Source organism: Frieseomelitta varia, unplaced genomic scaffold (genome assembly GCF_011392965.1).
Source record: "Frieseomelitta varia isolate USP_RPSP 00005682 unplaced genomic scaffold, Fvar_1.2 scaffold_222, whole genome shotgun sequence".
Lineage (NCBI taxonomy): Eukaryota > Metazoa > Arthropoda > Insecta > Hymenoptera > Apidae > Frieseomelitta > Frieseomelitta varia.
In genome coordinates, this window is record NW_025109949.1 from 1 (window position 1) to 64,142 (window position 64,142).

Consider the following 64,142-nt stretch of genomic DNA (forward strand, 5'->3'; position numbering starts at 1 on the left):
CAGTAGACCTAACATATATATATATATATATATATATATATATATATATATATATATATATATATGTATATATAAAATATAATAAAATAAATTAATGTGATAAAGAGTTATATACTCTGTCTTGTGAATAATAATTGGACACTTAGAGTTTCATTAAAAAAACTTGATGCTTTCGTTACGTCTCGACAGTTGACGTGAGGAATATTTCTCTAGGGTTGATTTTTTGCACTTTCGAATATTATACCCGGTTTTTACTAAATGTAAAATTAATATAGTAATATAATGTGTATATAATATAGTAACGCTGATACTAACATTGATAATGTAAAGTAATTAGACCTAAAGAATCTATCTCATTGCATTGTTATCAACGATCGATTTAATTCCAAGAATCGTCAGAATAAAATCATCGAAGCGTTTTAATTATATTATAATAAATTACAATCCCGATTACTCTCTCGTTTACTTCGGCTTCGTTCTCTCGTCGTCACGATCCATTTGTATCCAACGTATAATCCAGTTCCAAGAATTCCGCAAGCCTCGATACGCGAGGATAATATTATTGAAGCGACAAATTACGACGCTCACTTCCTTCCCGAAACACATTTCCATTCAGTTACGCGTACAGATCAGTTGCGAACGTTGGTCGAACGTGTTTAATTCTCGGCAAAGAGTGGAAGAAAAATACGAAAAAGAGAAGATGAGAACGGAGTACAAGCGAATCATCAGGAACAGCATAAGTATAAATATACCAATAACTATAAATTTCGCGTAGATTATTTTTCATTGTTAATATTAAAGTAAGACGAAAACTGTACACTACAGGCACATTTTAGTACATATTAGTTTAAACAATTTTTTTCGGCGTTGTGAGTTTTTATTTGACTGCAGCAAAAAATATTCACAACACCGAAAGATTGTTATATCCATAATATAGTTGTTATTATTATTACGAAAGTATATTAATTCGTATATATATATGTATGTATATATATATGTGTATGCATGTTATTGCATATGCATAATATGATTTATTATTATTACGAAAGTATATTAAGTCATATATATATATATATATATATATATATATATATATATATATTATTGCATATATTATGTTATTATTATTATTATTACGAAAGTACATTAATTCGAATATATTATATATATGCATATTATTGCATATATTATGTTATTATTATTATTACGAAAGTATATTAGTTCGAATATATTATATATATGCATATTATATATATTATATATATATTTAATATATTTATTATATATATTATATATATATATAATATATATATTTAATATATTATATATATGCATGTGTTCGAATATATAATATACATGCATATTATTATAGCATATATTATGTTATTATTATTATTACGAAAGTATATTAGTTCGAATATATATTATGCATGTCGCATAAATCATTTTGGAATTTCGTTAACACTGTGCTATTATGATTAAAGTTTGAAATCAATCTGAAAATGAAGGATTTGTTTAAATCCTTTTTTATTGCCATTAATATCAAGATGTACAATAAATGAACATAAACACAAATATAATAATTTATTTATTACACGTACATTGTACTTATTCATTGTACTTATTCATTCTGACAGTTCATTTCATTAACAGTGGTATTTATTTATTGGTATACTTAGATCATTATCTACTTTTTTGTTCGTTCTGCTTATTTACTAATTAACAATTTCGTCGCATTTGTTTATTAATACGCTCAGGTCATTATTTATTTTCATTAAAAAAAAAAAAAACTAGTTTCGAGAGAAACGTTTCAGAACGTCATTTTTCATACGTATCCTTTATTTACTTTTTTTACTTATATATATCGCGGCTCACAATTCTCACAATTCACAACTGAAATTGAATCCAAGTCCCCTAACATTCGATTCGCCAAAAGTAATATTTGAATCACACGCGCGACTTTATAATACTGCTATAAAGTTGTAAACAATGATACAAATTCAATTATTCTGTAACCGCGGATTTATTATTACACCCCAAGATAAATCGTTTCGAAGGCTAGGATCTTTTCTATCTTATTTCCAAGACTTCAAACAACCATTTAAAACAAAAACCAAAAAAAAAAAAAGAAATCGATTTTTTGAAAAATTTCACACTGTCCCCCGATTAAGAGGAAGACGAGGCAGTAAAGCGCAGAGGAAGATCGCGAAGCGGAATATAGTCCGAGAAAGGAAGACAGAGGATCGTGGTGATCGACACGCCCTGTCAGCTGGCCGCGTTAGACCACCAAGGATCCATGGATCCGGGGATCGAGCCCCCCCCCTCCCCCGAAACGGTAAACGAATAAATTAAATGGTCGCGCCATTAATCAGCGCTGCGTTTCTCCATCTTCGAAATTACCGGTTAAAACGTTCGCCGATGCGAGCAGTCCGGTAGCCGTCGCGCGACTCTATAATTTCCTCGCCGCCCGGTACATACCCCACGTGCACACATCGAGAAGGCTCGGGAAGGTAGCACAGGAATCGGGCACACGAAGCCTAACCTAAATCATCGGGTGAACGCGCCCGATTCTCCCGATTTATTCAGTCTTTCATATTCAGTCTCTCGTTGTTCACAGTTTCTTCTCGCTGTGAAGTTTCATCCGCGATGAGATATCGACGAATATCGGCAGACTGGCGCGTCTCGCAACCGCAACCATAACGCGAGAATCTGTATTTGTGCATTTGGATGGAAACGATCGGCAATGGAAACTCGTTTGTCGTTCGAACGACCCGATCGTTTCAATCCACTTGCGCTGGCGGCCGATTGCGGACCGTAACGAGTGACCGAGCCGTATACGATAATTCGTCGCTTTCCTTCTTTTTTGAACTCCAGTGATCGGTACGATATCGCTGGATAGAAATTATTGAGAAGTAATTAAAGATTTATTATTATATGCAATTTTGCCTGGATTATATTTAAATATACTTAAAACTGAGGAAATATTGCAATTTTGGAAATTTTGCAAAACTTCTTGCGTGGCACGTCATTCCAGTGCAAGAAGTCTAAAATGTTGAGAAGAAGATTTAATAATTTTAACGTCTACGGTACACAGTAAGGAGCATAACTGAACACATAATGCTGAAAAATTATCGACAGTTTAGACTGTTAAAACTTCGTAACCTCGTCTTTGTATTATTTTCAAACGTAAAGTTTCTACTTTCAGCTGACCTGAATTCTTTTCTTTTTTTTTCAAAGATGTTTATGCATTATGCAGCGGGTGGGGCAAGAATTTTTATTCTCGACGATTGTAAAAATCAGGCATCTCTGGAAACATTAAAAAAAAAAATTTTTCCTAACGACGAAATTTATGTTTTGAAAATTTCACTTAGGAAATAAACAAATTCCACTTGCGAGACTCTGTAGATATAACTATAACGATCGATGTCAAAAATTTCTCACGGCACGGAGGGGTGGTTTCGAGACCGAGCGACAAGACAAATGAAAGTTTTGAAATCAACGGTGGTCGATCGGTGTGCGGTCATTCGGAAACGCTGGCCGGCGAAGATGAAAGAGCAAAACGAGAAGAAAACTGTTCGTAGATTTGTAAGTCGATCAGCCCGATGGTTCGGGTGCCCCTTGAAAACAAAAAAGAGGAGGGCAGAAACAACGTGTTACCGCGGTGGGGGGTGAGAAACCTAAAAAGGCGCCGACTATTGGACGCCTCGTACTTGTCAAACTACATGTGAAAATACAGTTCCTTGGTTTTCTTTTTCGATTTGCTAGTCGAAGCGTGATTAACATCGCCACCAACGATAAAAAAGCATCGAATCTCAAACGTATCGATCTTTGCTTTATATATGTCGTTAATTCTAAATGTAAATTAAACGCAATATGAATTCCATGATCTTTCTATCTTTTAACAAGCTAAATAAAATAAATCTTGTATTATACAATCGTTAGAACTACCAAGCCTATAGTTCTAACTAAAACTGTTAAATAACTTACCAACTGCTAATAAAACTTGCAGGAAATTTAAAATAATATTAATTAGAATCCTCGATATTAAATAAATCTTGTATTATAGAATCGTTAGAACTACCAAGCATATAGTCTTCTAACTAAAACTGCTAAATAACACCAACTGCTAATAAAACTTGCAGGAAATTTAAAATAATATTAATTAGAATCCTCGATATTAAATGAACCACTAAACAATATTGCGAGCTAAGGTATATCAAACGGAGACACGGTTAATTTCGTTTCGATTGAAATCTACAAACTAAATTTACTTAATATCACATCGTTGAGTGTTGGTAACTTTTTTATTGGGGATAATTTGGCCCAATGATAATTATAATCGACCGTAAATGTCCAATTTTCTATATTTTTATCTTTCATGTACGATAACGTACATTTTGTAATACACACACACTCTTGTTAAAAAGTTTCTGGACGAATGTTATGTTTGTTCCAAACCTGGAAGAATTAAATAACATTTTATACAACTATTAATCATTAAATCCATATATTCATATAAATACACATTGGCCACTAGCATTATAAATGCAATTGAAGAATTTTATTACTTTTTTTACGTAGTCTTTTTCGGAATTCAGTTGATGAAATTTAATTTAATTACTGAAATAATTTCTTTTCCAAAGTGCAAGTAGAAGTGGAATTTTAGTTTCAACGCTGTGCGTTTCATAAAAGAGGAAAAACGGCGTGTGTCGTGTCGACGTCTTTTGGTCCACGTAGCAAGATCGTGTTGTACAGCAAACTAGCAATCTCTCAACCCCCTTGGGGGTAATTCGGGGTTCGAAAGTTTGGTAATTACTAGCCGCTCGTGGCCGCTTAGCCCATGAAATATGTAATTTCTGTCGTGAATTTTGCAAATTTGCCACGTCCGATTTCTACTTTTAAAAATGAAAACTACCTGCTCAATGAGCGTTCTTCTCCAAAGAACTCGGCAACAACTGTGAAGAATCTCTCGCCCGAGTTTTCTTCCTTTATATTACTTATTCCCTTTGCTCACTTATGTTATCCGTAGCAACCTTATCGCTGGTAAGAAACATCATTCAGAATTTTTCGTTTCTTTTCAAAATGAAATGAAAAGTAATCGTAGATTCTACCTATAGATTTATTTATAAAATAGAATGATCTATTTATCTATCTATTGTTAATCTATAAATTCATCCAAATCTACGATTTAATTTAATATTTCACGTTTTTTTATCATCCTTCATCTCAAAGTTATTGACCTTTGAAAGTTTCATTTTCTGAAGATATCAATCAGCAAACAAATAACTTGATATTAAAGTTAGAAGATCCAAAAATAAGTACATTTCTAACTGTATTATTCAGTTCTTTTTAAATTCCATTTAACTTAAAATTCAACCTAAAATTGTAAAATTTAGGTAGAAATTTCACAGTGTCGATAGGATCGAAAGATCCATTCGTCGCATCAATGGACCTAAATAATCTGAATAATTTAGAAAAAAAGGGAAACTCTGACAAAAGTCTTTTCAAATTTTTAGAAATTTAATTCCCCTTCGTGTCAAAAAATCCAATCGTCTCTTTATGGATGTTAATCCTAAATCTAAGTCTAAAATGAAAGAAATTCACTTCCAAAATATATAAGTTCTACAAAAAAAAAAAAAAAAGAATCCAGTAAGATTCGTCAAATTTCCAAAAATTTGTTTCCTCTCCAAAGTATCGAATCACCTTTCATCGCTCGAAGTTATCAACGAATATACCGAATCCAACTCTGCAGAAATCGTTTCTGCAGATTTCCAAGAATCGATCCTTTCTCGTACGAAAAAAAAAAAAAAAAGAAAGGAAATCCAATGAGACATCGATGAAACCGAAGTGATGGGGAAACGAGGTGTGCAAAGGGTGTAGATTAGCACGGAAGCCCGCGAAACGATAGAAACGAATGAAGAGGACGCGACTGGAGAAAGGAAAGGGGAAGAAGAAGCGGCCCGTCGTCCGGGAATAGACACCGTGTCGAATGGACATGAACGCGGATCATCGTAGTCAGTTGGCGGCGTCAAGTGTCGTCGGCCGATTAGTCGCGGCCCGTGTAAAGCCAGTCGACAATTTCAAGATGCTTCTCCGCCGGTCCACTCGCCGGAAGAAACAGCCTCGTTCCTTTTTACAAGCGTGTCATCCGTCTCTGCTTTCGACGATGAATCTACAAATGTTCATCTAAAAATGTTAGATCCCCCGAACCGACTATTCGGGGATCTTTGTCTTTCTTTGTCTATCGTCGAATGCATACTGAAAGACAGTTTTACAATTACAGTCGGACGGAAACTAGGACGAGTTATTATGGTAGACTGCAGAGATATTTATGTCGATTTGAAAAGTAAGTATTTAGACGTTTCAAAGAGTGTATATCACACGGATTTTCTGTATTTCTGTGTTACCAAAATTTTCATAAATTTGCAGCGTGTATTTATGTTTTGTTTTTTTTTTTGAATATAATTTGAAATCGTCGGTACCTTACCATCCGTCGGTTTTTCTTATCAAATGTTCTCACGCTGTGAAAGAGAATATTAAACGTCTTTCTTTCTAAAGTGAATATACGAAATCTTAAATAAATCGTAATATATACAGGAAGGAAAAAAGAGCTAATTTAATAAATTTGTCGAATATTTATAGATTAATGACTGATCAGTGTATATAACTTTAGTGTGACACAAATCTTGCATTCCATAAACAGCGCTGTATAAATGAAATTGGAATGCCATTGATCGATTGATTATCATTGATTTAAGAACGTATGAAGATACTCTTCTTCTGAAAAACTTCATTACTGATATCACCATTAATATTGAATTATTTCATTGTTTTATTAACATCTGGAAATGTATTAAAAGTTTTAAGTATACGAAATATTTAAATGAATAAAGAAACTAAGGTTGAGAAATAACTGTAGGTCGTAAAAAAATTTAACTCCGGAGGTTTAGGAAAATGAGCAATCGAGAGAAAAATCAAACAAATGGGATCGTATTAGATGAATTGTCTCGCCGTAATCGCGGTAATCGTCGAGAGGGATGAAGAAATGATTGATTCGCTTGGGAGAAAATGGGCAGCGCGAGTAAACATCGTACAATAAAAAAAAAAAAAAAATGAAATGCTGAAATAATTTTGTCGGAAGGACACACGCGTGAACATTCATTTCGTAGCAATTTGTTGCCTGTCGTGAAAAGCTGGTAGAATTGAAGTGAAAGTAAACGTCGAGTAATGAAATGAACATTGAACAATTGTATAATGATATTCTACGTAAAACATAGATATTTAATAAGTGTGTGCTTTTTTTTTTTATCGAAAACAAGTAAAAAGTAATATTAATGTTATAATTAACATTTATCAACTAATTATTTTCATTATATTTATTCATTAATATACTCGATTAATATTCAAATAATATCGATTTTATTCAGATAATATCAAGTATATTAGTAATGTGCTATTTATTTATTTACACTAATAGCGTTGTAGAGTAAGCTAATAGAGAAATATTGAGTATACACAACGAATAATATATTACAACGAAAAAAATTTTTACGAATAACTTTAATTTCGATTACTCGTTAACAAAACGTTCCTCTAGTCTGCATTTGTTTCTGTATATTTCAGCATTAATGAGAAATGACTTATGTGAAAGTCTATATTTATTGGTTTCAGCTTGCGCTTTCCACTGTGATTAATATGTGAAAATTTATTAATCGTGGATACGTATTGAAATTACGAAGAAGGTCGAATCGTTTGATTTATTCGAGGTAAAACTCGGTAACCTTGTTATCATCAGTCAGTGTTCGTTCGATCGAAGGGAAAGGATCGTGGAACGTGTTTTTCTACTGTCATCAGTCATCAGTCATCACTCGTCACTTTTCTTGCAGTTGGCTGGTGTCCTTGTAGTAAATCATACTTCTTGCAGTCGCTCGTGCTCGCGGTCTATTTAATCCTTCGATCGACGTTAATAATTTCAATCTTGAAACATCTTCGTCCATATATTCCATTAACGCTCGACAACGTTTCAATTGATCCTGGATTACTTCACATTGACAGATTAATACAAATGTCGTTTAATAAACACTTTTTAAAAGATTAAATAAACATCGAACACATTTTTATCTTACTTTACAAAGATCATCTCTTATGAAACCGATGAAAACACTTTGAAAACAATGTAATTTCTTACAATTTCGCATTAAAAAATCACTAAATAATTTAATGACTTTAAAATTAATTGAATTGTCGTGGAACATTTCAGTTTTGTATTTTAAAAGTTATCCTGAAAATAATCTGAAATATGAGTAATGATTGTCTACGAATAAGAAAAAAAAAAAAAAAAAGAAAAGAAAAGAAAAAACGTGCGCGTCGCGACAAATTACGCCGAGAGCGCATTAAAGAGAGTTTCGATCGTGAAATAAAAAGCAATAAAACACAGTAATAAAACGGCAAACAAGTCGATCGTGAAATCGAGTGTGAAACAAGCAGCAGAATGGGAATTGGAGTGCGGTTCCTTTTGAACTCTCCCTCGGCAAAACAAACCGTAAACCAGGACGTGCATTCACCTGCAGAAACATGGTTGAGCAGGTGACGCGAAATTAATAATTATTACCTAGACGTGACCCCCTCATTTACTTTTGTTGCACTCTCGTGCACCCTATAATTCGTAAAGAATTTTCGTACAATATATATTTAGTTATATATACATGGCGCGTTACATTTAATTATTTATACATCGTATAATTTTATTTACCAGTGTTTTTCAATTATTGGTAATTACTAAAAATTTAATACCTACTAATATGATTACTAAAAATTACTAAAAATTTAATACTGAAATTTAATATCTACTAAAGTAATTACTAAAAATTTAAAAATTAACATCTACTAAAGTAATTACTAAAAATTTAAAAATTAACATCTACTAAAGTAATTACTAGAAATTTAAGAATTAACATCTACTAAAGTAATTACTAGAAATTTAAAAATTAACATCTACTAAAGTAATTACTAAAAATTTAAAAATTAACATCTACTAAAGTAATTACTAAAAATTTGAAAACTAACATCTACTAAAGTAATTACTAGAAATTTAAAAATTAACATCTACTAAAGTAATTACTAAAAATTTAAAAACTAACATCTACTAAAGTAATTACTAAAAATTTAAAAATTAATATCTACTAAAGTAATTACTACCTACAAATTGCAGATTTGGATATCGATACTAGCAATTTCAAATAGGCTCGATAGATTTCATTTCCTTTCCTCAATTGTATTTTCGTTTCAGTTTAATCATTTATATGCTATTCATTTGTGAATGCAATGAGTAATGTTGTCATTAAATTCAATAAACTTGTCATCGTACGAATAACAATTTATATCATTATTGATATAAGTACTTATATCGATTTCACTCAGGGAGGAGTGATAAATATCAATTTCAAAAAAAACTTCCAAGTTTTTAAGTACAACTGTATTTATTAAATTTTAAGTTCAAAATTTACCGAACAGTATATTTTAAAGGCAGTTCTGGCTCAGACTGTGACAGCGAACCAGGGATCCCTTTAAAGAGGAAACAACGAAGAAGCAGAACAACCTTCACCGCCCATCAGTTAGACGAGTTAGAACGAGCTTTCGAAAGAACCCAGTATCCAGACATTTACACCAGAGAGGAATTGGCTCAAAGAACCAAATTAACCGAGGCTAGAATTCAAGTGTGGTTCAGCAATCGAAGAGCCAGACTGAGGAAACAATTGTCCTCGAGCACATCCAGTGGCTACGTTAGTTCCTACCCTGCTGCGTCTTACGTTCTTCATCCCCCAGCTGCGCCTCATCCACACGCTGCAACTGGTGTTCCACCGAGTCATTCGCATCCTCATCCCCATGGACAGACTCTACCTGACGCCACTTTTCCGTCGAGTCAAGGTAGGAAGATTTATTTGATTGGTTGCGGTAGCATTTAGAAAGGAACTGATGAGTAGATTATGGATAGGCATTTATGCAAATCTAGATTTCCAGGTTAAACAAATCAATATCTTATATTGTGTCTTAATATTTTTGTCATTTATTTCAAAAACTCCCATTCAAAAGTTATAAATAATAAAAAATACTCATTTTGTAATTTGTGTGCTTCATAAAACGCCATGTACTTTGAAACAAATTTTCCATAGACACACCTATAAATATCCATAGTTTACTTACGAGGGATTTTTGGTTTGAATTTCACTTCTTGCTGGACAATTAATGTTTTAGAAATAAAGTTTATTTTTATCGAGAAAAGTTCAGAACTTTCTTCTTCAAGGAATTTGAATTTCTATTGAAAAAATCTTTAAACCCTTCCTTCAGAAAATTTTTTTCTTTGTAAATAATTCTTCTTTGTGAATAATTCGTTTTCTACGAATATTTAGTTTTATTGAGGAAAATTTCATCCTTGACAATTTTGTAACAATTTCGAAGATATACATATTGTATTTCAAATCACTGTATTTTATCTTATGGATATACAGTGAAGAACATAACTGTACCAATGACAATGAAAAATTGCCAACAATTTAAACTGACACAACTTTGTAAAGATCATGTAACAATCCACTTTAAAGTCTCATTTTAAAGAGTGAAATCTCTACTTTGACATTCTCAGATGCTTCGTATTATTTAATTCAAATTAAAGTCACATTCCAATTAAAATCACATTCAAAATATTTCTCCACGTTGTTTCATATTTATAACCCACCAACAAATGTCTCTAATTAGGGCATAAATTTAATTCAACATGATAAGGAAAATTTTGATCTAACAGAACTCATTATTCATTGAAAAATATTTAAAAATAATTTGAACACATTGAAGAGTAATTTCATGTATTGTATCTTTCGCGTTTAATGCATATTGTGGTATATTGAACGATATACATTCAGAATTGAATAATCGTTCAAATTACTAACCAAATCCCTTTTTTCTAGTTGCTGATCTGTATTCGCCCCACGCCGGCCTGTTGACAGATTCAACTCGTCTACCGCCAGCCGTCGGACCTACATCAAGTTATGGTCTTCCACCGTCGGTGACCTACCCTAGTTCCCTATTGTCACCAACGTCCACCAGTAGTACTCACATAAATCATCAAGTGCCTTCAGTGGCCCCAGCATCTACATCAACTTACCAACAAACCAACAGCCATCAGCTATCGCCAACTCCAAATCCTTTGGCTACCATGATGGCTCCAAATTCTGGGAATTCGAACTCGACGCCCGATCAATTAACATCGGCGGATTTACCAATCAGTCCAGTGTCACCGGTTCAGCAGCAACAGCAACAGCCGCAACAGCCGCAGCCACAGCAACAAGCGGGTCAAGAAAATTCTTCACCGTCGTGGAATCTTCCGATTTCCAGCGGGGGAAGAGTTGGACTATCGAGTTCACCGACGTGTCTCCAACAATCTCACTCTCATGCCGCGCATCCTCATCAACCTTTTGCAAGCCATTACGGTGCTCAAGGCTTTCAACAACCACCCAGACCTACCCCTCATCAGTCGTTTTATAGTTGGTACTGAGAAAGATACTGAGAAAGGTACTGAGATTCCTTTCTGATTAGATTCTGTTACTTTAGCTTCGCGCGCGGTACACACCTGCTTCAGCAATTGAGATTTTTATTCTTTTTAGATTAGGACAGTATTCTAAAGGGAAGACATTCTTTTGTTGAGCAACATGTTAAGCGAAGTGTGATATTCAACGAAAACATCTCGAGGATACGGATTTTGAGAAGGGTTCTTGTTTCAATCATTTCCCTAAAGGAGATGAAACTCTTTAGTGGCAGGCAATGAAAACTTTAGTTCTGATTTTCAAAAGTCTCACGAAGTGTAAAAAGCATCGAACGTCCTTCGAGAAATTTATTAATAATATCTATAGTAACAATGTAATGGCAGATTGGCGGGTTTTCATGCATTATTGTATTTGAAACATTTTTAAACGTTTATAATGTTTTATAAACGTTATTAAGGGAAACGAAACTTAAGTAGTAATTACATCTACAGTTGAATATAATGCTTTCAACTGTAACTATAATCTTGAATATAATGCATTCAACTGTAATTATAACAAATGTATATAACTATAAATCCGCAATCTGCTAATGAAGAAAGTTGGAAATGTTGAGGTTTCAGTTCCTTGTAAAAACTAATGAGTTAAGTAAAAGCTGCTCTTAAACAACAATCAACTTATAAAATTAAATTTATATATAAAAATGAAGAGATGAAGAAAATTAGAAATATATATATAAATGGAGAAAATTAAAAATTTCAAGAATTTCTGACATTCAAGTACACTTTTCTACAACAGAAGAAAACTTCGGAACTTTGACGCATGATAGAATTACTATTCAATTTGTTCCTATAAAGACATATAATATATGAAAATATATACCTTTTATTAGGCCATAAATATTAGGCCACTTTTTGGGACACATATAAAGTACATTAACTTATTGAAGGTCACTATATTATATTATAAATAAACTTGCAAATGTCCATGTAAATTTATATTCTTGCGAGCGTTTTAATTAAGAAAATAAGTGTTGGATAAAAATTATCTTGTTATATGTTCATTTATACATACAATTTTACATCTTGAAATATAACTATATAATTACATCATTTGCAATCTACTTATAAATAAATTTCTTTTCATAATATTAGGCAGAAGTTCATTTTATTTTAATCATTTTATAAAATTATACAAACACAAATACGTATATTGTATAATTATGTCAATGATAATTATAGCAATCAAAATATTAATAACGATTGCCAGACTTACATAAACTTGTCATGAATAATAATGAAACTAAATTTATAAATGATGAATAGAATGAATTTAAAGCGAAATGAATAGCGATGAATTTGAAGAATTGTTTAACTATACGTAAGCGGATATTGTATATATGTATATAAAAATATTTGTATTATATAGATATGCATATGTATATAGAGTATAGAATTTCTTGTTGTACATTGTTAATTTTAGTAGGAAAATTTTAATAGGAAAACGAAAGGAAGAATCGAAATTTTGACAATAAAATTAAATAATTGAGATATAAAAATTATAAAGCAGTAATTGCTATAATATAATTTTTATATTAAGAATATAATTAAAAATTAATTAATTAAAATATAATTAAAAGTATCTTAATTAATTAAAAAAAAAAATGGAATTGTGAAATGATTAACTAGTATGAATAATACGTGGTAAAATAACATTGTCAAGATCTCAATTAATGACTGAACAATTTTTATATAATGATATTAACACATTAAGTTACAAATTACAAGTTATAGTATTTGACATAATATTCTACAAATTTATGTCAAATAATATTTTTATGTCATGTAGCATATTAATACTAATAACTTGTAACTTGTGACTTGTAAAATTTCACTAATAAGTAGACTATGGATTTTCATTCAAATTTATAATTAAAAAATTAAGCAACATTTTTAAAATTCTTTTTAAATATACAGTTAAAAAATTAGAAGCTCGATACAAAATTGCATTTCATACGCTCGTACGAAATTATTTTTTATGTATGTGTGATAGAAGTCACTATCCCAGATTTTATATTATATTCTGTAGAATTTTTCACTTTAAAATTTCTTACAAAAGCATAAAAATCCGAAAGCTACGAAAGAGTTTAAATTATAACAACATCGAGGAAATACAGACACATAAAAAAATTTTAAAGAACCAAAGGGAATTATCATACTAGTTAAGAGTTAAATTTAGAAATATAAAAAATCATTTAGTACAAAAATTAGTATGATAAATTCCGTTGATAAAATTTTGCAACAACATATTTCGATAATTATTATTTATTAGGTGTTATTTAGTTACTATTATTAGATTACACAACTTGGGGCATAATACGTTTCAAGGGACAGATTGCAAGCAATTATATTATAAGAAAAATTGTGCTTGTGTATAATGATTGTAAATTTCGATATACATGAAAATGCTGTATAATAATGTGCTATATAAACTATAAATTAATCTAGGATAGTAATTAATTAAACATCGTCTATTTCAGCTTTAATATTAGCAAATCATTGTTTGATTGTAATGATCAATATGAAGAGTGAAAATGAAGAGTGTATGTAATTGGTAGTTCCTAAACTTGGCAATTCGAAAGATTTCTTTTTCCCCTGAGCGAAACATAGCTGAAGAATGGAATTGGAATTATAAATTTTAAGTATTGAATGAATATATAAAATAGATCAAGTCGATCAAGAACAGTGTTTCGCAGAAAGGAAAAAGATTTCGATTGAATTTTTACAAAGTATTGCTGTAAAGTATTATTAAATTGTTTTCATATATGTCATATTAATTGATTAGAGAAATGGAATTATTAGGAATAAATTCATGAGAAAAAGTTCGCTTAATGTCTTTATCATTATGCTACAATCAGGATTTTATAATTATGATATATTCTATTCTCTAATTATGAAATTTTGAGAAATTTATTATAAATATAATATATAATATATTATATATATTATATACAATATACATTAACACGTTATGTACTATATGTAATATATTATATATATATTATAAATACATAAATATAAAATATACGATACATTAATATTATAATACCATTTGATCCTTAACAGGTATATTATTTTCGGAGATTATTAAATAAAGAGAAAATGTAAATCCAATTATTACTTAATAAATACTTTCTATTTTTCTTTTAAGAAATTTGTTAATTATAAATCGATAATAATTAGTTGGTGTATTAAACATGGAAGTATGGAAACAAGAAATTTTTGAAATTTTTTAGCAGAGAGAAAGTGAACAAGCTAAAGAAATATTACATCTATACAAATACATTTTAATCTACAAGTGCAATTATCTCTGAAACTATTCGTCATTTAGAAAATGTCTCAAATTCATTTTTTCTATTGTGAAATGGTAGTAATTTGGTACACTTAGTTTGTCTTTAGATATAAACGTGTAGATGTTTAATGGGCAATTTATAGACCTGATCTAAGAATACGTTTATAATTTACTTTTTCTGGACAAGTTACAAAGTGTGAATAATACCAATTTAGGAAAATTGGTAGTATAATTTAGAAGAAAAGAAACAGCGTAAAATATAGAGAAATTTAAGCAATCTTTCATTTAAATATAATTTATTCCATTTATTAATACATTAATCCTTAATATATCTAAACAATTCTCTCGACTGTTATATACACATACAATGATATAAAAATTCATAAAACGCGATGCATTTATAGTTCTTTAAGTTTTTTGCTTCTTCGTGCTTGGCGCTCCATCTTGCTCATCTGTCGTCTGGAATATTGTCTGTGGCTGGGTTTTCTTATACGCCGGAGCTATCCAGTACGGATTCTCTTCTGCTACTTTTGCATACTTCAAAATAGCCTCCCGAGGATCTTGATCATCCTCTATCCTCTTACTAAGCCCCAAATTTCGTATTACATAAGAGCTAAGAGTTCCACCAGAAGATGCAACTCTTCCACCTTGCCCAGAGGTAATTGGTAAATCTGGCCTCCTTGATTTAACAGGATCCAAACGATCTTTCTCCATTTGCTTACGTACTGACTTAGGCCTGTCTTGCCTGAACAACGGAAGTGCATGTGGCGTGATAATTTGCTGAGTCGACATTACTTCAATATGTTTCTGTTTCATATGCGTTTTCACAACGCATAATTTCGCTCCTCTCAGACTTTTCTTGGAGTCATAATATACTTTAACTATTCCATTTCCACAACCAACAAATATTTGATTCAGCTTTGGATGCCATAATGTCTTAATAACATGTGAATTTGTCACATTTATCCTGTTAACTAGCTCAAAAGTCTTTGTATCGTAAAACAGAATTCTACCTGTATTCTGATTTTTCCTCAGTGATTCTCCGGTAATGAGGATCGAATCATCCGGATTAAACATGCAGTCAGTCGTATCGTATCTCGAATATATATCTTTTGCTTCGAAGACTGGCGTTTTAAACGCTCTCAAGTCCCAAAGCTTCAACGTGTCGTCGCAGCTTCTAGTTGCAAGCATTTGACCAAGATAAGAGAAACTCAAACTTGATATCTCGCAACCCTGTGCATGTGCATTCCTCTGAATCAACGACGGATTCACAAAATTTTTCCTATGATCCCACATTTGTATAGAACCGTCTATACAACCACAAGCGACTACATTGCCTTCTCTGCTGTAACCACAAGTAGTTGGTATGGTTTTAACTCCATTCTGTGCTCTACACTTTATTAAATGTTTATGCGCACGTGGCCTGTATAAAATCCATATTCTACATGTACTATCTTGCGAACAAGTAAGGTATTCTTCCTTTGTGAATGGATGCCAGCAGCCACTGTATAATCCTGCAGTATGCCCTTTAGTACGTGCCATGTCTGATATGTACTGATCACCTTTCACGGTTTCACATTTTTCAAAGCCGTCTCTATCCAGAACTTTTGCTTGCGCTGAACCAGATATGACTAATATAACGTCGCCTGTCATAGAGTACTGTAAACATTTAATAGGATGATTCTCGCAAGGCTGCAACGTCCTGAAACTTCTCATGGATGAATCCATACCGGCAAAATCCCAAAAACAAACGTCATAGTCAATGGAACCAGAAGCTAATCTAGCTCCAGAAGGATCTGCTGCTATGGCTGTTACTGCTTTTGTTCCATGAGTCATTGTAACCTCATGACTACATGGGACTTTGTCTTTTAATTGTAATTCTTCTTCAGTGCCAGATTCATCATCATCATCGTCGTTTTCACTTTCATCGTCACTCTCAACCTTCGCAGATCGCGAATTCGTTGAATTCTGAAATTCAGAAGGTATTGGAGGTCCAACAAAATTATCATCCTCATCCTCCTCCTCCTCCTCAGTCTCATCCTCGCTTCCACTGGTATTTCCAGCATCATTAACATCAACATTTTTAGGTTCCTCTAATGACTGAATTCTAACCTCTTTCTCAGCAAGTTTTGCTCTTTCGGAATTTGCTTTGTTAATTTTAACTGTTTTTGTAATATTCTCCAGCATCTCTTGCACGTCAAAGGACTTGGCCTTCTTCCCAAAACCTGTTATGCCCATAACCTCCTTCAAATTTTGGGATTCTTCCTCGTCTTCCGGTCTGATTTCATTCATTTTCGTCACGTTAGTCTCCACTGACTTTTTACCAAATGTGCCGAATCCAGAACTAGAATCCGAAGTGGATTCTATGTTCTTTGTCCTCTCTAGATTTAAATCTTTACTAATTTTCCCAAATGTTATAACCTTCTTTGCGTTCATGATTTTATTGTATTTACTTGTATGAATAAAATTGACACTTCTAACAGCTACTATGGCTCGATAAAATCCCTTTTGATATAAAACATCCTACACAATATTCTATGAGACACGGTACAAACGAATAAACTAACTGAAGTTTGATAAATATTTTCGGAATGAATGCTCAATGGACACCAAAACACTATCGCCACGTAGTGGAGAAACGGTAGAACTATTTACTATCTTTATCCTTGTTGTGCTGTGTTCCTTGTTTATGAAAAGTGCTGCCACCTAAACAACTCTCAACTCTAACGGGAACTAAAAGTATAAAAATGACATAATGATTGTTCGATAGATGATAACACATATGATGTGCGACAAGCTTCTCCAAGTCACCGCTACGTGACGCTACCATTTTTTTTTGTAGCAGCGCGCGCATTTTTGAACTGAGCGACGATGTCGATAGCAAAAGAAAATAAAAGTAAATAAAATAGTAGTAAATGTATTAACTTTTCAGTTGTCAAATTCAACTTGAAAAATTAAAACGAGTGCCAGGAAAATCTTATCATTATATATCAATTAAATAAATAATAGTTATTGTATTGATATAAAATATCGTAACTATTTAATTTATTAATTATTTAATTATTAATTAATAAAATGAAGTAATAAAAAATAAAAAAATAAAACCTCCATACCTTCTTTATTAATTTATGATACCATTGACTAATTAGAGCGTAAATAGCATCCAATGCTATTTCGTATTCCACGTTTTGCCAGTAAACTGACCATCGTACCATTTTCGTGTCACATTCTCCCATATCGATTTAGGCAGGCATTGCGCAAAAGCGGAAGGTAATCCTAGCTGAAATTTGAGATTTCGTCTCAGGGGAACATGAAGTTAGAGGAGGTGGCACGCCTAAACACTAAATGCAGCTGTGCTCCTGGCATTTCAAATTTCGATTGCAAATTTTCGAAAATTTTTCAAAACAAAGTGTGTTTACATAAAAAAATGTAAATAAACATTAGAAACCAAAATAAACAGACCAATGTTTGCAAACAAAGCGAAATTTTAGAGTTTGAGATTTAGAAGTTTGAAAAAATTAGCAACTGTTCTGGATCACTGACGACCGAAATATATATTAACTTTAAGCGCTACGAAGACACATTACCTATTAAATTTCCGTCGTGTGCACATCGACCAAAATTTAGGAGTGAGTTTTAAATAATACTTCTGAATATTCTAATTGTTCAAATATTATCTAATATTTATAATAATTTATTCGTAACAATTAAACAATAAATTCTCTCCTATAACATTTTATAACATTCTTTAAACATTATCTAATATTTCTAATAATTTATTTGTAACAATTAAACAATAAATTCTCTTTAATAACATTTCGAATTATTTAAACTTTTCAGTTGATCACTTGTGGCGATCGAGTCACTAATACGTTTCTACGAAATATTAATAAACTGCTTCCCGTCGATCGATTAACGCGGTTAAGTATATATTTCGATTGACACGGAAATAAAAGCTCAGTATAAATCGAACTTTCGCTGCGTACGCATCGACGCAAATTTTGAAAGTAAATTTTCACATAATATTTTTGAATATTCCAATTGTTTAAACATTATATAATATTTCTAATAATTTTTGTAACAATTAAATAATAAATATTCTTCTATAACATTCTATAATATTCTTTAAACATTGTCTAATATTTCTAATAATTTATTTGTAATAATTAAACAATAAATTCTCTTCTATAACATTTCCAAGTTCTATTTAAAATTTTTAATTAATCATTTGTAGTAATCGAGTCACTAATACATTTATATGAAATTTTCATTATCTGTATCGCATCATTAACAACCGAAAGTTCAGATTAATGTCCATCGATACCGAGACGAGAGCTGATTATGAATTGCATTTTTGTCGTGTGCATTGTTCAAATTTAGAAGTCTGAAAAAATATTATCAAGCGTTATCGATCACTGACGACTGAAACATATGATTAACCTTGAGCGCTAATGAGGCTCATTATCAATTAAACTTTCGTCATGACCACATCGACCAAAATTTAGCAGAAAAATTTTAAATAATATGTCTGCAACCAAACCTTAATTTACAATTCTGACTTCAACGATCGGTGAGTTGCATGGTTTCGTTTCTTTGGTGTTGAGTTACTTGATCATGATTATTTGAACCTGAATACGAGTTCAATTTTCATGACTTGTATCGTAGTCGTACAAAATATACTTTATTAGTTACCATACTTTAACAATTACCGTGATGCACATTATATTTTTGCACGTACAAAGATAATATTAGTCTAACAATAATGTTGCTATTTAAGTATTATTAGATACTTTCAGAATTTCTCTTTGACTCCATAATTTGGAAAATAATTTAGTCCTTCACTATTAATTATTAAAACAAGAATATTTCTGCAATATCTTAAATTAGTTCATTAGATCGATCAAACAATTATGCCTTATTTTACGAATACCATTTCTCTTTCTAACAAATTACTTAAATACAATACAAGTTGAGACCTGCATGAGAAATATATGAAACAGTACTGATATATAATATATTATAATGAGACCCGCGCGTAGTCACCTCCACGTGGTGGGTCTTGGTAATTCATATCGTTTCACAAACATTAAAGTTTGTAAAACATTATCAATCTGAGTTGTAAAACGGTAAATGATCAACTTTAATGTTTGTGAAACGATATGAAGCTAAGAACTACGCAACCTACAGTTCAGTGTAGATCCTCAAAATTTCTGTCCATTCTTTAGTTCACTATCTAAACTGAACTGAAGGTACAATTAGTTGATAAATAAACTACTGGACGAATCAGTTTACAACACATGTGGACAGTTCATATTGGGTAAGTATAGGTAAGTAATTGTTCAGTAGTTGTAAGTGAATTATTATGAAATCATTTCTAATATTTGTGAATAATTCACGGATACGGGGTAAGTATAGGTAAGTATTTGTATGTTAACTTAGTTGTGAGTGAATGTACTGAATTTCTGTATCAGGAGAACATAAGATTAGAAGAGGTGGCACGAGAGAATCCTAGAGACAGCTGTGCTCCTGATACTTCAAATTTACAAAAATTTTCAAGCAGGAATATTTTGTAGGCAAGTAGGAATCCTTTGACGAAATTTCAGATTTTGTATCAGGAGAACATAAGATTCGAGGAGGTGGCACATGAGAGTCCTAATGACAGATGTGCTCCAGATACATCAAATTTTCAAAAAATGTTTAAGCGCGAATATTCTGTAAGCAAGTAGGAATCATTTGACGAAATTTGAGATTTTGTATTAGGAAAACATATGATTCGAAGAGGTGGCACGAGAGAATCCTAGAGACAGCTGTGCTCCTGATACTACAAATTTTTAAAAAATTTTTAAGCGCGAATATTCTGTAAGCAAGTAGAAATCATTTGACAAAATTTGAGATACTGTATCAGGAGAACATAATATTAGAGGAGGTGGCACATGAGAATCCTAGTGATAGCTGTGCTCCTGATACTTCAAATTTTCAAAAAATTTTTAAGCGCGAATATTCTGTAAGCAAGTAGGAATCCTTTGACGAAATCTCAGATTTTGTATCAGGAGAACATAAGATTCGAAGAGGTGGCACCAGAGAATCCTAGAGACAGCTGTGCTCCTGATACTACAAATTTTCAAAAAATTTTTATGCGCGAATATTCTGTAAGCAAGTAGGAATCCTTTGACCAAATTAGAGACTTTGTATCAGGAGAACATAATATTCGAAGAGGTGGCACGGGAGAATCATAGAGACCGCTGTGCTCCTGATACTTCAAATTTTCAAAAAAGTTTGAAGCGCGAACATTCTGTAAGCAAGTAGGAATCCTTTGACGAAATTTGAGATTATGTATCAGGAGAACATAAGATTCGAAGAGGTGGCACGGGAGAATCCTAGAGACAGCTGTGCTCCTGATACTTCAAATTTTCAAAAAATGTAAAAGCGCGAATATTCTGTAAGCAAGTAGGAATCATTTGACGAAATTTGAGATTTTGTATTAGGAAAACATATGATTCGAAGAGGTGGCACGAGAGAATCCTAGAGACAGCTGTGCTCCTGATACTACAAATTTTCAAAAAATTTTTAAGCGCGAATATTCTGTAAGCAAGTAGAAATCATTTGACAAAATTTGAGATTTTGTATCAGGAGAACATAATATTAGAGGAGGTGGCACATGAGAATCCTAGTGACAGCTGTGCTCCTGATACTTCAAATTTTCAAAAAATTTTTAAGCGCGAATATTCTGTAAGCAGGTAGGAATCCTTTGACGAAATTTCAGATTTTGTATCAGGAGAACATAAGATTCGAAGAGGTGGCACCAGAGAATCCTAGAGACAGCTGTGCTCCTGATACTTCACATTTTCAAAAAAGGTTTAAGCGCGAATATTCTGTAAGCAAGTAGGAATCCTTTGACGAAATTTGAGATTTTGTATCAGGAGAACATAANCATAAGGTTCGAAGAGGTGGCACGGGCGAATCCTAGAGACCGCTGTGCTCCTGATACTTCAAATTTTCAAAAAGTTTTTAAGCGCGAATATTCCGTAAGCTAGTAGGAATCCTTTGACGAAATTTGAGATTTTGTATCTGGAGAACATAAGATTCGAAGAGGTGGCACGGTAGAATACTAGAGGCAGCTGTGCTGCTGATACTTAAAATTTTCAAAAAATTTTTAAGCGCGAATATTCTGTAAGCAAGTAGGAATCCTTTGACCAAATTTGAGATTTTGAATCAGGAGAACATAAGGTTCGAAGAGGTGGCACGAGAGAATCCTAGAGACAGCTGTGCTCCTGATACTTCAAATTTCAAATAATTTTTAAGCGCAAATATTGTGTAAGCAAGTAGGAATCCTTTGACGAAATTTGAGATTTTGTATCAGGAGAACATAAGATTCGAAGAGGTGTTACGGGAGAATCCTAGAGACAGATGTGCTCCTGATACTTCAAATTTTCAAAAAATTTTTAAGCGCGAATATTCTGTAAGCCAGTAGGAATCATTTGACGAAATTTGAGATTTTGTATCAGGAGAACATATGATTCGGAGAGGTGGCACGAGAGAATCCTAGAGATACCTGTACTCTTGATTTCAGCATAAAAACTTCCAACAAATTTTCAGGCGCGAAACCCGAAGGTCTGAATGTATTCGTAGGTGAAATTTGTTATTACTTCTGAGGGGAACATGAAGTTACTGGAGGTGGCGCCTGAACACTAAATGCAGCTCTGCTCCTGGCATTCTCAAATTCCGGTTTAGAATTTTCGAAAATTTTTGAAAACAAAGTGTGTTGACATGAAAAATATTGAAGTAAACATTAGAAACCAAAATAAACGTTGAAAGGAATGTAAATAAACATTGGAAACTAAAATATACAGACTAATGTTTGAAACATAGTGAAATTTCAGAGTTTTCGGAATTTCGATTGCGAGTGTACTTACCTATACTTACCTGTACTTACCCAGTATCCATGAATTATCCTCCAGTGTTGGAAATGATTTCATAATAATTCACTTAAAGCTAAGTTAACATACGAATACTTACCTATACTTACCCAGTATAAACTTTCCACACGTGTTGTAGATACATCATTAATCACTTAATAAACTACAGCTATATATATATATATGTATATGTATATAGATATATATTATATTTTTTACAAACTTTATTGTTAGAAAATTATATCAATTACTGCTGGATGTCATCACGAGGAAGTGATTACGCACGAGATCTACCCCGGGTCCTAGTCCCATCCATTCTCTATTAGATGCAAACAATTCGGCCTTCAACGTGATGAATACCGAATTTTTATTGTACATGGCCCGGTATTACATAAAAAGCATAGAGACTTTCCACAGTTTAATCTCAAGCTTAACTCTAAATCTTACTCTAAAGTGCATGTATGAGATTGAACTATGGGACTCTGTCTACCAACATTATAATCCTGGTTGCATTAATAATGAGTTTATCTTTCGCACAAACATACAGTACGTACGATACATACAGTCATACAGTACTTACGATATATACAGTACATAAAATCGCGCTTAAAAATTTTTTGAATATTTGAAGTATCAGGAGCACAGCTGTCTCTAGGATTCTCTCGTGCCACCTCTTCGAATCTTATGTTTTCCTGATACAGAAATCTCAAATTTCGTCAAATGATTTCTACTTGCTTACAGAATATTCGCGCTTAAAAATTTTTCGAAAATTTGATGTATCAGGAGCACAGCTGTCTCTAGGATTCTCTCGTGCCACCTCTTCGAATCTTATGTTCTCCTGATACAGAAATCTCAAATTTCGTCAAATGATTTCTACTTGCTTACAGAATATTCGCGCTTAAAAATTTTTTGAAAATTTGAAGTATCCGGAGCACAGCTGTCTCTAGGATTCTCTCGTGTCACCTCTTCGAATCTTATGTTCTCCTGATACAAAATTTCAAATTTCGTCAAACAGTTCCTACTTGCTTACAGAATATTCGCGCTTAAAAATTTTTTGCAAGTTTGTAGTATCAGGAGCACAGTTGTCTCTAGGATTCTCTCGTTCCACCGCCTCGAATCTAATGTTCTCCTGATACAAAATCTCAAATTTCGTCAAAGGATTCCTACTTGCTTACAGAATATTCGCGCTTAAAAATTTTTTGAAATTTGAAGTATCAGGAGCACAGCTGTCTCTAGGATTCTCTCGTGCTACCTCTTCGAATCTTATGTTCTCCTGATACAGAAATCTCAAATTTCGTCAAATGATTTCTACTTGCTTATAGAATATTCGCGCTTAAAAATTTTTTGAAAATTTGAATTATTAGGAGCACAGCTGTCTCTAGGATTCTCTCGTGCCACCTCCTCGAATCTTCGGGCTGTCGAAATATTCCCGCTTGAAATTTGTTCGAAAAACCTCTGTATCAGGAGAACTGCACGATGGGGACCTTGTTGTGCCACCTCCTCTGTACTCATGTTTTCCTGATGCAAAAATCTTAAATTTCAGCTCGAGATACTTCCCAGTTGTCAAGATATTCGCGCTTATGGAATTTTTGATAATTTGGACAAAGTGTGTTTATGCCAAAAATATGTTAGTAAACATTGGATATTAAAGTAAACAGACCAGTGTTTGCAATCAAAGCGAAATTTCTGAGTTTTCTAAATTCTGATTGTAAATTTTCGAAAGCTTTTGGAAATAAAGTGCGTTTTGATATTTCGAATTTTGTACCAGGAGCACATGAGTATCGAGTAGGTGGCACAAGAAGATCTTCCGTCCAGCGGTTCTCCTGATACAGAGGTTTTTCGAAAAAGTTTCAAGCGGCAGTACCTCGAGAGCCAGAAGATGCTTCACGCTGAAATTTTGAATTTATCCGGAGGACATGGGATGCGAGGAGGTGGCACGCCTAAACTCTAGAGCCAGCTGTACTCCTGGTATTTCAAATTTTCGAAAAATTTTCAATCTCCAATATCTTGAAAACCGGGAGGTGTTCCCGGATGAAATTTGAGATTTTGAATGAGGAGAGCATGAGATCCGAGGAAGTGGCATGTCAAAACCCTAGCGTGCAAAATGTTTGCAATAATGCGCATTCTTTGTATAATTTAATGGATCTGGCAATGAAAAATGCGAAGAATTGTAGTAAAAGTACAGATCAAATGTTTTTCCCCAATTCTGGAATAATTTTGTTAGTATGATCACAATTAAAAGTACGTTGTATGTTGTACGCTTTCTATTAATGGTTTATCCTTGATAAGTATTGAAGCCCAAGTTACTGACACCTGTTCAAGATGCTATCTTGCAAAAAACACAAATAGATCATTTTGATAGTTTTAATGACAGAACAATTTTTACAATATTATTTAGAACAAACATTTTAACTTATAATTGAGGATGCAAGAAGGAGAAAGGAGAAACAGTTTCATTCTCGGTAAATCACTTTCAATTAACTATCATACGTCTAAAAGTAAAATCCTCTAAAATCTCAATACTTCGTAATTAACAGTTCAAGCATATCGTTATGTTGAATATTAAAATATTCAAGAAATAGTAATTCAAACAAAGGAGAATCTGTCGTACGCGGGGTTATTAGAAAATTTATTTTCCTCCTCCCAGTGTTCACGAATATGACAAATCTAATGACACTGATTTAATAAAAACCTCGCAGTTAACCGTGACAGTTAACTTGACTTAAAGGATGAAATCCAAACGTCGATATTCCTAAATAACTTGGAGAAAGACAAAAACTTGAAGAACTTCTAATAACTTGAAGAAAAAAGATAAGAGAATGTTCCGACGTTGAAGAATGATAAGAAAGATTGAGAGTGTCGACGATTCTCTGCGCGAAACGATATTCGCCAAGTTTAGAAGACGTGTCGTCTTGTTTTTCGATTTCCTGTCAAAAAAGCGGAGCATGCTGACGCGATGGAAGCCACCCGGCGAACACTGACCTCCCTCTACTACTTGGTGGCTGTGTCCTTGGCCTTGAAACGAGAACGTGTTTCGGGCCAGATGAAATCCAAGCGTACAGGTGGAACGATAATTGCTCAGCCGTCATAGCGAACGTAACGCTCGCCTTTACTTTCGCTCCGTTACGGAATCGGAGAGCCTCAACAACCACGAAGAGGAGAGTCATCGTGTTAAATAACACGGTACGTTCCTCTTTTTTCCCTCCGCCGAGCTCGACGTCGAGCCGAGTAACTGGTTACATATTTATTAGAATACAAATTCGGAATTTGAAACGATTGAATTATACAGTGTGTGTTTCCTGCCGTTCCAACGTAATTGTATTATAGAACGATCTGCAAGTGAAAACATGAAATAGATATTTGCACAAAGCGTATGAACTGCAGCTCGCCCAGACATCGAACACGTGTGCTTGAACGGATGTTTGATTATGTGACTTTACCTTGATTTCTAGTTATGGAGAATTCGATGATAAATGGTACAGTGGATCAAGAAAGTTTTCGCGTCTTTACATTTATTTATTTTCCTAAACGCGACAACTTCCAATTACAATTATAACATAAGAAGTATCGAAACTCAAGAGTAAATTTGAAGAAACTATCGATACGCTTGTACAACACGAATGCTTGATCTACGTTCAACGTTATTAGAAATGCTATAAAATGATGAAGTGAGCGTCGCACACAAGTATCGGATAAGCGATTCGCCACGGAAACTTTAACTTGAACAAAGAAAATTATCCAATTCATACACTGAAGCGTCACGGATTACTTGTTTGCTCACGCAATTAATTTCAATTGAGCTCGTACGTTCTCGCTAATCTACTTTATTTTGTCCACTGAAACCAGGGCCGCCGACCAGTTCGTCCATCTTTAAGATTTAAACTATCTTTTTTGTAGACATCTGCGGTTTTATCACTGTAGAAACCTATTTGTTGACATTGTTAGGACTGATTTTGCAATTTGTCCAACGCAAACGTCTTTATATAACAACATATAATGATATAATTATAATTAACATAATTATCCGGTGTATTTAAATGCGTTGTTATAACAATGTATATAATAATTTACATAAGTATATAATAATGTACATAATTTACATAAGCATATAATAATGTACATAATTTACATAAGTATATAATAACGTACATAATTTACATTTTCAAATATAAACGTGAATATAATTATGAATATGTTCATTATACATTGTGACTTTACTTAGTAAATTTTATATGTTTATGAAATTATTTTACACAAATTTACAATTTTATAATATTTATATACATTGAGATATTGAAAATTGGTTTGTTCTACATTTTAAAATTAAAAGATTGACATACCCGCTTAAAAGTTCGGAACGTATTAAAATTTCAAAGGAAATAATGAATTTCTTAAATAAATACAGATATTTTATTCAATTGATTCTCAAATATTAATTATATATTCAAAAACGAACTTCACAATTATGTTAGGTTGGTGCGTGTGAAATTTTTTCTTTTCAGATACGTATGTGTGTGATTATGATTGTACGTAGCTTATTGTTTTTCTAATCTTTTCTCACTAACAAAGTATCATGAATTATTAACAATGAATTATTGCGTCGGCCCCTTTAATTAATTTACATTTATTAACCTTAGCCAACTAACAAGTAATGTATCTCCAGCTATCTTCGTTTAAATATTAACTCAAGGTTTTAATCATTCTTGGAGTTTAATCATTAATGAAGTTTTGATATTTCCGTTAGAAATCATTGGAATTTCGATATTTTATTACATTAAAACATAACAAGTGCGTAGAATTTCATATAACGTACAGTTTCTAAATATAAAATGAAGTCATGATTGAATAATAATGTGTAAATAATAAGTTAACTGATTTTAATACGTAAACATGTAAAATGTTAACTGAATAATACGTAAACATGTAAAATGTTAACTGAATAATACGTAAACATGTAAATATTAACTCTTTTTTTACTAACTATATTTTTACTATTATTATTATATATTTTTACTATATTTTTACTATTAACTCTTTTTTTTTACTATCAACTGAATATTTCTACTAGAAACTGTCAGAATCGAACGTACATTTACAGAAAGTTATTATTCTCTTCCTTACTGCGTCACTGATAACTGATAATTTGCATAAAGCCAAATTTCGTAGAAACGTTTCACGTATGGCACCAGCCTGATGACATTTAAGATATCGGAGACATCTGCGATAAAACGAAACACAATTATTAATTATTTCCCGGGTGAATCACGCAGGCAGGAAATCTCCTGCTATTATCCTCTTATTGGAAAATAAATCATCTCGCGCAGATGCGAAAAGAAATGATCCAAGGGATGATTTCACGTATCCATCATTTTAATCCGCTTTTCGTCCCCCGGCTCTCAAACATGTTCTCACGTTTGTCTGTAATCCTTTGTAAGTAAAGCCACCGGCAACGATTGCGCTGACCTGTGACATCGATTCATAGTCTGCCCGATTAAATACACCGTGCAATAATCTATCGACGTAGACCGCTTCCGCTTCGATGACTTTTGTAAACGTTCTTCCGCATACCATTGTCTGTCTGTCGCAGCTTGGACTCGCAAAGAAAGGAATATTCGAATATTAAACGCCGCGTCTACTTAATTTCATCGATTAATTAACTCGTCGGCCAACATGAATGCATCTCGTTAATTAACATCAACAGCAGACGATGAATTTGTTGAATTCATACGATTTATGAGTGTGGGATGGGCAAATCCGGCCGAGGCAGAAAGGGCCCAGAATTTTCCCCAACAATTGCAACCCCAGATGTCCCGCAAACTGTAGAGAAAGTTAGGCCTGGGACTTGGGAATCGTTTTATGGCGAGTCCTTCAGGCCATGCGTTTAAGACACTAAGGTGTGGATGCGTTTGTGTAGGAAGGACGAATTTTGTGCAGATGAGGAAGAAAAGGGCAGAGTGTATCGAGAAGCCAGAGAGTGAGTGTCGAAAAAGTCAGACAGTGAGTTGAGAGTTGCGTGAGAAAGAAGGGAGTGTGAATTTAGTAATTAAGGAAATAGTGTTAAACGTCACTTTACAACCATTATAACCATTATTAAACCAATTTTCGTTTATTCAACCTTAAATAAACAACAACTTCTCTATCAAAGTTCCTGTTAATTGGGATCTCAAGCCGAGGATCCTACAAACTGAGGGCTCGTCCAGAGAATCCTACACAAGTGAGCAAAGAATTGAAGAATGAAAGGGGGTTTTTATCAAGTAACGAAACAGTATCTGTAAGATTTTACTAATCTATTAATGACCGAGTATAGTTAATCGTAATGTTAAAAGTTCCTTTCGGAAATTTTACGGATGATTATTACAGATTGCAATTATAACTTATGGCTAGAAAATATATTATAGGTATGTTATAATAATATAGATTATTAATGATATAGGTATATTATTAATATTATATAGGTATATTATAATAATATAGATTATTAATGATATAGTATATTATTAATATTATATAGGTATATTATAATAATATAGATTATTAATAATATAGGTATATTATAATAATATAGATAATATTATAATATATAATAGGTATATTATAATAATATAGATTATTAATAATATAGGTATATTATAATAATATAGATTATTAATAATATAGGTATATTATAATAATATAGATAATATTATAATATATTATAGGTATATTATAATAATATAGATAATATTATAATATATTATAGGTATATTATAATAATATAGATATATTATATATAGATATTATATATATCTAATATAGATATCTGAATTATTATAGCTTGCAATCGTAAATTATGGCTGAAAAGACCAAGCAATAGGTGACCTCATTAAATAAGTTATCATAATGTTAAGAATATTGGACTTTCTTTTAATTTTATATAGCTATAAATCCTGGTTGAGAGATTAGACTGCAAATTTTTATGCAAATTTTACTTTCAAGAATGTGACGGGAAAATTGAAGATCAAACACAACATAACTCATAACTAAATATGAAAATCTATTTTCTTAAAATAGAAAATGTTATTCACGAATTAAGTAATTCGTTTATTTATTAGTTTTTCTGATTTGAAACGATTCTGATTGGAAGTCGTTCTTTAAGTCATTTCGTGTTGTAAGATAAGATTTCTCTCGCATTTGAGAAGAGTTTTCATTTGGCAATCGCTCGAATTCTTCGAATTTTCAATTTTCAAATTTCTATATTGAGATGTTCACATTTCAACTACTATTGCAAAATCTTTCGTTGAAAGTTAAAAAGCATATATATTGTTTCTTTCAATAATCTACATTATATTATTATTGTAAATGCAAGGATTTGTACTTTAAAATTTAACACAAAGCCTAATACAGTGTCGTATGAGAATAAATTCAAAATCCGTCTTATTCGAATTACCATTTATCGTAAAAGAAGTTAAAAAGTACAAAAAAATACCTTCTATATATTTAATTTTAAGTCTTGCGCACTTCGTGTAATTTTTGAACTCTGCCAGATACATGTACATTAAATTTTCACTGTAATATTAAATTTCAACTAACATTCCTCTAAAACTTTCTTCATTAATCAGTCTTGTCCTACCGTCTCATAATTGATAATTTTTAAAAACTATCCTCCGTTCTTAGTCTTTGTATTGTAAAGATCGTCCATCTCAAGTAAAAAGATGATGTTCCTCTTTCCCTTCGACGTATTTAGAATCACTCTCTGCCCTCATGTCACCGGTTACATGACATTCTGTTTCGTACTTTACATTCAATACTTCAAAACACGACGTAATAAATCAATCTTCTCAGTGAGAAAACTTGAGTGAATTAGTAAATAAAGAAACCAGTAATCAAGTAAATAAAGAAAACTCGTAAAAATACGAATCACAGAAACCCGGGGAACTTGAAACGAAGTACCAGAGAAAGTATTGGAAAGAAAATCGCTCGGTCTTTATCTTTCGTGTCGTATGCGAGTCACGTCAAAAAAAAAAAAAAAAAAAAAAAAAAAAAGTAGAGAGAAAGGAAAGAAAAGGAATAATGAGGGAGATAACAAGTCTCGGTAGGCATTCACAGCTCGACGAAGCTCCGATACGCGATGGAATGACGTCTGGTGCCGATTCACGCGACACGAGATCTCCGTCCGATTGAAACGTCTTGCGCAATCGTCTTCCTTTATCTGTCGGAATTCGCCCGAGCCTTATATACGTTTCTGCTCGTGCCGATAGACGCAGAATATCGCGACACAGCCGTGAATGTGAATGGTCCACGACGATCGGGTCCGTCGCCAGCAGATAAAACCGGACTTGCGTTCGGCGAGTAACGAGTCTTCGCGCGGCTCTCCCGGCTGCAACTGCAACGAGCCGATCATCCGTCTGAAATCCGTCGCGGATTCGATTTCTTCACGAGAGAACAGAAGATCTTCAGTGAGAAACAGATAGTCTAAAGAGAGTCGGATAGGTACGTTGAAAGTGATCGAAGAAGAGTGTGAAATAAGCGCGGCTCGTATAGCTGACTGATTGATGTAACAAGTACAGTGAAAGGGATTCTGGTTGACGAGTTATGTATTTCGAGGCCTGTGTGTTGTGAATATCCTCGGGTTGGAGAAAGTCAGTTTGCGGAGCATTTGGAATGTGTGTTGTCTAGTTCGGCTCATCGTTTCGAATCCTTCTGTTTATATCGTTTCGTCTGTATTTAGATCTCGATCTACTGTTTGAATTTCCTTCCTCGTCATTCTTTTTCCTTTCGTTTTTCGGTACTTTGACTCTTAATTTGGAATTTCATAGTGAACGTATATTTAAATTTCATGCATTTTTTTTTTTGCTTTAACACAGTGATTTAAGATATTTCATGTACGTTTAATCAAGAGTTTAATTTATTCTATTTCATTTTCTTGATGTGATAATTTCAAACACAAAATTCATCTCCCATTTTGTTTGAAGTTTCAGTTGAACATGTTATTTCAATTATCCACGTACATTCATACACATAATATACGTAATATGAATTTATTCTACTTTTTGTTCGAAGTCCAAATTGAACGTGTTAATTCAATTATTTATTTATTATCATACATGTAGATGTGTGTTTTTAAATGATATAAACGATATAAATAAATATAATAGAAATTCATTTTATTTTTTATGCGTCAATGTTTTAGTATTGTGCTTTTGTTTCAGAATGATGACAGGCGTGCGTTAATTAAAGACACGTGCAGTAATGTGTTCGTAATTCAGAGAATACTCGAGTATTCAAGCATTAGAGTTATTTTGTACCTTGACAAATACGTATAATCGTACGTTTACACCGAATTGTTAACCCGCTGCTTTGTTATCGTTAATCAGATTTATTATCACATCATGATTGTTCTCTACTCAAAATATTCTCTGACAACAGTTCCTGCAATTGACTTTACTGTTTCTTGTTCAACTCGTATTTCAATTCGAAATAATTTTATATAACATAATATATTATTATATATATGTATCACTTTGCTAATAGAAATTTACTATATATGATTATATTATCTACAAATCACTTAAAAATTTTAATCCAATTCGTATACTTCTGTGACAAACTTTGATATCATTTTATATAATTTAGCATTGTTATGTTGGCAAAAATTATCATTACCTGATATATGACAAATTTGTAAAATTAATTAATGAAAATGATTGCGAGGAATAAACAACGATGCTCATTTGATATGTAAGATTCTTCAATTTATAACACTGCAGCTTGAATTAATGGGGATCAATGACTAAAATAATCAGCCAGGCTACAAGATCATTCTATGTCATGTGTTCCGTGTGTTAAATGGTTAAATGCTCGCGTATCAATGAATTAAAAACGTTATTGTGTGATTGTCAAATTGTTCATTGAATATTTCTCGAACAAGAAAATTTCTTAATGAGATATATCTCAAACTCGAGTAAAATGTGAAGAAATTGCTATTTTTCATTTCAATTTAATGTCAAAAATTTTCTGAAAAAACGTCGAACGTTTCCTATTTGCTGAAATAAGAAATACAAAAACATAAAAATCCGAGAAGCATGTTAGATGAAAGTCAAATAATAATTTAATCATAAAATTACAAATCATATATAACATATATACATTCAATATTTAGACAAAAAGAAAAAAATGCATTTAACTTGGACTTCAAACAAAAGGAAAATAAAATTATTATAAAAGAAAAAAAACTATAATAGAAATTTAAGCATATAAATACACTAAATAATATACCAAATATTTCAAATCGATAATCAAATATACAATTTTGCATTATTTACATTACTTTCGTAAAGGAACATTATTAAAAATAATATATCAAAAATGATCGAGAATTTTTGTGCGTATAGAACAAGATTTGACACGAAGTATTCCTTTGCCACGAAGGGGAGATGAATTTCTTATGGCAAGTGGATGAGGTGGAGAATAAATATTTCATTAATTGGTGGAGACTTCAAGGCTTGCTGTGTCAAAGGGTCTTGCTAGTTTACTTAGGAGATTTCTGGTTGATGACATTCTTCGTAGGACTGTGGAATCCGATTTTCTGGGAAGTAGTTGAGGATTCGGATGACGACGACGACGATCCATTGAATTCTTTGTGAAACTGAAAGAAAGAAAAAAAGTTATGAATGTCCCGAAAGAATTTCCATTTCAGGTAAATGAAATTTCATATCAAGTTGTAATTTCCACTATTCTCTGACAATTAAATTATTGATATTAGATCCACGATAATTAAATTAATAATATTCAGCGAATTTTTTGATTAAAAAGAAATCTGATTCTGAATTGCTTGTGGCATGATATTAAATCAAATTATTAATATATATATATATATATTAATATTAATTTATGAATTAAATAAGAAATTCTTCGTTTATTCGTATATAGAAAATCTTATAATTTCATTAGCATCGTTCAGATGAAAAAAATTATACATAATTGTGGATTATTATATATAATACTAATATACTAATCGATTGTGAATTTATTCTGAATTGAATTTTATTCTTTACAATTTTAGAAAGAAATTTCTATTTCCTATGAATTTGATAAAAATATATTCCTACAAATATTTATCAATAAATTCAAATTTAATTCGTCTGTGATCAAGATTCCCAGACGTCTCTAGATATCGAATATTGATCGTTTTGTCATTAAATGCCAGCAAATCCTTTTTTTAAGCAAGAAGAAAGAAGTCAACAGAAAATTCGTGAAAAGTCATATTGGCGATAAATTGTTAATCGACGCATAGAATGGACAAATGCGAAACAATTGAAGAAGCAGGTGTACAGTTGTGACGTCTGAAAAGGTACTTACTACTAAGAAAGTTGAAAATGAGTATCGCAAATGGGATAAATGGCTCGAACGGGCACGTGGACGGACATTTGGAGAACAAGGTAATCTTGTTATCGGTAAAAATACTTCCACAATGAAATTTTTTTATCACCTTATCTGATCTCTTTCCTGATCTAGATAAAACTCTAGTGTAATGATATTAATTAATTTTCACTGTGATGCCATTCTATGTAATTATAATTCCTAAGGTAATTATTAATAATAATTATGTATATATATATGCACATATTTCTAGTATAAAGTCATAAATTGTTTGTAACACGAAAGATGAATCATAATTGAAATTCTTTTACGCGAACTATATTCCTTAGTTTTTGATGTTATAAATATTCTTCACGTGATTTGCGACATCCTGCATCTAATGATAAGATATGAAAATTTTCATAGAATCGTTCTATATTGGTATGTCTTTGTCTATAGTATTGTTTCAGTCTCAGTCAACATAATTATCAAAGTATATTATATGGAATAATTCAAAATTTTGTTAAATAATTTTTCAATAATATATCTTTTATTTCAATATCGTTTGTACTGTTTCAGTTTAAGTTATTATCAGGCAACTTTCAAAATAATTATCAAACGAAATTATATCGCGTAGAATATTCTAAATTTGACTAAAAAATTTTTATTCGGATATTCTTGAAACTTTTAACAATATCTTTTCCTAATTATCATTTACTTATTGTTTTAATACATTTTGAAAACCAATTTGAAAATTTCGTACACACTATTATAAAATTAATATGAAAGTTTAATAAATTAAATTCATTTGGTAATTAAATAATTCCAATTTCGTTATTATTATATAATTAACTCTACTATTGTTATTATATTTACAATTACAATTTTAATAACTGACAAAGGAAATTATATAATGTGGAGTGCTGTTCAACTTCATTAATATTCAATATGAATTCGAAAATATTCCGAAGAAATATTTTTATCATTACGTGTTCATCGTCGCAATTCTCTTCGTAATTACGTAAAACTTGTAAATATTTAAAGATAAAAATAAGTGGAAAGTCATACGTAGTTCTACGTTTATTACATAAATCCGTATACTGTCGTAAGTAGTAACACTAAAGTAAAGATACTGAAAAGTTTTTGTTGAAAATTGGAAATTTACACTTCAATGTATTGCATGCATCAGGAAATCTAAAATGATTTCCTTTCAGAGTATACCGGATGCAGAGGAGGAGAGGAGACGAGAGAAGAAAGGTGTTATATATCAGGTAGAATTTCTTCTTGTTAATAACTAAACTGCAAATTTTTATGCAAATTCGTATTTTCGGCAGGATGCTTAAAAAGATTGTATGTGATTTATTAGTTATAATTGCTCTTAATGGTTAAATGGAAGCAACTATTTCTATTTTATTATTTTATCATTAAAAAAGTTTCTATACAACATTAGAAATGGTCGGAATTAACAGAAGATAACAACATACATAAAATAGTAGAAGTTATACAAGAATAAAATTTTCTTTTTCGAAAATATATTATTTTGTATAACTTAATGTTACGAAAGGTCTTAAAATATTAAACAATAACAATAATAATAATATTATAGTATATTAGTATTTATATATACTATAATATATATTACATTTATATATTAACTGGTAAAAGATCGTTTTACGTGCGAAATATTATAAAAAGCACTATATTTTTGATATTTTATATATTTTATATATTTTTTCATTATTTGTATATATTTTTTGCAATTCCGTGCCTTTGAATTTCTTATAAGAAACGCATAAAAATTTGCGGTCTATTAATAATGCTTCTAAATAATTCTAATAATACTAATCTTGGTTGGTATATTTCCTTATCTCTGTAAAAGCGAACCACGATTTCTGAATCATTATTGCAACATACGTTAAATTACGTTAAATCACGAAGGCGACTATATTCAATAACAAAATACTTACATAATCAGTTTCTTTGATATTACCTATTTCAAACTGAGAATGAATAGGAAAATGAAAGACTGAAGGAAGGGGAATTGATCAATAAATTGAAATCTATTATAAAATTACGATAAGTTCACGATTTACATGAAAGCTTTCTTTAATTTGAAAGATAAATCAACAGGGGAAAAAAAATAAAAAAATAAAAAATTGAACCGAGAAGAGTTATTCAATAGCACTTTAGAATAATTATTATGATAACCGATAAAAAGCAAAGCAAGATAGAACGTAATAGCATAAAATTACTATAGAATGTATGAAAATACGTAGTTTATGAACAAAGACATTATAATCTAGAACGAATTAAAAATATTCTTAATATTATAAATTAATTGTAATGAACTGAAAATAGTCAAAGATCACTTACGACTTCATTATTACGACAAATTATTAATTTCTATTAGGTGAGTTGAGATAGATTACGAATATTTGATGTCCGGAGCAAAATCGTTTATCGTGAAATCGTTTTAGTCGAACAATTTTTATTCCTGCCTTCTAGAGATTTAGTCTTTGGCACATACGTCACACATACGCGTAAGAAAATAATGCTAATAACAGCGATAACGAAGAGAACTTGCGATATTTTTTCGGTTTGATTAGACAATATCAGCGGAGATAGTATCGAGTGAGTCACACAAAAATGTTCTTATCTCTCGACTACGTTGATTGTGATGCTACTGTTGTTTAAAATGGGATTAAATTGTATTTTTTTTTTTTTTTCTTTTACTTGTTTAAAAATGAAACTTTTCATTGCTCGATCTCTTTCTAAAGCACTCGACGGGGATTAATTACTGTCACAAAAGTCTTATGTTATCACGTGAGTTTACGATCGGACGCACTTGGAAAAGTGTAAAAAATTCATTTAATCGAATTGAGATGATTCACTGTATGTATGTACATATAGGGTGTGCTTGAATATCTTAAATATGTTTGTTATCTCATTAACTTTTATTTTCCAGAACGTTTCCTTATCTGTTCTCAGTGGAGCTTACATTTAAAAAAATTCCACGGTCTGTGTTTTCAATAGCGCATGTAATATAAAATTTTTTATGGTTTATCAATAATTCACAACATGCAAAACTTGTTTGCTTCGAAGAGGAAAAAATTTACGGCTTTACAATAGTGACTTTATAATTTTCACATAAAATACTGAGTGATTTTATATAACTCAGTATTTTATGTGTACATGAATTTTAGAGTAACACTGCGAAAAATGTTAAGTAGCCTGTAAGATATGCAAAAAAATATCTACTTTATTCAACTCTGCACGATTAAAAAACTAGCTTACATGCAAGATGCTAATTTAAACATTATTTCTGTAGTAAAAATTAAATATTCTAAGACCTCATTACTTTGTAAAAAATTTCTTTAAAAGAAAATACTTCAAAGGACAACTGGAAACTGCTTCAATAAGCATTCGAATGTATTTAAACTGTACAATTTGCAATTATTACTTTATAAAAAGAGAAGCTTTTCAAATTTTATTCGTTTGAGAATTTTGGTTAAGTAAAATGGACAGTACATGGTGGAATATTAATCTATGGATTATCAAAACTGTACGATTCATGGTAATCTTGATTCAATAATTAATTGTTTTCATAACTTCCTAAGATTTATTTTCTGAATTCTACTCGAACATAACATAATTTACATTTTTCAACCATTTATTTTTTTTCCAGTTGTAATGTGTGAATGTGATTTGAATATAAGTATACATTAAGAACCTGATTCCTCGTATCTTTTTACTAGCAAAGATATGTTATATAAGGTCTTAAAAAAAAAAAGAAAAAAAAATAGAGTTAGAAATCTTGATAGAAAATGTAGAGATAAATGAGAAATCAAGTTCTATCTTGACTTTTAAGCTACCTAAGCCAAGACTCTAAGTTATCTAACCTGCTATCTAATGTACTTAAATTTCTGTCATTACAAGTACATACAGTTCTTCTATTTTTCTTTTCCTTTCGCGACACTCTCATGATTCAACGAATTCCTAGAGACTAAAAGTAGATTAGAGACTTAAAACTATAAGTATAAGTGTCTCAAAACATGGATATTAATAACAACAATAACAATAATATAACAAGAATATATATAATAATAAAAAAAAAAAGAACTAAGTTCACAGATATAAAAATAAAGGCTTCCTCCTTTAAAATGATTACAGACAGAATTTTCTACGATGTTACAGGAATTCCAATGTCGAAAGTTTTCTGGTTATAATTTGCTAATTTCTTTAGTTTTATAGAATAGTGTATATACACTCCATCATCATTCAAAAATCTTAAGAGATCTTACATTTAAAGAGTAACAAGTGTCGTAATTTTATTGATTTTTAACGTGTACTTTATGATAAGTAAGCAGAAGAGAATTTTAACGTCGCATAATTTATTAGGTGCAAATGCGTAAGTCGTTCAAGAATAATTGATAAATCGATGAAGCTTTGTAGAAATCAGTAAAGAATATTTAGTGATATTTTATTTAAATATTATCGTGACTAGAATTTTTGTGAATTTTCACGATGATGAAGAAACTAAATGAAAAGACAATTTTGAGAACTGCACGAATCATCAACAATGTTACCTACTGAATTGTTTTTCTCGACTAAAACTTCGAAACCAATATAATAATTCACCGACGTTTTAACTGTACGGCAGGCTCGATTAAATTATCAGCGTAGACAAAGATATGTATGTTAAAAAGATTTGCGTAACTCAAATACCGTGGTATTATTCAACTTTAACTTAACGCAACTTTACGTAAACCTCTCGATGATATTTCAAGGCTTAATTTAATTATTCCTACTTGTCCGTCTGTAAACCTTCATCTCAAACCGGTTTCGATATTGGTCACATAAAAACAGACTCTCAGACGATAGTGAGATCGTTAGAGAAAAAAAAAATCCTCCCTGATTTACTGGAACTTAGATAACTTTATTCCTTTGTTCACTCGATCAACTTCAAAAGAAATATATCAAATTAATGTTGAATAACAAACACTGCCGTTGAATAAGCTTGGGACAAGCACTATATTTGTTTCAATGCTAAAATAATTAATTAACACTTTATGCAACGAGGAATCTATAAAGTCTTGATATATTTTGTATAACAAAATTTTGTTTGTTTGTTTTATATCAATCTATCAATGAATTATATTTTAATTTGTATTCTAAAATCTTTTATTATTAAAAGATATCTACATTTATATCTATTATTTATTATAAAACACGCGGGTAATTAAACAATTTTATTATCTACGGTGAATATTTTTACTCGATAAATTATTCTTTTAATTGAAAGATTTTAATAAATATTTCCATTATCGATTATTGTTCCGATTATTTCTATTATACTATCGTCGATAATTTCTTTTTTTAATTAAAAAATTTTGATAAATATTTTTGTTATCGATTATTTCTATTATTCTATTATCGATAATATTTTGTGACCGATTATGTTTATATGTGTATATTTTAATGAATGCACCTTTTATGCATATTTACGATTTCAGAGAAACGTTTCATCATCGTGCAGAGTCACGTAAATATTCATGTGTAATGTTATGTAGATATTTATGTAACATGGAAATCTTAATAACGAGATTTTTGTTCTGTCAGTGATTAATGTCAGTAATGAGAATAATTTATATGTTTATTCGAAGCAATTTTGAAATCATTTTCAACAATCTCAACAATACTCCATTATAACCGATCTTTATATCCAATATAAAGTGTCTTGAAAAAAAAAAAAAATGTTTCTGGAGGGATTTGTATTTATATACAATACTTTTCTCTTTCTTAAAAAGAGTAAGATACTCTGTACAAAATTTTGTATAACTCTGAATACTCTGCAAATTTTTATGCATTTTTAAATTTTCACGAACGCAACTAAAGAAGTGGAACTCAAATAGAAATTTGTTTCGTCTGTTAAATATTACAATAAATACTCTATTTTTGGATATTTTATATACTTTCCCATGTTATGTATGTGCGCTTTTAAATTTTCCAAAAATGCATAAACTTTTCACCATTTCTCTGCCATATTAATGAATTAAATAATAACGAGTGAAATAAATAATGAATTAAATAAATACGGAATACGAAATATTATCTTTGAAATATTCGTTTGTAGATAATTATGTCGCTGTGCGCGAATTCCTCGGTTCTGGGTCCATCCATGGCTTTCGGCTATAGTGGTGTTGCATTGCAGCCATTGATGTCACCTACTAGTGACGTGAAAATCAACAAAGTTCAAGCAAATTGGATTGGTCAGTATTATTTAAGTTTTAATATTAATTATTATTATTGATTCTTATTGTTTTTTCATTATAATCAATATTATTTGTGTTTTCTAATTGTATCATTTTACATTATAGTTTACTATTATCGTCTGAATTATTGAATTATTGTTTAAAATATTTAATTATTGTTTAAGATATCAAAGTTATCGAAGTTTTGTGAAAAATTTGTGACTGAATCAACGTTTACAAGATTAAAATATCATTCATACTAGCTTCGATTATCCGAAATATTCTTATTACATTCATTTTTATTTATTTGTTCCTCTATATCTCAATATTAAGAGATATAATACTTTACTACATATTGTGTTTGCCATATAAAATATTTTGAAGCCTCATCAACATTGCAATGACTGTCGCAATTACATTCCTGAAATTTTAAACCAATTTACACATCTGCAAGTTATGCTCTTTTTCGACATGCTAGATTATTATAATCTAGCTGATCTAGCTAGTCAGAGATCCGATAAGAAAATTAGTACAATTGCTAGAAGTTCAAATAGTATAACACGTTACAATAATATGTTGAATAAACATATCACGAGATGAATTCATTCTTCATTTGTCATATGCGCTTCACTCGGTATTAGACTTTTAGCAGGCACTCGATCAATAAATGAATTAAATTATTAATTTTAAAAACAGTATCAATCCCCGGCGACGTTCTCTACTGAAAATTAACAATCCAATTGTACAATCCACAGCGACAGCGACAGCATTGGGCATTCCATTTGGTTGCATTCTCTCCAGTTACACCATGAGACGCGGAAGAAAGTTGAGCTTGTTGATAACGTCCGTCATATCCTTCATTGGCTGGTTCGTCATTTATCTCGCTGGAACGTACGAGCAAATTCTTGTAGGAAGAATTATTTCCGGAATTGCAACAGGCACGGCCTCGGTACCAGCCACCGTTTATAGCGCGGAAGTTGCTTCTCCGAAATGGCGATCGACTATGGCTACGTGGACCAGTATAGCCATTGCCGCCGGTGTTTTAATCGTTTACATTTTCGGCTACGCTTTCAAGGTAAATAAAATTCCATGTACGTAATTCGTCTTTTCTTTCTTCTTTTCTTGCTTCAGTGCTAAATATTCTTAAATATGTTGAGCACGATATATAATATTGTATTACATATTTACGTAGTATATTACATTTCGTTATATATTATATTGAACAATACATATTGTATATAATTATACAACACAATGTAATATAATATGTAATACAGTATGATACAATGCACGTATCTTTATTTAATTATATTGCACGGTATTTATACAATAAAGAAATTGTACTCTACCAATATACTAATTCGGAAAATTTTCGGTTAATAATTCGTGACTAAATTGTTCCATCGACTATGATAATAAAATGACATTTGCACGACAAGAGTTATTTCTTAATGAGAATTACATTTAACCGATAAACTTTCAATCTCGATTGAGAAAAAATTTTATTATACCGATTTACTCTTCGGCTCGTGCAAAGCCCAAGTCATTTTAAATTTCGCAAAACATACAATGCTGTATCAATCAGAAAAACCAGAAAAATCACTCGCGCGCCGACTCACATTGAACTTGATCTTTCATTCCCAAAGGACAACTGGCGAATGGTGGCTCTGATGTGCGCCATGTTCCCCCTGGTCTCGGCCGTGCTGACCTTGGCCGTCGTCCTAGAAACCCCGATCTGGTTACGAGACAGAGGTCGTCTAGACGAGGCGTTACAGGTGTTGAAAAAATTCCACGGCATCCCGAAAGACGTGCCGCCCCCGCCGCACTTGTACCAAGAATTAAAACCACATCCGCAAGAGAGGAAGCAAAATTTCATGAAACACATGGCCAAGAGGAGCGCGATGCTGCCCTTCGGCATCATGATCGGCTACTTCTTTTTCCAGCAGTTCTCCGGGATATTCGTCATCGTTTACTACGCGGTGAACATTGTGCAAAGCGCCGGCGTCACTATAGATCCAAATTTGGGGGCGGTTTTGATCGGGCTCACCAGGTTGTTAGGGAGCATATTGGTGGCGTGCGTGTCGAAGAAATTAGGAAGACGAAAACCTTCGATCGTTTCTGGTGCTGCAATGACGATTTTCATGGGGGCGTTGTCTGTGTACCTGTTAGTGAAGGATAAGGGATACGCGATAAACGACGGAGGTCTGGTACCTGTCATATGTATACTTATGTACATTTTTGGCAGCACCCTCGGCTTCCTGGTGATTCCGTTCGCCATGGTTGGTGAAGTATACCCAGCGAAGGTGAAAGAAGTATTAACGGGACTGACCACGTGCATCAGTTACATATTCAGCTGCATCACGGTGAAGACGTATCCAGATATGGAGCTGGCTATGGGTAAACACGGGGTGTTCATATTCTTCACGGTGATATCGTTGTTAGGCACGATATTCGTTGTGTTTTTCTTACCTGAGACTAAGGGGAAGTCGTTGAGAGAAATTGAAGACATGTTCGCCGGGAAGAAGGAGGTCGCCGACTCGCAGGAGAAAGAGAAGATGGTAGATCTGAAGGATGTTTCTGCAGGAGTGTAGTTACCTGTGGATTAAGTGAAATGTTAGAAAGATAGAAAAAACGAGTGGCAAGTTGACGATAAATTCGAGGTTTCCTTTTTTTTAGAGGTGGAAGAAAATGATGAGCTGAAATATTTTGCAGGCAAGAAGGAAATGACAACAATAAGTAACAATAAATCTGAACTTTTTTTAAAATGAAAATAAGTGATAAGTTAAGGATTAATTGGAGATTCTGAAAAGAAATGATAAGTTTGAATTTCTTACAGAAATATGATCGGTCAATAATAAATTTCTACTTTCTGAGAGGTCAAGGAAAATGATAAGTTAATGATAAATTTAAGTTTTTTTTAAAGGCGAAAAGAAATGATAACGTGATAGAAAACCAGAATTTTTTCGAAAGAAGTGACAGTTGTAGTAGTAATTATAAATTAATAATAATAATGAGTTCTTTTAGAAAAAATAAGATAAGATAAGATAAATTAATAATAAATTCGAATTTTGTAAAGGCGAGGAAAAATTATGTTAGCGACGAGAAGAGAAAATACTCTTAATTTTTGTTTATGTTGTTCAAAAAAGTTAGTCGAAATTTTTATTCGATAAATTTCTTGCAAATCTAGCTTTTTTATTTAACTAATCGTTGTTAATTAATGAATTAGAATATGTTGCAATTACCTATATTATCATCTATATTCATTTTCTCTTAGTATGATTTAAGAATTCAATCTTTCAGTTAACGTTGATACCATTGATTACTTTTATATTGTTAACAAATGCTTTTATACTATGCAACATATAGATATAATACATGCTCGAATGTATAATACTGTTGATTGATAACTGAATTATTATTTAAGAGAATTACTAATCATTTTAATAGTACATAATAGTTTCTTTTCTGAAGGTGTGGTTATAATTGAGCCACTCATTTGCCAAATCGATTAACTACAAAAATATAATAACTAAAAGTAGAGAATAATATATATTCTTTTTCAAATATAAATTACAATGAACATCATAGAATGAACTACGGTACAGGCTTAGAATAATCTGAAATAAATGATTAAAAATATAATTATTCACAAAAATGAATTATATATATTGTATGTTATAATAAATTGTATATATATTTTATATTATAATAATTCTGATATAATTGTCACTTACAAACAATTACATAAGTATTATTTCTATAAAAAGAATTTTTGTTATGTAATAATGTTAAGTCTAATTATTAGGAAAATCCGTTTTAAATATAAGAAGTTAAGCATCAATCAAATCAAGTGTTTTGAAATTTGAAATTTAAGAATGAAGTTAAGCAGTTTGGTCTGGAAACGGCTCAATTTGTTTTGTCAAATCCTTTCGTTTATTATTTAATCGTGTCACAGAGTATTATGAACTGTAAACGTTATCACCTTGTTATTTGTACGTCAGTCTTAAATATGTAGGTATAAGGCAGAGCTGTGACAATAAGCTTTATCTGATAACGATTATGCGTCTAAAACTATAAGAGACGTCAAGGTTGACTGACATGGCTGTTAGTATTGTGACTGATTATTTCTTTTCAATGAATGTGAAATTTTTTAGTGCTATTTTATACTTTCACTCGTAAAAGAAATGAAGAGATACAAAAAGAAGTTAATGAAAGAAAGGATCTAATAAAAACGAGAGTTAATTATGATTTTCATTTGAATTGAAATGCAGTCCCTTGGAATTTAAAATCGAATTTCTCAATTTCTTTTTTTGTTTAAAGTTGAAATTAATAAATACAAATTATATATAGTTACGAGTTACATTCGAATTATGATTTCGATTTGAAAGAACAAAACAAACTACTTTGAATTCGATTTTTTAATTTCAATTTTCTGTAACCCTCAAATACTATCATTGGGTTATGAACTGTGGTAATTTATGTATATTAAAATTTGAACTATTTCGTTCTGTTTTGTGTTTTTACACTTTTTTTGTAATAGAAATTCGACATAAAATAAAAACATCTGTTTCTAATTTTATTGTTTTCAGTGAAGTTACGAGTTAAATTGAAGATTAATAAATATAAATTATACTACTTCATAGAATTAAATCAGTAAAATTGTCGATCTTTGAACTGTTATAGCTTTTAGCTTTCGGAAGATTCAATTAATTGTCTTCACTAAAAAATTGTAATTTAATTATAATTTGATCTTTTAATTTTGTGAAGCAGTATGCATATATTTTATATCCGATATGTTATAAGACTGATGTTTCTCTAAGAAGAAAAAAAAATCATAAAGCAAGGAATTGACAGAAAATATTAACGAACAAAAGCAAGGAAATTTCTCGATGAGTATGTATGTTTTTTTTTTTTTTTTAGTAAATAATATTACTAACAATATAATCCTCATATCCACAAGGAAAATACAGAGAGATCACTGAAGAAAGAATCAATTAAATAGAAAAAAAAAATGAATGAAAATGTTTTATTTATGGCTTTTATTATTAAAATCTTAAATAATAAATTAACAAATGTCGTAACAATCACGATAATTAAATAACAAAACACAAAATAACATACGGACGTGGAAGCACGAAATATGGGGGAGAACTGTGATGATAAAAGAGGGATGAAAGTTCTAACTACTGTAGTAATAGTGATAATAATAATAGCAAGCGGAAATAATATAATATAATATAATATAATATAAAATAATACAATATAATATAATATAATAACATAATAATAATAATAATAATAATAATAAAAATCAATGCTTAATAGCGCAAAAATAAATTATTATACGCGAACGTAGCTCTCGCGAAATCGAATTTCCTCTTTGAGAATATCGTTCAGTCGTGTAATAATTAATAATTATAATTAGAAAAGAATTTCTCTCGTCTTACTCGAGACTCGTTCGTTCTCTACCATTTTCCCACCCCCTTTCGAACGACCACTCTTTTGCACCACAGAAAAACGAAACAAAGAAAGTTTGAAATTTGTATGTCTATATAACATTATAAATTAGCAAATTTTTTACTAGAAATGTTTTTACTAATATTTTTTATTCTAAGAGGTATACAGCGATTGGCACAAGAATGCATAAAATTGAAATTTTATATTTGTGTTAAATAAAATGTGTATTAAACTTTTTCTTCTGAGAAATACTCATTCCCATTTTAGGTACTCGTCCAAGTCCTTTCATAGAACCCAGTTTGCAGCTTAAGTGTTTCATTTGATGTACTGAATATGTAAAATCTATATTTATATTTCAATCAACCTGAATAGTCATTTTAAAATTCATTAAGAACGATTCAACAACAATTCATCAATTTATTAACCTTTTGTATGATTGAGTAGAATAGATTTCATTCTAGTAAATTTGGATAAATGATTTTATCCCAGTAGATTCATTATGAAAATAAATACGAATAATAGCTGAGGAACTGCATAATTATTAGTTAGAAATTCGCAAAGGGTTAATAAAAGTCACTAAATTAGCGGCCCGTGTAATATAATATAATAGTTGTAATATAAATATAATAATTGTAAATGTCTCGATGTTTATAGCATTTAAGGATTAAACTTTCTCTGAAACTTACTGTGGATATTATATCCCAGTTTGTTGCTGTTGTTAAATGAAATTCCATTTTACTAAATTCGTGTCATTTGCTTTTTAAACATTCTTCTGTCCGCCACTGTATATTTTTCAATTTAAAAATAGTACGTGTATCCTACTTCTTCAGTGAATTCTCTTCACAAACAACGAAAATCGGTGTAATAATAATCGTGCAAATAATCGGTCGAATTTGCATGAAGGGAAACGAGAAACGAAAGAGAAAAGGATATATTAACACTAGAACTATTAAAATAATCGAAACGATCAATTTATAATTTTTGTTAGATATTTCATAGATGTGAAACAATGTGTTTCTCACAGATTTGAATGATTTTTCGTTCTCCATTGTATCATAATGCTTTGCTACTTTTTTGACGTCTCTGATCTGAAAGTTCAGAGTTTGATCGTAGGTTTGATCTAGTGTTAAAGAAGAGAAGATGAGAGTAAAGAGGAAGGGAACGCGTCGTGAAACGAGAATTAACAAACTTCTTTCAACATGTTGTACGCTTCGGTGCGATGTTCTTGTTAACGATTTTCTTCGATCGCAAGAAAAAAAAAAAAAAAGAGAAGAGAAGAAGAAGAAGAAAAACATAGAACCGATTTCACGCTATCTCGCACGAACGTTGGTCCAACATTGGAGAAATTTCATCGCTTGGTTTTTTTCTCGATGAGCCACGATTGTTTGGAAGAAACAGGAGACTAGCTACAGCTATAAGACAGCTTAATATTACAATAATTTCATTCTACGTACACTTTGGTCTTCGCTTTGAAATATCGAATCTACAAAACGTCAAAAGATAAAACTAAAAAAAAGAAGAAAAAAAGGAAACAAGCTGAACGCTCACCGCGGTTCTGAATCAACCGAGTATCAATGAATGAAAAATGTCTTCACGTGCGTTTTTTCAAAACTGTCGCAACTCAAAGAAATCGAGAAATTATTTGTAGAAGAGTTAGTTAAAAATAGAATAACAGGAACAAAAATTATTCCTAGAATACAATCCACAGTTTAATTATATAATTCTTCTCGTGAAATATCATCATTTTCTTTTTAAATTTCCCACTCTTAAATTCACGCTTTCAAGATTTTGATGTCTTATAATCTTATAAACAAAGGATTAAATTATTTCGAGTTGTGACAATTTTGGGATAAAATGGCTCACGAAAGCATAATATTCATAGAAATCTTTTGTCGATATATCATTCGTAGACTGCAGAGTTTTATGTGAATTTATATTTTTGAAAGTGTAATTACAAAATTTTACGTATTGAATGTCATTAGAAAGCACTATATGCCTTGATATCGTGCGCATTCTGTGCAATTCTGCACTTTAAGATTTCCTACAAATGCACAAAAATCCACAGTTTAATTATGAGTCATTTCATTAGCCAGACCCAACTGTCCTAATTAGACTGCAGGATTTTTATGCGTTTTTTTGCGAAATTTAAATATGAGAAAATGCACAGAATGCACACACGTAAAAATATATAAAATATTGAGAATAGATCATTGGCTAAATTGTTGCGTATGAAACGGCACGAATTTCACAAGCACGTAGAACCTTGATTTCGTACAAAAATCCACAGTTTAATCACGATTGTATCGATGGAATTTGAAATCTGTATGCAAAAATGCTACTAAAAAATCTTCGAACGCTTCTTAACTTTAATACACAGTTGGTACACGTTTATCGCAAATAATAAAATTTTCTAATTCCATGTGTATTTAATAACATAATTATTAACATATGAGATTCTCCGTTCTATGAAATATCGTTTCATTTCTTCCAATTTCGAGAAAAATATGAAACTTGTCTTTCGAGTCTCTGCGTATGTGAAAGATTTCTATGACGAGTGTCCAAATAATTTCGCAGGCAGAGATTTGTGCGCGACACGTCGGTACGTTCTTCGCAAAATTCCAAAACCGCATGGACATTCAGAAGGGAAAGAAGAAATCAATATTGGATCAATGTTGATGCAGATATTCGATCGAGTATTTGAAATATACCGCGAACGACGATGAAATTTGCGCGATTGATTGTCACCCTGTTGAAGGGTCGCGAGGCGTTTGTCGTTTTGATTTCACGCGGAATCAAAACGCGGAATGATATATACTTCACCGTGCTTACCGCTCACGTTCTCGCGTCTCGTCTTTCCAACGAGCGTTTCAAAGTTTTATCAGACGATAAACCGGCGTACGTGATCGCTGGATCAAACAGAAAAAGAATCAGTCTCGACGATTTCTGATCCGTGGATCTTCGTGAATCACTCGGGCGACTCGTCGATCGATATCAACTCTCCACGTTACAACCAGAATTTCGTTTGCTTACTGTTACTTCGTTGTTGTTAATAATAATTTCTAATAATTGCAATAATGTAATAATAATTGTTATTTAATTGTAGCTATTCAGTACAATTTCGAATCTTGGAACTGATAATTATTATTAGACTTAATTAGACAAAATTTTTCTCTTTGTTCTATTAATTTTTTCAACTGTATTCTTATGTTTTCAAAGTACGAATTTGCATAAAAATTCGCAATCTAATCATTACAATTAAATTATTTGAATTTTTGTATTGTTTGAACATTGTTGGAACTCAAATAATTCAATTAATGAATCAGTGGAATTCGACCATATAAAATTTTGTTAAATGTGAACATACGCATATGTAATTTTCATGTTCACACGACGATGTAATCGAGAAGAGTGAAAAATAGAAAGTGTGTAGAGCGAAAAACAAAAAAGAAGAAGAAGAAGAATAAAGCGAGTGTGCGTCGATCGATTTCGAGTGAAATGAAAATTCGCCAAAGATTATCGTTCGATAACATAAGTTGCAAATTTTTATGCATTTCTTTCTGTTTCTGTAAACTAAAGATCTTCAGAGAAAAAAAGAAAAAGATACAAAGAGTCTTCTCTATAAGATGCAAAGAATATGACGAATCCTCCATAAGAGAGAAACACAAGAAGATGAGTCGGTAAGTCTCGGTTTACCTACGCTGCTCGTCAAAATGACAACTTGTTCTCGCCCCTCCGCTGCCTCTCGCGGGGGTCAGTCCTCTTCTTTCTTCAGTCCAAGTTTTCTCTCCTGATATCGCGGCTGATCGTCTTCGAACCGTTTCGACGGTGGGCAAAGTGAATTTACTCCATCTCGATGGACGATCAACAAATTTGCTACCTTAACCATCTAGTAATGTCAGTAAAGCTCTCGTTGCTGACGAAGGTCAAACACACTTCATCCAACCTTCTTATAAAGCTTTGTTTAAAAGAGAAGAATATACATATATAGATCAGAAGCCTCTGTTCAGCTCAATTCCTTCGAAATTTTCGAAGCGAAGCTCCTCTCTTGATCGTGGATCAACGAATCCGTTGTCAGTTGCCCTATCGTGTTCAAGTCTCTCTCTCTCTCATTGTCACCGAAGCAACCGGAAATCTTCGAGTCAGCCCTTTCCTTCAAGGCCAACCGTTCACCGTCTACCGTCGTTCAAACCGAAATTTGAACGTCATTTCTGGCAGAGCGAGGTTCCCAATCGGGATCGTGTAGTCCTCGTTCTTCACCGGTGTTATCGTGAAGTTCTTCAGCAACGTGGCCAGGACCGCGAAGCTCAGATACTGCACGAGTTTGTAGCCCATGCACGACCTCCGACCTCCGCCGAACGGTAGAAAGTGTTCCGGTTTCAGTAACCTTCCGTTTTGCACGAATCTGTCGGGCATGAATTTCTCTGGCGACGTCCACAGATCTGTGGACATGTTCAGCTCGTAGTTGTTGAGGAAGATGAAGGTGTCTTTCTTGATTCTGTAACCTGAGAACAGAGACAATAATTGTGAGATTGATAGTGTTTCCTGGTACATTGAGTTGGGTTTTGGATTGATAAAGAGAAAGGAAGTATCCGACGACATGTTCCAGTTACTGTGAAAATTTATTTTACTTGTTAAATATTTATGTTAGACGTTCTATTTTTAAATAGATTGTGGAGAAACAAACGGAAAATTTATTGCGAGTCATTCTATTTATGTTGGACAGTTTGCACATTTAATTAGTACAAAAAAATAGCAGAAAGGAGTGAATAATTTATGTACAAATAAGTAAAAGATTTACATTATTGTGCTGTGAGTAATTTTACTTACTAAAGATTTCTGCATTTTTAAATTTCTCATAAATGTATAAATATTCTTTGTTACTAAACTAGGATTTCTCAGCAAGAGAAAAAGAGAGAATAAGAAATTTTGTTTAAAATTCCTATATAGGTTATAGTTAGATATATTCAGTCATATTAACAAAATGTACATAATATATTAAATATGCAATAAACTATCATAATTAATTATCTCTCTCATTAAAAAATATTTTAAGCTTGAATAAAAAATTTCTTATTAATATATCTTATTTATTATTATTATTATCATTATTATTATGAATTATTATATTATTAATCAATATACAGATATACATCTTGTTAATTTGTCCAATATTTCTTCTTGTCCATCAAAACCAGAGCAAAATAGAAGATTGTTAATTCATTTCAATTATTTATTCTAATAAAAAATTTAAGAATTAATACATATAATTGTTAAAGTAACTCTCTAACAATGTATAAAATGTATGAAATTTCAAAATTTTCCAACTACAAATCTGATTGTGCATAAAAATCCACAATCGTGCATTAAAAGGAAAAGCTTACCAGCAATGGAGCTATCCTGATTGGCCACGTGAGGAACAATAGGACTGGCAATTAGTCTAATAGTCTCCAAGATAATGGCCTCCACGTAAGGCAAGGATGTTCTGTTCTCCAATCCAACGAAATTCCCGGCGATACCAAGACTATCGATCTCCTCTTGAGCAACCTTCTGAACGTCCGGCCTCGTAACAATGAATCCTAGAACCTTGACCAGAAGATTTCCAATTGCACTGTGACCGCCAATGATATCTTCCATTACGAACAACGCTGTGTTCCAAGACATCTCAGGCTCTGATCCGCTCTTGACATGATTGATCAGACAGTCTGCGTAGTCTTTCTCAGGAACAACGCCATTCCATGCGTTCACTCGATCAGATATAATGTTCTTAATGACGAATCTTCTGATTTCGTGGCTCCAGTGTGCCATTCTCGCCATGTTTCTGTGATGAAGAGGCATGAGGAATGGTAGGAAATCGGCTGCGTAGCCTTGGTTCACCTCGAAGAATACTTTGTCGAAGTTAGCCACCATATGCCGGAAACCATCGTGTTCCAGATGGAAGTTTTTGGAACAGAGATACGTGATGAAGACGTTCGCGCAGGAATGAAGGATCAATGGCTTCGCGTGCACGTTTGTGTTTGAGAGGGAGTCCAGATGGTTGATCATAAAGTCCATTTCCTCGCCGATTATCTGGTTTAAATCGTTGTAGCGGGCGGAGAACGCGCGAGGGAATGTGTACGCGCGAAGCATGTCTCTTCGGGTCTTCTGCACCTCTGACCAGTTGCAAAATGCCAGAGCTGGAAAATAGAAAGAAAATGGTATTTGTGAATTTGTAGAGAACTCTTGGAAAATTTGGTTAAATACTGTCGTGAGGGGAGAAAATTATATTATATTATATTTTGGGAGAAAAATAAATTTCGAGACAAAAAGATTTCTACAGTGATTTCTTCTTTTTGCAAGAGATTTTAATTTTAAGAGAACTGTGAGGAAAATAATTTCTGTTATAGAGAATTTCGAGACAAAGAAATTTTCTATTATAGAGAATATCGACAATATAATATATATAATATTTATAAAAAAATTTTTATTCTAACTCGAAAAATAAAGATTTCTATTAACTTGAAGCTTTGGGTAAAAATTTTCCAATAATAAGAAATTTCAGGAAAGAAAGGAATTTTATCTAAGGGAAGGAACATATCTAGGAAAATTTTTATTTAGGAAAAAAAGTAAGAAATCTCGAAAGAAGAAAACATGCATTACACAAATGTTTCAAGAAAAACAATTTCTATTAGAAGGATTAAAAAAAAAAAAAAAGAATTGAAGGAATTGTAAAGAATTAAAAAAAGACTAAAATATCACAAATTTGTTGCTCGATGAATCAACAGAGAACAAATCAATCGACGAAGTTCAAAAATTTTCATTGATCACCGGCCGTCAAAGTAAAATAAAGATGACCACGTTAAACTTGACCTTCAAACGGCACCTGGTGACGCAAGTACGACACGCGTTTCGAAATATCGTCGACTGATGGAAAAAAAGAGAAAGACGAAAGAAAAATAAGAGAGAATGGAAACGAAATGGAAAAAAAGAATTTCGCCGACGCCGTACTCTTTCTCCTCTCCCTTTCCGTTATCGTTCTTCCTCTTTCTCTCTCTCTCCGACACGGGGGAACGTGTACGCGGAAATGCAAGCATCGGCGGATGCCGGGGATCGAGCGCGCACTCGGCAGAAAATCGATTCATCGGTGCGCGAGTCAGGCGACTCGATTTCAAATCAAAGCGGTCGCAGGGCAGTCCAGAACAGGAAGTGACCTGGTTTCTCGCCACTCGCCAGGACATATATCGTACAGCTCTGCAACTTGGTTCCTGGAGACCCGAGAAACCCAGGATTTTTTGAATATCTGTTTTACTTCACAAGATAAGCTTACAGCCACGATAATCCTGTTTCAAGTTTGATCGAACGAATGTTAAATTAAAAAAAGTATATGTGCTTACGTGTACGTATATTGCTCGATATTATATTGTATTACATTGAATTACATATGAATTAATAACACATATTGGATTATGTTTGAATTTTGTAGATTTATATTTTACTAAGTTCTAAAGGAAAACTTCTTTGTTTTATAAGATGGCCAATATATACATGTTCTCGATAGTTAGTGTTTTAGTTAGAGTGAATTGAATTTTAAACTTGTTTGCTGAGGCTGTGAAAAGATGTGTTTATAGAAATTTTTGATCAACTAAATCACTGAAGATTGTATAATTTTATGACTGAACATCTTATGATTTTATGATTATTAATTTTATAAATTAAAGAACTTGGATCTAGATAAATATTTGCTTCATTTGCTAATTACAAATAAAAATAAAATATAAATAAAAACTTAGAATTTCATACACATATTCCATACAGTTTAGAATACATAGTTTTAGAATCATAAGTTTTCAGAAGATTTCACAAACGACCAAGGAGCCACAGAATTGTGCCAATCAGGCACAAAGCGTAAAACAAAGTTTACTTTCCACAAGTCCAATCGCTGCGAATCAGAGACAAATTTCTCCCTTCGATGCGATTATTTCTTCACTTCCTAAATAACGAGTCGATCGAAGAGTCTAGACTAAAATCAATTCGACATTTCTGGCTCAAAGTGGTAAATTATGACGAGGACAGAAGACACATGCTTATTGTATTATGCAGGAAGCGACAGAGGGAGAAAGAGAGAGATAGAGAGAAAGAGACAGTGGGAGGGAGAAAATGGTGCTGACTGCGGAGTATCGGAATCGCCTCCGGTAGATCAGCCTTGATCCTGTTTGCCGGCTGCCAGGTGAGCCAGGAACGCGTGAAAGTGGTACCGTGACCTTTCCGGCTTGCACTTGGTACCGCTTCGGCGTTGACCTTAGCACGAGTTTCGGGCGTTCGGTGGATGCAACGAAAGCACGAGCCACGCGAAAAATAAACGGGCTGCGGTTGTGTGGGCCGGCCGCTCACGTGTCGCGTATGGCAAGGTCGTTAGCATGGGGAACGAGTTTTCAGCAGCCGTGACGTGAGGTGTCGACGAATTCAATTTTCACACTGACTCACGCCGATTCGACACCCGTCGAACATATTCTTTTTTCCCGAACATATTCGTTTTCTTTCCTTTCAACCGCTTGACCATTAGGTGCATATGGAAGCCCGATTTCAGCATGCTGGCGCCACTCTTCATTCTAATTGTATGATTTACTTAAATACAATTGCATTCGAGTATAAGCATTGCTTATACATATCGCTCGAATGTAATTATATTTAAATATATTAATTACAACTGCAATATAATGTACACCTCGTTAATTATGTTCAAGAAATAGGGAAATATATTATAAATTACGTGTATGTTTAATGTTGAGAACATTTATAATAAAAGTATGAAAGTTGGTTATATTGTGATGTTAAATTTGGGAAAAGTACTTTAATTTATGTTTTCGTACTAAGAGTTTTTCAGAAAGAAAATAATCGTCGAAATAATGTATCGAGTTAAATGAAAATTAAATAAGTAAATCTACGATATTTTTAAGAAACTAGAGAATTAATTGTGTAAAACGACATCTGATATGCATTTACCTAATATTCTCCCATGTTACGTGCATTTTATGCACTTTAAAATTTCTTATAACCTCATCTCAAGTTTCAAAAGCTCAAAAAAAAAAAAAAAAAAACGAAATTAGATTGATAATTCTTTAAAATATCATATACTTCATTAAGTAATTATTACTACGTGATTCAATATATAATACTTTCCCAATTAACAAACCCTAAAAATTATTAACTTGAAAATTAAAAAATTTTTGAAATTTAACTACAACAATTTGCAGTCTTTATTAATTTATATAAAAAATGGAACGGAGGATGTCCTGAAATCTCTCCAAATGATAAATGCATGCTTCCAATAATTATCAAAGCACTTATTTCAAATATAAACTCAAGCAGGAGAATCATAGAAATGTTTTAATCATTCGTAGTAATTAAGTAATGAATTGAATAATATATTATCTTAATTAGATAATAATTGAAACAACTAATAACTAACTAAATAATAATTTTTCTCTACATTATTTCATTATTTGGCTATCAAATGGAATCGCTTTTTATTTTATATTCAAACAATTTACAGTATTTTCCAATACTTGCGTTTCAACACTGTCAATCGTTTTACAGATATAAATTTCAAATAATTTTGTACTTGAGATTATTCATCGTTCTATTTAAATAATCGAATTAACTCAAATAAGAAATAATTTGGGAATAATTTATTCGAATCTCACAATGTGTTCTAATTTCTAAAATAATTGAAATAATTCATTATTTGTAAACAAAATGTGTCCGAGTCAGCTATATATCTACATAATTTCGACCCGTATAACATAATTCTAATCACGGTGGCTAAATATTTTATAAACAAGTTTTTCAAAGGTTTACGAGAAGACTCGAAGCAGAGAGTGCGGTTACGTAACGCGTGGATACGAGTTTTTCGAATAATCAAAAATAACTATCGAGGCAGTTTGCATGACGAACGAGTTTTCAAGCGGCTGAACGGCTAGTCTAATTAATTCCAGCCCGTTGAAACAGTGGAGGTTTACTTTTTCTTGATTATTCACGAACTGCAAGATCCTTCGAAAAATCTTGGTCGATCTTTAATGAATTACCAAGTAATTTTCAAATGATGACTTGAAAAATCCATTTAAAAAGACAAGATAACAAAGGAAGAGTAACTTATAGACGACGTTTGATTTTGAAAAATTCCCTCGCGAGCCGTGACGTCCAATTTGAAATAGAAACGAGAAACCTAGAACAACGTTCTAGAATCTGACGACGAATAGAACCTTCAGAATGTCAAACTCGAGATTCAAAAAATGATTACTCAACTAGTTCCTAAAAGAATCTCAATCTCAAGGTAAGAACTCGATTAATTTATTCCAAGAGAAATAAAGAAACGGACAACTTTTAACACGAGCAACCAAAAATTCTTGCCGATGCCGGACATCGAAAAACGAAGAAGAAGCAAGAAAGCAAACATATGTTAAAATGAAAAAGAAACGAAGAAATTTTTCCTTACAGTTCTCCTTGTTTCCACCGAAGAGCAAATGATATCTGGCAAAGTTCGGCCTGGAATCGAAGTGATGTCCCTTGATCGTGAGCACTTCTCTGATGTTCTCCAGGCCATTGACGACCACGCAGGGCATGGATCCCATCCTTAACTTGATCACTTGGCAGTCGTAGTCCCTAACAAGGTCAGCGAAAGCTTTGTAGGGTACGTCGTAGCGTCCCAGGATATGAAGGGAGCCCAGAATCGGCCATGGTCTCGGGCCAGGTGGTTCCGGCAGGACGTGATCGTCCAGGATGACGTTCTTCGCCGTTTTCTTGGACCTTAGATGATCCAGCAGGATCAGCGCGAGCGCCAGGAACGTGATGGCGATTAGGAAGCACGTGGTCGCTGTCAGAGGGATCATCTTCGACCTTGTCTCTCCTCGATGCACTCACTGACGATCGGTCACCGATACTGTTTTTCGTGTGGTGTGTGGGTACCCCGACCTAGGGTACCTGTGTGCGCGAGATACGGCTACCGATTGCTCTTTTCGAAAACCTTCGCGTCACGTGCGTCGCTGTTACAGTTTTTTTATTACCGATTGCAAAACTCCTCGATCCTCTCGACGATGACGTGCGTGATTGTTTGAAACGAAATCGTCCAAGATTTGGGCAAATCGTCGCCGAAGCGTAGAAAAATCGCGAAAAAGAAATACAAGGAACGAAGAATGGTAAGAAAGTGAAAAGAGAAAATAAAAAATCCGATCACCTTCGCCGATGATATATATCGGAAACCGTGTGTGATAAATCGGCGAGTGTCCTCTCGATCGGATGGTGAAACCGAATCGGCGAATCGTGCGAAAGGCGAAGTCTGACGGAGGTGATTCGCGGAGCGTGGCCCGTGTCAAACGTGAAAAAGATGCGTCGTGGTCCCGAGGTGTATCGGTAAATCGGTTCGTTGGTCCGTCTGTGAACGGTCTGCCGATCTGGCTCGGTCTGTGGGGATAGGATGGTTGGCCGGCTATCTTATATAGCGGCGTAATGTAGTCAGCACATTTGCGTCGCCTGGTGCGCCTCTCAACCCCATACATATGGATTCGTGTTGAGAGACGAAAGGGGGAGGAGGTGAGTTGGTCTCTCTGTCCGTACACTCTGTCGTAAGTGTATAACATACAACCCGGTGTGTTGCTGCTGCTGCTGCTGCTGTTGGCTACTGGTGCTGCTACTGGTGCTGCTACTGCTGGTAGAGAGACGAATTTCAAGAAAGCACCGAGAGAGCACCGACGACGGATTCTACCGACACTCTCGGTCGTTCGGAGTGTGTGTTGGAAGGAACGTCGGCAGAGAAGCCCGCCGATGAGAAGAAGGGCTCTTGGAAAAGGTGGAGGGAGCGGAACGGAAGGATGATAGAAGGTATGATGGTGGAGAAGAAGGGGCGAGGGGGAGGGGGAGGGGGAGGGGGGAGACGAGGCGAGGGGTGGGAGGGAGGGCGGGCGGGTTGAGAGAGAGACGCAGAAAGGTGAAGGGGCTGGAGGAGCAGGGAGATTCTCTACGACCGAGGAGAGACGTGTGTAATACATGAAGAGAGGCGGTGGGGGAGGGGGTGGAGACGCGACGGTCGGTAGTGGGGTCCAAGTAGGGCCGAAGCTGGGCCAGACTGGCCAACGAAGGGACGCTTCTTGCCCTTGACTTCTCTCCTTAAGGTGCCATCGGGTTTTCTGGCAGCAAGGTGGTGCTCCTCCAGTCCAACGAGCACCTCGTGAGACCGGCTACTCACTCTCATCTCACACCGGCCATCTCAAAGAGCCATACGCTCTTTATCCCGCTCTTATTTTAATGTACTTGACGTTGAACGATTCGGCAGGCTGCCTATGGGTTCTGCAAAAGCGGATCCGGAGCGGGCCGCACGAGCAGACATACACGTCGCATATACACGTCGTATGGTGCCGGCTGTAATCGAAAATCATTGGGTTTTTCCATCAGGGGGAGGAGAGGGGCGGGGGAATATGATGGACTTGCTCGTTAGCCTCGCGAGCTGTCTTTTCGATCGGCCATTTAAGGGCCAAGGGTGACAGAACAAAACGAATCGAAGCGGAGAAAAACCGCCTGTACTCCGCTTCGATTCGCCTTTATACGACTGAAATTTCAGCAACTGGAAAATCGTAAATCGTAAATATGTTATCAACGACGTTAATGAATTTCTAGATGTCGAAGACTGTAGTTAATTGCAATGAAAGTAAAATTTACATTTGCAGTATTAATTTTTTTCTGTAAAACCAAAAGTGATGCTCCAAGATTCTGTTGAACCTTGACGTACAATGGTGTAAATTTTACAAAAAAAAAAGAATTTTTAAATATTGTTCCAATGTTTAATTGTCGTTTCTTTGAAGTTTAACTTTATCATATTAAAGTTTAACATATCTCTCTCTCTCTCTCTCTCTCATAATATTATTTAAGAGAGTCGAAACTTTATTAATTACCACGACGGAATAAATTTTCGCCTGAGTTTCATTTTTTTAATTATGTTCACGAAAATATAAAATTGCAAGATCACACAAAAATCCACCGTCTGATTATATTGTAAGATTACATTTAAAAAAAATACGTTGACAAGATATTTCGATGATGTTTTATGATTTTATTCGGTATTTATTACATCGATTTAAATCCTACGTAAAGTTTCTACGTAGATTTTTTGCTGCCACTGTGTCTTAATCAAATCAAATCAAATTTCGTCGATGACTTATCGAAATATGATCGTACACGGTAGAAGAATTTCGTCGTCACCATCGGAGAGTTCTTTTTTCTTTTTTTTTATTGTTTCTGAAGAAACCAATTGTCCTTTGCAGAATGAAATTTCATTTTATATGATGATACTGGAATATTAGGAAATATCATATTTGTAAAAAAGAATAGATCCTTTGCAATATCGATAGATGCATAGAAAAATGTGTTTTGTCGTCAATTTGATATACATAGATGCAAAATAGAATTCGTCGCTAATAGTATAATGTACTCTGTATTTTTCAACAAACATTATATACAATTTTTCTACCAAGGTACTTGGATAGAAAAATTATGACATCCATACAGTTTTACAAAAAATTCGAAGACTATCAAATTCAAGAGTATCAATTAGTTACTGCAAGTACATTCATAGTTGTAACGTTTTCAAATTCGAGTATAAAGAATACTGATATACCAATCGATAATTTTGATATTTAATAATTTTGTGTATATTCTGTATTTGTACAATTAATTAATTAATGCGTATATCAATAGTACGGGTAAAGAGACTTGAAAATTATTTCCATTTTATTAGTACAAATTTTTAAAAAATAGAGTTAATTTCATTAATTTTTTAAATCACTATATATGAATAATGATAAATATATACTTATATATGTAATGATAAAATTTGGAATGATATTTGTTAAAATCTTCAAAATAGATCCAAAACGATTAATATTCATATATACTTCGAATATCATATAATAATCAAATTGATAAATATGAATTTCGAATTTATCAAAAATTTGTCAACGCATCATAGAAGATCAAGAGATTATGAAACGAAAGAGACCACAATAATTTGAAATTTCGATCGCGAATTCGAATTGATCGATGCTTGAACAGTCTAGTTATCTGTTTGGAAATCTTTTTCTTCAGAAAAATTGTGTTGTTAATGAAAAAATTTATGTGCTCTCAATGGCATAATCTCGGTGTTCTATCATTGTCGAAAACTATTCACGAAATTGGTCATCACTGAACGCGGCGATCATAGTAGGTCAGTCCAGTAGAATCGAATTTAAGTCAGACGCAATTACTTCTGACGTTGGATCTACCTGATCCACTTTGCAGTCCGAGAACTTTCTTCGAAACGTTTTGAATTGTCAAATAACTTTCGCGAATTTATGAAACCGTACGACCATGATTCTCTTTAATGATAATGAAAAAAAAGGTCGTAAGACAAATTCCGATCTTTTTTAACACTTTTTGATTGCCGACGTTTTTATTGTTAAAAAATTTTAAAATAGATAATATTTCAGGAAAAAATTAATAAATAGTAAAAATGACAAAAATACTTTTGGGAAAGAGTAAATATTTTTAATGAACCTTTAAATGCAAAAAAAATGCAACATTTTTGGAAAAATCAAAACAATTTAGATTAGATTTTCGAGCGTCTGAAGAAAATAAAATATTCTAATTATTATCGAAATTTTGTACAAAATATATAGATAAGAATATAATAAAACCGAGGCTAAAGAAGAAAATATTATTAGATGTATCGTACAAATTAATTCATGGTCCTTCTTTTATAAATTTGTCATTCCTTCATAAAAACTCAAAATATATTTTAATCTGGGAAATAATCTCCATCACTTTATATAAATTTACTTTGGATGTTTCAACCCTTAAATGCACACCGTTTTTAATAATAATACATTGTATAATGTTTTTAATAATAATACACTGTATCATGATATAATACATTGTATTAAATAAATATATTGCAAAGACAGTGACATAATTCAAAATATGCGATTTTCGAGTTATCGCTATGAAAATGTTGCAGAGACAATTCTTGACCAATTATGAAAATATTAATCATTGATCTTCATAATTTGATTCTTCCTGATTTACGTGATACAGTGCTGTATTCTATAAATCAGTTTTTCGAGTTACGTCGTTTTCTTTGATGCGATATATTCAAAAATGAATTCTTAATTTGTCTTATGGTACTTTTATTCAGCATTAACACGCAGATGGTCACTGTTATGGATGTTTTTGCTAAATCAATAAATTTTATTAAAATAGTAATTTTATAAAATTTTATTACCACACGTAGGTACATATATTTTATTTTATACTATATTTATAGCACTGTATTCAAAACAGAATTTCATATTTTGAGTTTTTGCATTAATTATTTCAGAAATATCTGTGAAAATGAAACAGACTGAACTTTCAGACTTTTTGCAATTCTAAACTCTCAAAGGATTGAATAATACCCAAGCCTGGCATACATCAATTGCAAATGAATCGACGTGACATTCATTTGCATTAGATCAACACGTCTTAACACTTCTCACGAACAAATAATTTATATAATCAAAGTCCACTGATTCTCCCCCCCCCCCCTGCCAATGATTTTTCGTTCGTACAATAGGAATTTAAATTCGAGTAATTGAATTCAACCAGCAATTATTGATTTAATCGACTAAAATAAAAATGAGTTCGTACAAACCGACTGCCACAATGCAAAAACTGCGTTGTAAAATAATTTGTACGAAAATAAAAGACGGGATTTCTCGTCTAAACTGTCCAGGTATCCCTGAACGGGAATGCGTAGCCCTGAGAGCTTGGATAAGAGAAGGACGACCGCGCGATATCGGTGACAAGGAGGAAGCACGCGACGAAGAGTATGCTCCGAATTTGTTTGAATTGATGAATAAAACATGAAGCTAGTGGAGTGTCGGTTATATGTGCGACTTCCCCCACCACGTGCGTATGTTGTTCTCCCCCCTCCAATACTCTTTCCGAGTCTTTTTCTTTTTTTCCTCCTTTTTTTTCTTTTTTTTTTCTTTTTTTTTTTCCTTTTGCCCCTCTCGCTGTGCGACAGTAGGAGACTGCTTCATCCGTATCGAGAGGCATTATCGAGCGTCGATTTCTGGGAAGCTAGCGGTACCGGCCTCTGGCCGGTAGCTCGAAATCGGCTTAGAGAGGAGGCGCATAACGGGAAAGCTCTCTGGCTCTCTTGCGCGACCCGAAACTCCTTCATTTTTTTTTTTTTCTTTTCGTTTTTATTCTCCGCTCTCCATTTTCCACCCCCACTCGCGATCGACACCGGAATTTTTCATTTCGCTTTCGATCGGTGTTTGCGAGCTCGATCGCGACAGCCTCCCTTTTTGTTTTTGGTACATACGGTCAAGATTCTCTTTCGTTACAGCGGAATATCGCTTGATTTTTGCTGGAACAAAATTTTTGGACGATCGTTGCTATTCTGTTTTCAGTCGTGGCGTGTGAATACTTATTTGCACAAATTTTCAAACTTTTTTCATTTCATTTATTCATTTCTGTTGTATTTCTAACGCTGTGCTGAACATTATGCAATATTACACTTGTATGGTCATTGAGATTATACCAGCTTATTAATTTCTATGCTTTTTCGTCTTCTCTGCGAAGCGCTCCTCCATATTCCGATCATGTCGATTTTTTTTCTCTCGAACGTTCTTAGATCTATAGAACCGGTTAGCAGAATTTGTATACTTCAGTTAATAGAATATCAGGTCTTTCTGAAATTGACCTTTCTTTAGATCTATCGCCAGTTATAGACGTTATTATTAGAGTTTATTATCAGAGTTACTCCCTCATGTTTTATGTATATTCACCTATTTGTCCTTTCTTGATTGTAATATTTTCTCTTTTATTTTTATTTTTTATCATTCCGTCCTACCGCTCGTCTCTTTCGTGGGTAATACTTGTTTATTCTTTTTTTTTGTTATTTCTTTCTTTTTTTCTGTTCTTTTGAATATATATTTAAATGTATAATAAATCTTTGTCAATTATTAAATAAATAAATAAATAATTATCTAATGCATAATCTTATTTGTTTCATTAAAAACCAAGCATCTTTCAATGAAATAGAATATCACTTGATTTTTAAGAATTATTTGAATAAAATAAAAAAAGATTGTTTGAAAGGTGGTTATTTAAATAATACATGTAATATTATATCAATAATTTCAAATGAAATTTGCCTAAGCCTGTTTATATGTAATCAAATCGTTTACGAAAGATTGAAGTTACTAAATATATGGAAGATTTCTATATTTGTAGTACTTTGATAATTGAACATCTCTTCATTTTGGTAAATTAATGCAGTCATTTTATTAAGAAAGTTTTTTTTTATAAAAGGTTCAAACTATTTATTAGAGGTTTGAGTAATTTTTAAAAGGGTTATAAGATTATACATTTACGTGCGATAAATTGATTGAAAGATGTTTCTACAATTTTTAAGTTATTTGTTGAACGTATGAATAATTTTTGGGAAAAAGAATTGGAAGTATTTTCTTATACCTAATGAAGAACGATCCACCATGGTGGTGTGAAGATTTGTCCTCGTGCACGCAGAATGAGATTGCTCGGTCGAAATGCCTCGAGTCACGCAAACAGCGTCTTTCCTTATCAGTATAAACAAGCCAGACGATGTGTTGAATTCTTCGAAATTTCTGGCAACATCAATGTAGGTAAACCGATCGAAATATTGAAACTTGAAATATTCCAAGAGAAACGAGAAAATTAATAAGAGTATCGACTACCTTTCTATGAGAGTTACAAATAATTATTGTTGGTAATTTAAATTTACAGAATGATAAAACTTTTCTCACGAAGAAGAAAGAAGAAAACACTCGTATGTTAAAATACATATGATGTTCATTTAAGAAAAAAGTGAGGAAATTAAAATAATTCGATTAAATCTATACTGTAATATCTGAATTAAACTAAATTTAATAATTTTAGTTAAACAAATTTTTACCTACTTCTCTTTAATCCTCAAGTAGCATCGTTGAGTTATAGCAAAATCATTAAAATTTGACATCAAATAAAACTAGAAATTCCCAAAATAATTTAATCCTAGATCGTTATGATCCAACGTTAAGGATGTAACTCGTGTTTAATATCAACTATCAATACGTTTTCACCAAAAAATTGACAAAGACGAAGATCTATGAAGATCTTTGATAAAACTCTCAAATTCATAAACCTGTGAAATTTCTAAAAAGGGACAAATTACGAGGAACAAATTACATAAAAATTCTTTCATTAAAAAAAAAAAAAAAAAAAAAAAA

The 64,142-nt window shown here is 32.4% G+C and overlaps 4 protein-coding genes across 5 annotated transcripts; 2 read left to right on the forward strand and 2 right to left on the reverse strand.

The window, feature by feature from the left end:
- Positions 1-9,513: 9,513 nt before the first annotated feature.
- On the forward strand, positions 9,514-11,759 carry LOC122527528 (segmentation protein paired-like; the record flags this gene model as incomplete). The annotated part of the gene is made up of 2 exons (XM_043651786.1): positions 9,514-9,927; positions 10,965-11,759. Coding segments are annotated over 2 exons (1,001 nt in total), but the record flags the coding sequence as incomplete, so codon positions are not given.
- Positions 11,760-15,172: 3,413 nt separating this feature from the next.
- Positions 15,173-17,521, reverse strand: LOC122527522 (gastrulation defective protein 1 homolog). Its single transcript, XM_043651782.1, has one exon. It carries the CDS (start codon positions 17,322-17,324, stop codon positions 15,297-15,299), a length of 2,028 nt encoding a protein of 675 aa, XP_043507717.1. The 5' UTR covers positions 17,325-17,521; the 3' UTR covers positions 15,173-15,296.
- A 15,869-nt stretch (positions 17,522-33,390) lies between these two features.
- LOC122527518 (facilitated trehalose transporter Tret1-like) lies at positions 33,391-43,311 on the forward strand. 2 transcript variants are annotated; one of them, XM_043651776.1, is made up of 6 exons: positions 33,391-33,479; positions 34,011-34,221; positions 35,356-35,412; positions 40,275-40,410; positions 41,148-41,467; positions 42,039-43,311. In XM_043651776.1, the coding sequence occupies exons 2-6, from the start codon at positions 34,159-34,161 to the stop codon at positions 42,981-42,983; spliced, it is 1,521 nt and encodes a 506-aa protein (XP_043507711.1). In that variant the 5' UTR covers positions 33,391-33,479; positions 34,011-34,158; the 3' UTR covers positions 42,984-43,311. The 2 variants fall into 2 exon arrangements, with proteins under 2 accessions (XP_043507711.1, XP_043507713.1); XM_043651778.1 differs by lacking the exons at positions 33,391-33,479; positions 35,356-35,412 and having other exon boundaries at positions 34,136-34,221.
- A 5,823-nt stretch (positions 43,312-49,134) lies between these two features.
- LOC122527519 (cytochrome P450 307a1-like) lies at positions 49,135-57,410 on the reverse strand. The gene is made up of 3 exons (XM_043651779.1): positions 56,321-57,410; positions 51,231-52,022; positions 49,135-50,351 (listed from the first exon to the last, which is right to left on the reverse strand). The coding sequence occupies exons 1-3, from the start codon at positions 56,712-56,714 to the stop codon at positions 50,023-50,025; spliced, it is 1,515 nt and encodes a 504-aa protein (XP_043507714.1). The 5' UTR covers positions 56,715-57,410; the 3' UTR covers positions 49,135-50,022.
- Positions 57,411-64,142: the final 6,732 nt, after the last annotated feature.

Bases quoted from the DNA above. Each gene is read 5' to 3' on its own strand.
- LOC122527522 (XM_043651782.1), bottom strand. From the start codon at position 17,324: ATGAACGCAAAGAAGGTTATAACATTTGGGAAAATTAGTAAAGATTTA.
- LOC122527518 (XM_043651776.1), top strand. From the start codon at position 34,159: ATGAGTATCGCAAATGGGATAAATGGCTCGAACGGGCACGTGGACGGA. The intron at 35,413-40,274 runs GTAGAATTTCTT...ATTCGTTTGTAG, and splicing joins AGAAAGGTGTTATATATCAG to ATAATTATGTCGCTGTGCGC. The intron at 41,468-42,038 runs GTAAATAAAATT...TCATTCCCAAAG, and splicing joins TTTTCGGCTACGCTTTCAAG to GACAACTGGCGAATGGTGGC.
- LOC122527519 (XM_043651779.1), bottom strand. From the start codon at position 56,714: ATGATCCCTCTGACAGCGACCACGTGCTTCCTAATCGCCATCACGTTC. The intron at 52,023-56,320 runs GTAAGGAAAAAT...TCTATTTTCCAG, and splicing joins CGGTGGAAACAAGGAGAACT to CTCTGGCATTTTGCAACTGG. The intron at 50,352-51,230 runs GTAAGCTTTTCC...CTCTGTTCTCAG, and splicing joins TCAGGATAGCTCCATTGCTG to GTTACAGAATCAAGAAAGAC.